Source organism: Miscanthus floridulus, chromosome 15 (assembly GCF_019320115.1).
Source record: "Miscanthus floridulus cultivar M001 chromosome 15, ASM1932011v1, whole genome shotgun sequence".
Classification (NCBI taxonomy): domain Eukaryota; kingdom Viridiplantae; phylum Streptophyta; class Magnoliopsida; order Poales; family Poaceae; genus Miscanthus; species Miscanthus floridulus.
The window spans coordinates 62022851-62094939 of NC_089594.1; the positions used below are offsets into that span (position 1 = coordinate 62022851).

The window sequence follows — 72089 nt, forward strand, 5'->3', positions numbered from 1 at the left end:
TCTAAACATACATAAAGATGAAAAATATTACTTTTGACCAGCTCAGCATGTGGAGAATAATTTGATGACCCACTGAAGTCGATGATGCAATAGGGAATGCAATCGGCTAATTAACATTTGGAGGAATCTTCATCCATTGGCTCCTTTGGAGTGATTCATGAAGCCGATGTAAATATAATAGAATGTTATTTGAGCCAACTCAGAATTTAAAGCATGAAGTTGTTAGTCTGCAAGTCTTGGATTGTCGCTCTACATATAATTAATGGCCGACAAGCAAGGAAGGAGCCAATGTCTATAAAATTTCAAGCTGAGGCACTCATTGGCTTAGAGTGAAGGAGCATACATGCAGATATGAGGTACATGCCTTTCTATGGTTGGTTCGTATATTCTTTATTACTCATTTTTCCTACTACTTGTGAACAAACTATCATAGGAAAAGTATGCTATCTAAGTAGTTGATGAATGAGATATGGTATGATGAAAGGAACATTGCTTCTTTTGCAAAGTACTTGAGAAAGTTTATTACAAAAATTCAAAATCAATAGCTTGTCTCCTCTATGATGTTGAATTTCCTATCAAGGCCATATGTTATTATTAAAAACCTTCCACATAAGTTGCTTGTTTTGTGTTGAGTTTTGACAAGACTCGTTTACCCTTGTTGAGAGATTTATCATGCTCCCAAGATCAAGATCACGTACACGCTACATATGTGTGCTGCTTCTACACTAGAAGTACGCAAAAATATGCTTTTCATCCACCTCAAAATGTTCTGCTCCTACACTTGGAGAAGACAAGAAATATGTATGCTAGGTTTTATCAGAATAAATACTCCAAGTTCTTGATAATATTTCTCTGAAAAGTTGTTGTAAAAAGAGACATGGGTTATGCAAAAATATAAAAGAAAAAGAAAAAGAGATGAGAATAAAGATAACCCATGTTCTCACAAAAATATCCCACAAGAGAGAAATATATTTCAAAAAGCATAGTAGAATTAGGTTAGCCACTAAATATTCCACACACATGCACATCTTGATATAAGAGTATGACACTTCTCTCTTTGGATCCGGGGTTTGACTTTATGATACACAAGCTAAGTATGCTACATACTTTGTCCCTACCCAAACTCCACATAAGCTTTTTAGAAGTAGGGTAAATAGAGACGAAACAATGTCTTGGTGAGGAACTATGCACATTGAGTGATAAGAGAGAATCATTTGGGGAGCAAAGCTATTGTCGGGGACCTAATACCGGGGTACCCCAGAAGGTGAAACCAATAACCACCGAGCGTTAAAAATTTCTGGACGAATGAGGGCACCGTAATGTCTCTTGCTCGAATGACAGGAGTTTTGGTTCCATCTCGCCCGACGCCTTTGAGATAGCTCTGCCTTGCCCGAGGGCTCAGGGCTAGTCTCCGTCTCGCTCGAGGCCTTTGGGGTGGGCTCGGTCTCGCCCGAGGGCTGAGGGATAGACTCCGCCTCGCCCGACGCCTTTGAGATAGCTCCGCCTCGCCCGAGGGCTCAGGGCTAGTCTCCGTCTCGCCCGACGCCTTTGGGGCGGGCTTGGTTTCGCCCGAGGGCTAAGGGCTAAAGACTGGTTTCATCTTACCTGACAAATTCTCCCCGTTCCCTCATGATGATGGGTACAGGGCAAGACAAGACGTTCGGGTCAACCATGGCTCCAAGGACCATACCCTGTGCCTTGGCAAGAAAATTACTGCCAGGAAACGATGGGACATGTGCTTTAGACCCTTCTAGGCGCTGCAGAGCCCGAAAGGTATTACAGGTGCATGCTCCTCGCCCTGTAGAGTTGTAGGTGCCATCTTCAGCTCTGGGACACAGAACCCGACGAAGATATACGACAACCGCTACGCTCTAGAAAAGGATTTGCTACCTCCACGAATGACGGATATTCTATCACCACGCTATGGACCTAAGGGAGCGGCACCCGCTTCCCAACCCCTCAGGTCCACCAAGTCAGAAGACCTTGGCCATGACGCTACTCCAGACCCCAATCCCGCATCCCTCCGACGAAGACTCATAGGAACCAGAAGGCGTGCGGAGCAAGGCTGGGGGAGACTCATAAGTCAAAACCACTGTACTGCAGCCCATACCCTATGTAGGGCAACATTCTGTAACCAACCTGACATTCTACAGAGGCATCAATAGTATTGTAGGCGTTTTTCTTCCTTCGCACTCATCAGAATGAAGAACTAGGCCGGGTAGACGTGAGCCACAAGACTAGGTAGAATACGCATCCTAAAGCCCTCCCCCTTGTAAAGCCAGCCTCTTCATCTATAAAAGGGGATGCACTTCCTCCACCAAAGGGACCAATCTTTGATGGCATAATACACAACACTCACACAGTCGAGCTGCGATCAAGCTCTTGGCCTTCTTTCAACCCTTCCATCAGAGACTTGGGACCAGTCCCACTCTCGATCGTTTGTACCCCCTACCATGAACCGTTCACGATGCTAATAACACGAGCAACAACAAACTAGACGTAGGGACATTTGGCCCGAACCAATATAAATCTTGTGTCCTTTAGCGCACCATCCGAGCCTAACGAGTATTACTATAAATTTACTTGCCGGTGCTTGTACGAAACACCAACAGTTGGCGCGCCAGGTAGGGGAATTGCGCATTCTAGATCAGGCCTCGGATGGCCACCCACGCAATCAGCTAGGCCCTAGGCGCACACGTGCATTTTGGCAACCTAGATTTTATCGTCACACTAGGAGGAGAACTGGCACTGACCCACACAGCCGCACAGTCTCTCCCTTCCATCAACCTCAGTCATCTGAGGCTTAAGGGCCCGCGGGGTGACTCCCTTGGACCCTAGTTATCCAGGGAGCCCCCGTGCAGCATCACCCTTTTTCCAGAAGGCCCCGGACGAAGCGCCCCGATGGCGTTTCTATTCGGTCTCCGCAACGCCGTGGCGACTGCTGGCCACCTTCTAGCTCTACGCATGGTTCAGCCACCTATGGATAGCGAGTTTGTGGGGGTAATCGAACACGATCCGAAGACACTCTATGGGCTCCTCGTGGAGGAACTAGAGTCGTCCTCTAGCTCTGACTCCAACAAGGGGAGCCATCACCCTTCCTGGGAATGCTTCATGATGCAAACCCCTGAGGGGCACGTCCAAAGTGTCTCCGAAGAGGAGACAACCCCAATAGGCCACCCCAACGCTAGGATTGAGGCGGAGATGGTGGCTCCATCTCACGTAAGGATGGAGCAACTAAGAGGACGAAAGCTGGAGATCGATGACGCCAGACAACAGCTTGTCCAGGAGTACTGAAACATCGAGGAGGAGATCAAGCGTCGCGGAGACGGTGGGCATGCACGCGCCTCGGCCCATGATGTGCATCGGAGGATCCTCACTGATGATGGGACTCTCCCTCACTTCGCTCGGGCAAGCCAGAACATCACCGCCGCGACGGCCTTGCTTCACGGCCTCCCAAAGGCCATGACATCTGAGGATCACCGGGCCCACAGGGAGATTCGCACGTTGCTTGAGCATGCGGCGGCCCAGCAGGCGGAAAGTTCGTTGTCTCGACGATGTGAACCCGACACTAGCCAGCGCACGCCCTCAGTGCATCCCACTAGGGATGCGTCCATTCACCAAACACCACCAGGCGGTAGGCAGCCCTCTGCCGTCCCAGTGCATCAATGCCTCAGCCATGGCCGCAACGTATGCAGCATCATCAATGCTTAGAAACGCGCCCATGACGACGATGGAGAAGCAGCACGTCGTGGCTACCATCCCCGACGTGGTGGATGCTACGACAGCAACGAGGACCGAAGCCCGAGCCCTGGCCTGCCAGGTCCTCAGGCCTTCGGTCGACACATCCTCAACGCTGCGTTCCCCCTAAGGTATCGACCGTCTACCAACATCCCTAAATATTCTGGCAAAACAAATCCTGGGCTTTGGATCGAAGACTATCGGCTTGCATGTCAGGCCGGTGGAGCGAGTGATGATGATTTCATTATTCGCAATCTCCCGCTATTCTTGGCCGATTCGGCGCGAGCATGGCTAGAGCACTTACCGTCCAACGCCATTCAAAGTTGGGCAGATCTGACGGAGATCTTTGTGGGCAACTTCCAGGGCACATACAAATGCCCTAGAAACCCATGGGACCTCAAGAACTACTGCCAGAAGGCCAATGAAACCCTCCGCGGGTACATCCGGCGCTTCTCTCGGCAGTGCAACGAGCTCCCTAACGTCGCCGACGCCGACGTGATAGGAGCCTTCCTATCCGAGACAACCTGCGAATCCCTGGTCCACAAGCTAGGACATAGGGGCCCGCGAACTACCAAGGAACTCCTGGACATCGCCACCAGTCACACCTCTAGAGAGGAGGCGGTCGGAGCCATCTTTGATCGCTCCGACGGAAAGACGAGGCTGGACGAGGACGCCGGCGAAGGCGCCTCCAACCGTCCCACCAAAAGGAAAAATAAGAAGCAACGGCACGACAACTCGCTCGTGGCCGCTGCTGACCGCAAAGGTGGCCGGAAGCCCGTGGAGGGCACTCCAAACCACTTCGAGAAAATGCTCAAGGGGCCATGCCCAAACCACGCCTTCCCGACCAAGCATCTATACAAGGATTGCGGCCTCATGCGCAAATACTTGTCCGGGGGCCTTAACAAAGGGGAGTAGGGGAAGGAGCCTGTTGCCGCCACAGACAATGCAGAGGAGAAGGATGATGCCTTCCCAATGCTGACCGGCGCCCTCATGATCTTCGGAGGATCAACGGCCTATGACTCTAAGTGCCGCTAGAAGGTTGCGCACCACGAGGTCTATATAGCCGGACCAGCCACGCCAGCCTTCCTCCAGTGGTCGGAATCCGCCATAACCTTCGACCGGACTGACCATTCGGATGCCGTCCCACACCCGGGAAGGTACCCACTTGTCGTCGATCCAATCATCGGTCCAAAGTGGCTCACGAAAGTACTGATGGACGGAGGCAGCGGCCTCAACATCATGTATGCCAAGACGCTCGATGAGATGGGCGTCAACCGAATGAACCTCCATCCCATCTGAGTGCCTTTCCATGGCGTTGTGCCTGGTAGGCAAGCCGTGCCACTGGGGTAGATCGATCTGCCCGTCACTTTCGGGGATCGGTCCAATTACCAGACTAAGACCCTCACCTTCGACGTAGTGGGGTTCCCGGGGACTTTCCACGCCATCCTGGGATGACCATGCTATGCGAAGTTCATGGCCATTCCCAATTATACATACCTTAAGCTGAAGATGCCGGGCTCCCGCGGGGTCATCACCATCGGCACCTCCTTCCAGCGCGCTTACGAGTGCAAAGTCGAATGCTGCGGACACACATCCGCAGTCATCGCCTCCGAAGAGCTCACCACCCTCAGGGAGGAGGTCGTTGAAGCGGCACCCGACACAAAGAGGTCGTTCGGGTCATTCGAATTGGCAGAAGGACCCAAGGAGGTCCCCTTGGACCCTAGCAACTCTGAGGGCAAAAAAGTTTGTATTGGGACCACGCTCTCCTCCAAATAGGAAAGCGTGCTCGTCGACTTCCTCCGTGATAACAAAGACATCTTTGTGTGGACACCCTCAGATATGCCAGGCATCCCAAGGGAGGTCGCCGAGCATACCTTAAAAATTCACCCGGGCTCCAAGCCGGTGAAGCAACGCCTACGCCGCTTCGATGAGGAGAAACGTAGGGCCATCGACGAGGAGATAGCCAAACTGCTGGCCGTAGGATTCATTAAGGAAGTATACCACCCAGAGTGGTTAGCAAATCCCGTTCTTGTGCGAAAAAAGAGCGGGAAATGGAGAATGTGTGTCGATTTTACCGGCCTCAACAAAGCATGTCCAAAGGATTCATTTCCTTTGCCATGAATAGACCAAATAGTCGATTCCACCTCAGGGTGCGAAACCCTCTGCTTCCTTGACGCATACTCCAGCTACCACCAAATCGCGATGAAAGAGTCCGACCAGCTCGTGACATCTTTTATCACCCCCTTCAGATCATTTTGCTACATTTCAATGCCGTTCGGTCTGAAGAATGCTGGGGCAACTTACCAGCGCTGTATGCTCAATTGCTTCGGAGACCTCATCGGGTGAACCGTTGAGGCCTATGTCGATGACATCGTAGTCAAGTCCAAGCGAGCTAACCACCTTGTCGCCGACCTTGAAGAAACCTTTGCGAAACTCTAGGCAAACAGCATCAAACTCAATCCCAAAAAATGCGTTTCGGGGTCCTGAGGGGCATGCTGCTCGGCTTCATCATCTCCGAGCGTGGCATCGAAGCCAACCCGAAGAAGATATTAGCCATCACAAGGATGGGCCTGATCCAAAGCTTAAAGGGGGTTCAGCGGATCACAGGGTGCCTGGCCGCCCTCAGCCGATTCATTTCACGCCTCGGCGAATGAGGACTCCCCCTTTATCGACTCCTAAAGAAATCTGACCGCTTCGAGTGGACAGCCGAGGCTCAGGAGGCGCTTGACATGGTTAAATGATTTTTAACTAAACCCCCGGTCCTAGTTCCTCCATGCAACGGAGAATCCCTCCTACTGTATATATCGGCCACCACCAAAGTGGTTAGCTCTGCCTTAGTGGTAGAGCAAGAGGAAGAGGGGCACGCCTTCAAGGTGCAGCGCCCTGTATATTTCATTAGCATGGTGTTATCTGACTCCAAAGCCCGCTACTCCCAAATCTAGAAACTCCTCTACACTGTCCTCATCACTAAGAGGAAGCTGCGCCACTACTTCGAATCACACCCTGTAACAGTAGTGACATCATTCCCCCTCAGTGAGGTTGTCTGTAGCCATGATGCTACAGGAAGAATCGCAAAGTGGGCGCTCGAGCTAATGGATCAGGGCATTTCTTATGCCCCCCGAACAGCGATCAAATCTCAGGTACTGGCTGACTTCATCGCGGAGTGGACCGAGGTCCAGATGCCACCAGCAGTCGTCGATCAAGAGTACTGGACAATGTACTTCGATGGATCGCTAATGAAGAAGGGCGCCGGAGCAGGACTAGTTTTTGTATCCCCCTTGGGGTCCACATGAGGTACATGGTTCGGCTCCATTTCCCCTCATCAAACAATACTGTAGAATACAAAGCGCTCATCAACGGCCTATGAATCGCCATCGAGCTGGGCATTCGATGCCTCGACGTTAGGGGCAACTCTCAGCTAGTCGTCAACTAGGTCATGAAGGAGTCATGCTGCCACAACACCAAGATGGAGGCATACTATCAAGAAGTTCGACGGTTGGAGGACATATTCGATGGCCTCGAACTCAATCACATCCCAAGGCGCCTCAACGAAGCAGCCGACATGCTCGCGAAAGCAGTGTCCGGCCAAGAGCCAGTCCCGACAGGTGTCTTTGCTAGCGATCAACACAAACCCTCGGTACACTACGTGGGGTCGGAACAAGCCGACGATGGCCCATCTAGTCCGACCCCAGGGGCTAATCCGCCAACTGCTCTGCCCGACCCCGAGGTTATGGAGCTTGAAGAGGACCCAGTAGCGGAGTCCGACCCCCCGATGACTGGAGAATGCTTTACCTCGACTACCTCCTCCACGACATACTACCAGTAGACAAGAAGGAAGCCCAACGGCTTATGCGATGCGCCAAGTCCTTCGTTCTGGTAGAGGGCGAACTCTACAAACGGAGTCACATCGATATTCTACAACTCTGTATCCCTGGCGAATAGGGGAAGCTCCTGCTGGGCGACATCCATGGTGGAATCTGCGGTCATCACGCCGCACCAAGAACCTTGGTTGGAAATGCATTCCGACAAGGCTTTTACTGGCCCACCGCAGTAGCCGATGCTGAGCAAATTGTACGCACCTACGAAGGGTGTTAGTACTACGCTTGGCAAACACACCTCCTAGCCTAGGCACTCCAGATGATCCCCATCACGTGGCCCTTCGTGGTCTAGGGGCTCGACCTGGTTGGGCCACTCAAAAAAGCGCCCGGGGGCTTCACCCACCTGCTTGTCACCATAGACAAGTTTACAAAATGGATTGAAGCTCGACCAATATCCACAATCAAATCCGAGCAAGCTGTGCTATTCTTCCTCAACATCATCCATCGTTTTGGAGTACCGAACTCCATCATCATAGACAACGGCACACAGTTCACCGATAGGAAATTTGTTCGATTCTATGATGAACAACACATCCGGATCGATTGGGTAGCCGTCGCACACCCCTGGATGAATGGGCAGGTCGAGCGCGCAAACGACATGCTCCTTCAAGGCCTCAAACCCAGAATTTTCAACCGGTTGAACAAGTTCAGCGCGCGCTGGCTCGCTGAGCTCCCGGCCGTGCTCTGGAGCCTAAGGACAACTCCTAGCCGGGCCACCGGCTACACACCTTTCTTCATGGTCTATGGTTTCGAGGCCGTTCTCTCAACGGACCTCGACTATGGAGCACCAAGAATTAGAGCATACGACAAACAGGGGGCCGAGGCATCTCACCAAGATGCCATGGACCAGCTAGATGAAGCCCACGGCATTGCCCTCCTCCATTTAGCTAAGTACCAGTAGGCGTTGCGACGGTACCATAGCCGATAGGTACGGGGTCGATCCTTCAATGCTGGGGACCTTGTCCTCCGCCTTGTGCAGAGCAACAAGGACTGCCACAAACTCTCCCCGCCCTGGGAAGGGCCCTACGTCGTCATGGAAGTACTTCGCCCGGGCGCCTACAGGTTGAAAACCATCAATGGCGAGGTCTTCATCAACGCCTGGAACATTGAGCAGCTATGTCGTTTTTACCCTTAAAATAAGCGTATACTCTTCCTTATCAGTTTTTGTCATTACAAAACCTCGATCCTTAGTGACTTCCGACCCCTGCAAATTACGAGGGATCAGACCTCACTCGGGGGCTGACATGAGTAATACAAGCACGCATTACGCTTGCAAAAACCTCCTGTGTTATATTTGCAAATATTCTCTAAGTTTTCCATTCTTCTCATAAACAAGTCCTAAGGGCTAAGATTTTGGGAACAAATTCTGAATACAATTGGTAGGACTGCAGGAGACCTACGCCCCAGCGGCTGCAACCTCTTTGCTCACCAGCTCAATCAGAATTAGTTCGCCCACATTCCTAGTTTCTTACAACTTGGACAGTGAGAAGAGTCGGAGGGCACGAAAACCTTTTCTACAAAAAAGAGAAAGATAAAAAATTGCTTGCCATAAGCAAAAGATAAAAATTTGTTCATTTTTTGCACAAATTCGCCACTTACAAAGTGATTTCATTACAAAAAGGACTAATATACTTATAAATTCAGAGGACTGTTTACTCAGGGGCTTCCTCATAAAATTATTCAATTACAGTCTCTGCTTAGCTTTACTAAAGTACTGCTGCGGTCGCCGCGCCACGCTCTCCATCGGCGACACCCGGGGCGTGTACACGGGCCAGCTCGTCTACTGCGGTCGCCGCGCCACGCTCTCCATCGGCAACGCCCAGGGCGTGTACATGGGCCAGCTCATCTACTGTAGTCACCGCGCCACGCTCTCCATCGGCGATGCCTAGGGCGTGTACATAGGCTAGCTCGTCTACTACGGCCGCCGCGCCACGCTCTCCATCGGCGACGCCCGGGGCGCGTACACGGGCCAGCTCGTCTACTACGGCCACCGCGCCACACTCTCCATCGGCGACATCCCACCGCTTCACGGGATCCTCGAAGGCGCCGTCATCTGCAACGCCTCCGCCAGGGCGTCCATGGACTACGCCATCGTCGTCAGCCACAACCTCGACAGGGATGCCTCTGCCAGGGCATCCGGGGACTACGCCATCGTCGCCAGCCACAACCTAGACAACGGTGTTAGAGCAAGAAACGCGTCCCGCTAAGGGAGGAACACAACAAACGGCGGCGAAGTCGACAACGTACGGCGCCCACCAGCGCTCCTTCTCCTTTGGCAGCAGTGACTCCTCAGCAAGGGCGGCACACACCATCTCATCTACGTGGGATGACCTCCGGCTCCAAATTCATGAGCAGATTTGTGAGTTTTCTCTCTCTCTGGCATTACTCTTCCTCACTCAGGAACCACCGTGACGCATGGACACATTCGGCGGAAAGGGAGAAGAAGGAGAGGTAGCGGCTCAGAGGCAGAAGAGGAGATGGGATGAGAACTCCCCTCCCCCTCCCTATTTAAAGAGGAGGCACTGCAGCTAAGGAAAGGCGAAAGGTTGGACGAAAAACCCTCTCCCTTCCCCTCCTTAAATACGGAATCAATGCTGATAGACACCTGAGGGGATGCACCGGAACTGACGAGACATGCCTCGGTCGACGAGGCGTCCCCCCTGGTCAAACTGGACACTGCCTAGGTGGGGTCCACCACTGACCCGCTTCGGACGCGGCAATTAAGGCGCCCACATGGGCAGACGACCCTTCGCCTCCCCATGCAGGACCACAGAACGATCTGACAATAGGACCTCTGTAAAGAGGAGCCCAACGGCTCTCCTGGGTCGACTATGCAGCCTAGGAGAGACGACAAACGAACATCCAAAGAAAGATAAGCATCTCTGCCTTCTTACTTTACGCGTTAAAGATTTATTACCGAACTTCCGACCCTGTCAAACAGTGGGGACACGAACATCACTCAGGGGCTGCCGAGGATGTCTACCAGTCTAGACATCCTCTTCACCCAACCCCTTCATACGCTTGAAACCAAGGGTGCGGAATACGGGCATAGAACTTTGAGTAAAACTGGATGAACTAGCAGACCCTACGCCTCGGTAGCTACAGTGTTTCTGTTCACCAGAAAAACCATACTCAACGCCCATTGAGTCTCCAGCTTCGATGTCTGCCTTCTCAAGAAGGGTTTGGAGGGGTCCGCCTACAGAATCTCCCCCAAAGGAGAAGCTGTCAGGTTGCCCAAGTTAATTAAATGGCTCGGACCGCCACCAAGGTACAAAAAACAAAGAATAGCGATTCTTATGCAAGTTACTCCAACCTCATCGCAAACATCAAGGCCCGAACCCTGCACGGACACATCTGGTAGGAGCTTTCCATCACTCATACTGCCAAGGTAATGTTACCGACCCCACCTTCATTTTGATTATATTATACATATGCAAAACGTTGCAACGCTTCGTGTCACGTCACGAAACGGCCGTCGCCTCATTCGATATAGGTGGCAGCAGGCCAAGGTTCAAAGGCTGGCCCATGAAGGGCTCGAGGCCGCCTCGTGCCAAACAAGAGCCAGGGAGAAGTAACCAAGACGAGCCCTAGCGGCCCTGCCCAACCCTGCTCAAAAGCGGACAGGGACGTCTCAACCTTTTCTCGTTCGATTCTAACCCCGAGCCAAACCCATAGAATCTCCATCGAGGAGAGGCCATCGGGCCGCCTGAGCCTATCGAACGGCTCGGGCATCTACCGGGAGGCGAGTTAAGAAGTTGTGGAGTGCCACCAGAGGGCTCTGCCAACCCCATCAGCAAATGATGGACCCGAATTCCACACGAACATACCCGTTAGCGAGCTCATTGAGTGCGATACTTGAGCCATCGAGGCAAGTGTCATTTACTCAGCCCCTCCGATTATGAAAATCGAGGACGGGGTAACACGCAAATTACGGCCGACCCCTATCAGACCCTGACAAGGCCCGGGGGCTCGAGCCGCTCAATACATGGATACAGGTTCAAAGGCCCTACCTTGCCGAGCCCATAGAGTCCCCATTTGGGGAATTCTGTTGGAAGACAGGGCAGGGAATAGTGCAATGCCATCCAAGGACTTCGCCGACCCTGTCACCAAAACCACAGAATTGGATTCCATCTAAACGTTCCGGTCTCCAGTAACCCCCGACCCCAGCAAATGCAGGGGGTCAGACCTTACTCGGGGGCTGGTTAAGGTACGACTACCTCCCTTCCTTCTTTTGAAACAATCTCCTCGCATCAAGACGAGCGGCAAGATTCGGGGGAACAGATTGGTAAGATCACAAAAAATCAAACAAAACAAAATTACGAAGCAAAATCACGAAACTGCGTCCAGACTCGAAAATACCGACACTTGTTCACATATTACATATAAGTTGTTCTCAAAATTATTCGACTAACTACTCCCACGAAGGGAGAACCATCTCTTTCAGATTATCCGCCAGGTTTTTCGCAAGGGGAGCAACCATCTTCTCAATTGCCTCCAGCTCATCATCCTCATAGGTAGACGGGAAACCTTCACTCATCACCTTTAGGTTGATCTCCTTCTCGTAATGAGCATGGGCGACGGTGAAGGCCTGGGTGATCCTAGCGTGAAAAGCACTCTCCTCAAGCTAGCCCACCCGAGCTGTGATACCTATGGCACGAGCCACGAGCGGGCTGGTCTCCACCGGCTCCACCACCTTCAGGGCATCAAGGACCACCCCGACCACAGCTTGCAGAAGATCGTGCTCGTCGCTCTCAGTCTGAAGGGTCCTTCGTACATGGGCAAGCTCCTTTTCTAGCTTGGCAGAGACATTTTCGGCGCTCAACCTTCGGCTCACTGCATCACCGAGATCCGCCCAGAGAGAACGGACCACCTCGACGTCCTCGTCCACCTCCTGCTGGAGGGCCATGGCCCTACTCTCGGCCTTTCGCCTAAGGTCCCACTCCATCTCTAGCTCCTTCAAGACCTCGCTGGTCTTCTCATTAGCCATAGCATTCCTCTATAGCAGCTCATCTCGCTCCTTTCAGAGCCTGGCAATCTCCACCTCATCCAGCTTTGACCTCGCCAACAAATCCTCAAACATCGCGTGGGCCTCCTCCACGTCCTGACGCGCCTGGGCCTCCTGCTCCTGGGTGGTAGCATGCTATGCGGCCATATCTACTCGCAGCCAGGCCTCCTTGGAAAGGTGATCCCACTCCGCCTTCTGCTCACAGAGGAATCGGGATTTATTTTGGCTACGAGCAACAAGAATCTGAAGAGGAAGAAGACTGGTATCAGAAATACGAAAACACAAAAACATGCGAAGAAAGAAGAAAACCAAGCGAATACCTGGGTAGTAGGAACAACGATTTCACGCAAGGCTCCTCTGACCTGGTCTAGGGCATCCAGCATGGTCGAGATTCTGATGTCAAGCCCCTCCCGCTCCATGCTCTCGACATGATCATCGAGTGAGAAAAGGGCCGACATCAGATCCTGGGCGGCCATCCACTGGAGCGACGGCTCCCCCCGTGTAGGGGAGTGGCTTCCTCCTGACAAAGGGGCCGGGGGCGGCTCCCTCCTGACCCTATGCGGCACCACTGCCCTGCTCGAGGACCCTCCGACCGGACCCTCCTTCATCTGGGCCACTTCGAGCATCATGGGCGGATCCACCTAGGCCCCCGGTGGCGTGGACTGCACTGTGCCCTCAAGCACCACCATAGCAGCGTCCGGCTGAGCCTGGCTTAGCGCAGTCGCAACCACCTCCATCGGCGTCACTTGACCCTCGGCCGGCTATGCCACGCCCACCACGAAAGGTGCCACCCGCTTGGCAACCATCGAGGGCGTGGGCGCCACCACAGGCGCCGTCGGATCAGCCAACGTGGTCCCAACATTGGCGCCGCTCCTGCTCGAAATAGGGGCGACGCCAGGCAGTGCCATCTATCTCACCTATATGGCGAGGCTCTTTTTGGGCGCCAGCCCCAGGGGGTGACCCATCCGCAAGAACCTACACAAAGGTAATAGCCATTAGGTCAAAATAGAAATGGAAAAAGGATGAAAACAGGGGAATCAGTAGCTTACGCTGACGCCCTCGGCCAACGGAAGCGTTTTGGGGACGGATCCCCAGATCCCTGCCCTAACTCATCTGGGCGGGACCGTTTCGAGCCTGCCCCCTGCTCCGAGGTAGTGGGGCTCATCTCCCTCACCTCATGGGGTGCAACACCAGAGCCGCTCCCCTCCATCGTCTCATGGGCGCGCGGCACCAGAGCCACTCCCCTCCACCATCACCTCGGGGTCGGCGGCGGCAAGCCCGCCTTCCCCCATCCACCGATCCTTGGCCGGCACGCCGTGCGAAGCGGCGGACTCTCCGGCCTCCACCGACTCACTTCCCTTCGCGTGGAACAGGAAGGGTCCCTACACGGATGGGTCGGCACTTGTCAGCGTGTCCTCGTCCTCCAGGACACCCCAATCCATGTCAATGACTACCTCGTCGTCATCATCATCATCGTCGTCGTCGTCATCACTGCTCATGTCCTCTCCCCGATCCCGTGCCTCCTGCTTCAGTCGTTTCGCCTTCTTCATCTGCTCCCTTGCTTTCTTGTCCTGCTCGGTCATGAGTCGATTCGCCGCCGCCACAGCCTTGTCATTTGGCAGCGGAACTAGACTGTCTTTGAAGACTAGCCCCCTGGCTGGTCCCAACGTCGCAAAAGCAAGTATAAAAAAATGGAGATTCAGGAAAAAGAAAGAGCACGGGAGAAGAGGGCTTACGAATTCGAAGAACCCAGGTTCCGACCGCATTGGGGGATGTCCGGGCACCAGATACACAATGTCAAGGATGTTGCCTTTGGAATCCTTCATCGGCTCTGTCGCCTCCTTAATGCATTGCGCTACTTCCGAGAAGGGGAGCGCCTCGTCAACAAGCACCGTCCCCTCGAACGACATCCCGGGCATCATCCGATGCAGGGGAAGCACGCGCGCCATCAGCGGTGCCACCCTCCTCGCATGATAGGTGCCGATAATCCCTATCCCCTTTACGGCCCGTTCCTTCAGGGCTTGGAGGGCAGAAAGAAGGTTGGAGAGGTGTTTCTTGTCTTTGAACTGGACGCCCCAAGCCCACGACTCCGGAGCCTTTTCAATAAGGCGCCCGGTGTACCTCGGCAGGGTGGCACTCACATCATCCCTGACATAGAACCACTACGAGTGCCATCCCTTGTTGGAGGTCGCCAGACGCATGAACGGGTAACCCTTATACCGGGTATGGCATAGATGAACGTTGGCACATCCCATCGGCATGCTCACATCCTTCCCCCCAACCTTCCTCTTCGACAAACTAATGGTAAAGAAATACCACCACAGATTGAAGTGGGGATCGATCCCCAGGAAACCCTCGCACAGGGCAACAAATGCCGCCATATGTTGAACCCCATTGGGAGTTAGATGCTGTAGCTCCACCTCATAATAATCCAGCAGCCCCCAAAGGAATCTATGCGCGGGTACCGCAAATCCCCGCTCATGGAAGATGGCAAAAGAAACGACATACCCTTCGGGCGGCGCCGGCTCACCCTTGTCACCAGGTAGCAGCCACTCCTAGATGGCAGATAGCGGGCGGAGAAGGCCACGGCGGACGAGGCCCTCCAAACGCCGTGAGGTGATGCTAGATCTGAACCCACAACTCCATTGAAGCAATTGAGGAGAAAGGTGGGCGCGAGCTCGACGGCGGCTATAGGGCAGGCGCAAGCTTGACGGCAGCTGCAACACGGATGCAAGCCGGTCGACGGTGGTGGTGCGGGCACAGGAGGCTAGGGCGATTGGCAGTGGATGTTTCAGAACGCAAAGGCAAGGGAGCGAAATACGGAACCTTGGGGGCGAACCTTGTGGTTTTATATGGGCGACGGACGCGAGAAGGGCAACCGTCCGCCTCGATCTCCGAGCCTGCCACGCGCACCGCCGCGTCACGTCGCGGGACACGCGCCTACAGTCCCTATCCTTTTCCACCGAAAATCACGGTGGACGGTTCGCCTTCCCTAGGCGAATCCGGACTCTCATCCCACCTAGGGAAGGCAGGTTACAAAGATTTTTTCTATTTGGCCCACCTAGGGCCCAGAAGCTCGGCGGCCGGCCCAATTGAGGACGGATCTGCGAACGATCCGAAATCAAGGGCGTAAGTATTACTGGGATCCCGGTCCACGGACAAGACCCGGTTAGGTTAGCCCTGAATGAGATCCCTGCGAACGGGATACCACGACCCCCTCGAAAAAATATCCAGTTGACAAAAAACTATGTCCTTCAGCCTTACCCGCGAAGGGTCCGATACAACCCCCTGGGCGACCCTACTCGAATCACCCGGGGGCTCGGGGGCTACACCCATCGGGTGAGCTCGCGCGCACCCTCTGGCAAAGTAACTCTAACAAAATAAAAAAACACCCTCCAGGCGGTTCTATCCGAATCACCTAGAGGCTCGGGGGCTACTGTCGGGGACCTAATACCGGGGTACCCCAGAAGGTGGAACCAATAACCACCGAGCGTTAAAAACTTCTGGACAAATAAGGGCGCCATAACGTCTCTTGCTTGAATGACAGGAGTTTTGGTTCCGTCTCGCCCGACGCCTTTGAGATAGCTCTGCCTCGCCCGAGGGCTCAAGGCTAGTCTCCGTCTCGCCCGACGCCTTTGGGGCGGGCTCGGTCTCGCCCGAGGGCTGAGGGATAGACTCCGCCTCGCCCGACACCTTTGAGATAGCTCTGCCTCGCCCGAGGGCTCAGGGCTAGTCTCCGTCTCGCCCGACGCCTTTGGGGCGGGCTCGGTTTCGCCCGAGGGCTGAGGGCTAAAGATTGGTTTCATCTTACCTGACAAATTCTCCCTGTTCCCTCATGATGATGGGTACAGAGCAAGACAAGACGTTCGGGTCAACCATGGCTCCAAGGACCATACCCTGCGCCCTAGCAGGAAAAGTACTGCCAGGAAATGACGGGACAGGTGCTTTAGACCCTTCCGGGCGCTGCAGAGCCCGAAAGGTATTATAGGTGCGTGCTCCTCGCCCTGTAGAGTTGTAGGCGCCGCCTTCAGCTCTGGGACACAAAACCCGACGAAGATATACGACAACCGCTACGCTCCAGAAAAGGATTTGCTACCTCCACGAACGACGGATATTCCGTCACCACGCTATGGACCCAAGGGAGCGGCGCCCGCTTCCCGACCCCTCAGGTCCACCAAGTCAGAAGACCTTGGCCACGACGCTACTCCGGACCCTGATCCCGCATCCCTTCGACGAAGACTCATAGGAACCAGAAGGCGTGCGGAGCAAGGCTGGGGGAGACTCATAAGTCAAAACCATTGTACTACAGCCCATACCCTGCGCAGGGCAGCATTCTGTAACCAACCTGACATTCTACAGAGGCATCGACAGTATTGTAGGCGCTTATCTTCCTTCGCACTCATCAGAATGAAGAACCAAGCCGGGTAGACGTGAGCCACAAGACTAGGTAGAATACGCATCCTAAAGCCCTCCCCCTTGTAAAGCCAGCCTCTTCATCTATAAAAGGGGATGCGCTTCCTCCACCAAAGGGACCGATCTTTGACGGCATAATACACAACACTCACACAGTCAAGCTGCGATTAAGTTCTTGGCCTCCTTTCAACCCTTCCATCAGAGACTTGGGACCAATCTCACTCTTGATCGTTTGTACCCCCTACCACGAACCGTTCACGGTGCTAATAACACGAGCAGCAACAAACTAGGCGTAGGGACATTCGGCGCGAACCAGTATAAATCTTGTGTCCTTTAGCGCACCATCCGAGCCTAACGCGCATTACTATAAATTTACTTGCCGGTGCTTGTACGAAACATCGACAGCTATGTTTTAATTTAAAAATCTTTCAAAAATCCAAGTTTTCTGAGCAGAAAAAGTGAGGATAATTGGATTCTAATCCGTTCCATTCTTCAAATACCCAAGATGGCATGATAGACACTTCAAAGTTCACATGTATAGGTAAGGCTTGGAATAAGGTAATATTGCTACCAGTGAATTCTCCAGCTCCTTACCAGTGTTTTGATAGCCGATTATAGTTATAAACTCGGGAACCAACTCTTAATCGGCTAAAGCAGATGAATAGTCAATCCAAGTAAGTCATCAAAGCCAAGTATTGCAATCAGATGTCGCTGACTCAAGAAAGGAGATTATTAGATCAAAATAGTTCGAAGCATGAAAATTCATACTACGAATTAGGGGGGGCCGTTGTAGCTTCACGTCTTCACCACAACAATTTACTGTACCAGCTGTACATTCAGAAAATTCTGGTTTATGCAAGGCTGTGTGCATCCATATATTTATTGTATCCTGAAGATCAGTTTGTGTTTGTGTCTGAATTTAGCTGTGATGACAGGCGAAAAGGAAAAAAAAGTGTAAGCCCCAAACGGGGAAACTTTCACAACTAACTCAGTTCGATATTCTTGTAGAGTTCTTATGCATGCCCAAGCCCTAGTTGTCGATTGTTTAGTGTGTGATGATAACACCACAGTTTACATCGCTTGTTTTTCGTGTCACTGTGCTCCACCGGCTATTGAACCGGCGGTGAAATATTATCACCACCAGTTCTAGTCAAACTGGTGGTGAAATAAAACCGTGCTGTGAAAATAATAAAATCTGTAGTAGTGCAATCTGCTTCCTTGCTAGCTCCACTTCCGTAACCAAAGAGATGTAAAAAGAGATCAATTCTACCGTCTAGTTTTCCGGTGAAATTGATTTCCTGCTAACTTACAGAATAATATCAGTACAGTACTGCAGATTTTGAGATTCCAGTTAAGTTCAAATCCCATCAGATTTGGCATCTGCACAAGCAGTCACGTCCGATACATTATCCTTTAACGCGCTATGGAATCCAACCATCACAATCCAACTGCAGCTATACGTCTCTAATACTTTTCAATTCGCATGTCATTTGTCAAATGTGAACATATCTGAGGCATCAAAAACCTAGGAGAGATCAAATCCCTGCAGTAACACTTCAGGAAAATCCAAGAAGTAAGCAGCCAGTTATGTTACTGAAAGTTAAATTTAGTCAGGTGAATATAGTGATCAGACCAGAGAAAGCGTCGAAATTTAGTCTACTTGTGATCCATCCTTAACCACAAATGATCCATAGCGGAGAAAATCTCGCTTGACTTTCATGAGAGAAGACCAAAAATGGGAGTCCCCGCTCTTCGATTCTACTTTGCACTAGAGCTTTAGAACCTAGATATTTAAACATTACAGCATGCGTATGTAGATTTGAGCTGGTCAATGACAGAGCATAGTGGGCGGTGCTATTAGAGGCGACAATAAACAGATTATCTAGCCATTCTTATTCTGATTTATCTTCTGAGATCAATAATCAATAAATTCGATATATCCGACCAACACATGTGATTTGCACATAACCACATGTGGCCTCTGTACCCCGGCCTCTCAGCACTAACCAAGCCAATATATATGACACGGCCAAATCAATGCATTTATTCTTTTATGATCACTTTTTATTGCGAAATCATGCAATACACAGACTAATGCCCTAGCTCTATCTATCTATTAAGAATCTTGGTTATGCTTGCTTTCAATCTATTCCATAGATAGAACTAGGTGGCTAGGCATATCAGGAGTTGACAGGGAATTGGCATATATATATTCATGTTCCTGTATCTTAATTGGGTCCTTTATTAGATAAAGAGCCTGTTTGGCACAGCTTCTTATGGCTCCGGCTCCTCTTGCAACAACTACTGTAGCGACATTGTTCACATGAGCCGTTTTTCCATTTCCTCGCGAAATGAACTGGGAACCCGAAGAAGCCACGTTATATGGCTCCTTCAGCTCTGGCTCCTTCGGTACTGTGTGTTACAGAGCCGGATATATTGTTCAAAGAAGAAAGCATGATGCTACTGACACTACCCTTATTTCCGTCTTTGCTCCCACAACCAAGAAGAAGTGAGAGGCAATAGAGATGTTGAAGTTGATCTACCTAAAACTAAAACACATTATAGGGTCGAGTGTTTGGTTTGAGGAATGAGTTAGTCCATTATCTACTCGCTCCTCACTTTTTTGTTTGGTTTTTGGAATGAAATGAGTTAAATCATCGTCACCTCGATCTTCACAAGCTAATAATTAGTATTACTATGAGGAATGAAGTCATTCCATCGAATTTGAGGAATGAACTACTCATGAGACACTACCTCATCTAGGATGCAGTGATTCCTCAAACTAAGCGTCCTATATGTGCTAGGCCGCACCAGATCAAATATCAACTCGACTGATTTTGCAGAAATTTTAGTTTGCATGAATATGATGATGTATAGCAAGTAAAAGAGAAGAGAGAGGTCTATATATGCTGCATACTTAAGAAGATGCCAGGCAACACATGGAGGACATAACATTCCAAGATATGTTCCTTGGGCCCTATATTGAAAAGACGGCTCATGCATTATCCAAACATATATTGATCGCATGCATGCACACGATCCTTTTCAACAAAGCAGTGACCAAACCATGCATAGAGACCTTTTGGATCCAAAACTCTACCAAGTGCATTGCTTTGATCTTATTTTAGTACTATACATCGTTAAAAGTCAAAGATGTGCCATGAGTGTATGATGTATGGTCCTAGCTCTACTAGCCACAGCTTATAGATTCCTTGGAACATTTTATTATTTTTTTCCAGAAACTCCCAGAGACATCACCAGCTCATCACACTAAACCGACCAGACGATGGTACAAGCTTGCCTTGCTTGAAAAACTACATGAATTCCGTGCTAGGTAGACCCGGACCCGTTTTCACTACTAGAAACGGTAAAGCCCAAAAAACACTCGGTAAAGGATTTGCCGAGTGTAACACTCGGCAAACAGCACATGGCATCTATAGTGCTGGCAAACGTCTCTTTGCCGAGTGTTTTTTATTGGGCACTCGGTAAATACTTTGCCGAGAGCTGAAACTGACGCTCGGCAAAAAAAAGTATCGTGACGGCGCAAAGATGGTCATGGCGCGTTTGCCGAGTGTCTGGGATTTGACACTCGGCAAAGCAGCCATGGTTGCCGAGTGCCCAAGCCCTGACACTCGGCAAATATACCCTGGTTTGCCAAGTGTCCAGGCACTGACACTCGACAAATATGGCTACTTTGCCGAGTGTCAAATCCCGGACACTCGGCAAAGACTAGCCCAGAATGTACAGATTTTGGCTACGTGTCCTCTTTGTCGAGTGTTTTTACCTTGGCAAAGTGACCATATATTTCCAGTTTTTATGGTTCGGTCATGTATAATGTACCCACTCAAATAAACATTACATGCATCACACATAGTTTACAATAGGCATCACAGGCAGTTCATATAGATATATCGACAACACATAAATGCAAATAAACTTCAGAATCACAAGTAGGTTCATTCACAACCACAAATGCAAATAAAATTCACTGAGTGCAATGGTGTCCACTGAGTAGTCACTGAGTAGTCACAAGTAATCCACAAATGCAAATGCAAATAAAATCACAAGTAGTCACTGAGGAGGCCATGGTGTCCACTGTGACCACGCTGGGTCATGAGGCTCATTCGATGTCGCTGATTGATTCTGCACAAAGAAAAAGAGATAAATCATTCTAGTTTCTAGTTTATTTCTAGCTTGCAAACTATAAATCATTCTAGTTTCTAGTTTATAATTTATTTCTAGTTTTTAGTTTATTTCTAGTTTCTAGTTTCTAGTTTCTAGTTTCTAGTGTCTGGGCATCTTTGTAAGATTGATTATGCATAAACTAGAAACGATGATTATAAGGTTGTGAAGTGACTCACAGTGCCTGAAACAATATTTGGAGCAGGTTGAGGAGGAGGGACTGGCATCGGTGGCGGAGGTTGACCGATTGCAGCGTAAACACCCCTCGTATATTCAAACATCTGCAGCCACTCTGCCTCCATTCTTTGCCGCTCTGTTTCCATCCTCTGCCGCTCTGCTTCCATCTTCGCCTCTAGCTCCTCCCGACGTCTCGTTTCTTGTTCCAGCTGAGCCTACAATATTTCATCCCAATGTTACAATGCAACGTAAAAGTATGTAAAAATCAATGAACGATGAATAATCAGAAATAACGTGGAGTGCGCTCATCTAGAACTGTGTAGAGTCTGGCCGTGGGCGTATCGCCGGGCTGGAACTCGTGCTCCGTGCTCAAATCTAGGAGAGTGGGAGTACTAGCCGTGTCGATTGTGCCGTCATCAATCCATGACCGGCCATGCTTTTTGCCTCCTCCCGCCTTCATGACCACTTTTTCATTAAGGTCATGAGCGCTCAGATCGTACTCTAGGCCATGGACCGCCCTTGCCATTGATGTGTATCCATCGAGGCGGTTGTGGACGGACTCGTTGCTATACGCCAAGGGCGGGTCCTCCGGGTTGTTGGCGACGTCGGCCGTCACCTTGCCCTTGTGGGCCAAAGCATATGCCATGAACTGGGAGCAAGGCTCGCCACCATGTGCCGTCGATTGAAAAAAAAAGCAATATGATTAGAAATTATGCAGAATTGAGTGTTAGAATAAAGAAATGAATTCGTGTACCCATCTAGCCACTTATTCTGAGAGGTTGAGATTGCCTTGATGATGTGGTGCGCCCGGCATCAGCAAACGCTGCTCCCACGCGGGGTCACACCACCTGTCCACCATCCGGCGGGTGCGACTGAGGTAGTGCGTGTGTGTGTGAGGGTGCGTGTGAGTGCCGGCGCTTGTTACCAAATTAAGACGCTTTGTCGAGTGCCCGTGATCTGGCACTCGGCAAAGCTGGCGTTTGCCGAGTGCCAGACGTGGGACACTCGGCAAACCCCCTCACCTAGCCCCACACACGCACAGTAGTTTAGGGTTTGAAAATGAAAAAAATGTGTTTGCTGAGTGCCCGTGATCTAGCACACGACAAAGCCTAGACTACTATGCGTGTGTGGGGTAGGGTGAGGGGGTTCGCCGAGTGTCCCACGTTTAGCACTCGGCAAACGTCAGATTTGTCGAGTGCCATATAATGGGCACTCGGCAAACCTATTTTTTCATTTTCCTTCTTTTCCGGGACTTGTTTTTCTCAATTTGTATCGATGTACTTTGAAAATACCTTGTCAAATTGATTCAACAATATATATTTGATTTTTCTAGTAATATTATTCCATTATTTTATACAGTTACAACTCAAATTTAATTTATATCAATTAAAATTCTATAATTGCACTTAATAAATTAAAATTATCAAACAGATCCAAAAAATTACCAAAATTTCACATGAAACAATCTAGGTTCTCTATTGCTTATACAAAAAGTTTTGAAGCCAAACCCCAATTCGACCGTCACTTTGACTCCAAATCTTACAGAATCATTCTTAACGCTACGATTCTTCTTCTGAGATGCTTCGGTTTGTAAACATCGTACGTGACCAATTGTACAAAAACGTCTCAATTTTTTACTACAGCCTCCACATATGATATCATCACATCATGACAAATCTCATGATTTTCAGACTTCGTTTGCTTTTTTTAGAATTTAAAAACGATTCGGCCACACGTTCGTAGTCGTGTTTCCTGAACAAGATGTTTGAAATTTCTTTTCATTTCTCAGGTAAGGCCTCACAATGGACTTAATAACATGAATATCATTTTTCTACTCATTTTTTCTATTATTTGAATCACTTGCGGTTCAAATTTGACTTATACCAAAAAAAATTCCTTGAAATACAATAAATTAATTAAATATAGCAAACAGGTCAAAAAATATACCAAATCTTAACATGGAGTACCACATGTTGTATGTGGAGAGCAGAAAAAGTTTCAAGGTCAGAAAAGAAAAAAAAAACTTGTTTTTTTGCCGAGTGCCAAACAAATACACTCGACAAACATATTTCTTTGCCGAGTGCCAAATATTTACACTCGGCAAACATATTTGTTTGCCAAGTGTATTTGTTTGCTGAGTGTTTCCACTAACGGACACTCGGCAAACGTACCAACGGACGACACACGGACTAACGGTTGTCCACGTGGCGGTCTTTGCCGAGTGCCTAGCTTTTGCCGAGTGTTTTTTTTCTGGTTTGCCGAGTGCTAAACTTTGCCGAGTGTTTTTTTTATCTTTTTTGCCGAGTGCAATTATTTTGCCGAGTGTTTTTTTAAAGCACTCGGCAAATATCTTCTTTACCGAGTGCCCAATATAATGCACTCGGCAAACGTTCTTACAGTTTCCGATAGTGTTTGAAAACCTAACCCGGCCGAGCAGCCTGCAGACTCTATAAAAGGCAGCCACCCCTGTGCTCCCAAACCATCAGTCGTCCATACTCACTACTACTCAATCGATCGATCTCCAAGTCCATCATCCACAGCTAGCAGCAGCTTGTTGACACACAGAAAGACAGAGGAGGCCAAGAGAGATAGAGAAGTCAAGAGAGTGGAACAGAGTGAGAGTTTGCTTGCATTGGATAGCTAGATAGTCAAAAACCAAGGCAAAACCAAAGCAAGGGGAGATTGCTAATGGACCGCGTGATGCAGCTGGCGTCGGAGCGTGCGGTGGTGGTGTTCACGCTGAGCAGCTGCTGCATGTGCCACACGGTGACGCGGCTGATGGCGGACCTGGGAGTGAACGCGCTGGTGCACGAGCTGGACAGCGACCCCAGGGGCAAGGACATGGAGCGCGCCCTGCACAAGATGCTGGGCGGCAGGGGCTCCGCCGTGCCCGCCGTCTTCATCGGCGGCAAGCTCGTCGGTGGCACCAACAGGGTCATGTCGCTCCACCTCGCCTGCGAGCTCGTGCCCATGCTCAAGAGCGCCGGCGCGCTCTGGTTGTAGACACCTGCGGCTGTCTGCTGATGCAGGGCCGCCTACATGCACGGTTGCGCGCGCGGGAAAAATAAATAAAGAGACTAAAACAAGGGCAGGTTAGTGTGTGTGTACGTGTCAATGGCAGGTTTTTTCCGTCCTGTTCTTCTCAGTTCTGACAGGAATAACTAAGGCAAACGGGCTTGCTAGCTTCATGCATGCCTTGTATACGAGCTAGTGATCGAGCGCGAGAGATGGCGGCCTAGCTATGTTTCTTCTTTCTTCTTTTTTGATGTTTCTGTCCAAATAACTTTGCAATGGTGGTGCGTGCATGCGTGTGTACTGATCCATGCATCGCCCTTTTTTCCACGGGCTTATGAATATCATTATATATGTATATCAGAGTTTATAAGTAACCGGTATGTTCGATGACATGTGTTATGAATATAAGTAGCAAAATGGCTGTTTACACTTCCATCACATGCATTATGTATGCATGGTGATACATCTTCGTTTTTAACTTTTTTTTTAAGAAAAAACATGGTTTTTGCTCATCCAAATATAGACGAATACTTATTTGTGTCTCTGTTCTTGCATTTTGCATTGTGTCCGTCCAATAAACTTAGTATAGTACATTAGCAATTCTTCCATCCCAGAAAACTTGATGTATTAGGATTCAAAATTTGTCCAAAAAACTTAATTTTTTTAGTTCTTGGAACTAGGTTGGAACCATATCATATCTTATATTTCTTAATTAGTATAGATCACCTTTAATAAAACTGAAGACACTTCTATCCTAAAAGTCCTAAAACATAAAAAAAAAAATTGGGTTGGAGGGAGTATATCAAAATATACAACTTCTTGGATTTTTTAGAATAACAGACGTCCCATCATGTATTAAATTCAATTTATATCATTGAGTGCTCGGTGCGTTTGACTTTTGGCCCTCAACGAAACAACAAAAAATTGTGGATTCCTCCTTTAGTTTGTTGACGACATGTACATTAATCAACATTACCATAGCATGCTCTTCACTGCCTCTAGAGACCTCATCAACTAATTTCCATTCGCCTCTTGTTGGCGAAAGTCGGCAATGAAAATCCATTAAAAAGTCTGTAAAAATACCTTGATATCTAGGGGCATCCATCGTCCACGCCCGCCACACGTATGCCTGCACCCGCATTGCTGGCTCGTGCCACCGTACTCAGATCCCAGAGGGTCAGGGGGCTCTTGCCCGCACCCATTGCAAGCACCCAACACCGTTTGTGCCTGTTGCCAGCACCCACCGTTTGTGCCTGTTGCCAGCACCCACCACCGCTTGGTTTTAACTTTACCTTTTTCCATGAGGCAAATGCTGTCCACAAAGTGCCATGATGAGGCAAATGTGCGAAGAGCTCAATGAAGACTTGTGGCCGCCTCCCCTTGTGATGGGCTTCCTCTTGACTTGAAGAATCATCCCATGTCTTGATGGTCGTAAGAGCTTCCATTCTTACTCTTCTTGCCTTCTTCATGTCCTTGGGCTTGGTCTTATTTGGACAATCCTCCACAAATTGCCTGATCTCACCGCAACAAAAACAACCCTTTCATTTGTGTTCTTCTTTGGTCGGTGAACATCATGTCTTCAATTATAATGGGCACGGCTTTGGACCGGATCTTGGAAATCATCTTCTTCACTCCGGCTATGATTTGCATGCCTTCTTCATCATCAAAGGAAGAGGTGGAAGCTTCATCTTGATTATCATCATCATCTTCATCTTCATCTTCACTTGAGCCTGTCTCAACTTGTTTGCCCATCTTCTTCATCTTCATGTGCTCATCACATGTGAGAGCAATGCTTTGCTTGCTTGGTGAAGAGGTTTCTCGACCTATCTTACGTGACATTTCAAATGCCACAATCTTGCACTAGTAGAGAAACGACTTTTGATCCACTTCGAAATTTGGCTTTAGTCCCAGTATTTTTTGCGCCCGGGACTAGAGAAACCTTTAGTCCCGGTTGGTAGCTCCAACCGGGACTAAACCTCCCTACCCAACGACTACTGCAGTAGGCTTTTGCTGCAGGGGACCTTTAGTCCCGGTTGGAGCTACCAACCGGGACTAAAGGTTAACTTTTACTCCCGGTTGGTCCCTCCACCAGGAGTAAAAGTCTACTTCCAGCTAGAGGCTCCGTCTAGGATTAGAAATGGACCTTTAGTCCTGGTTGGTGTCTCCAATCGGGACTAAAGGTCCCCTCCTATATACCCCTTCTTCCTCCCTGAGCCCGAGCCACTTCAACCTCAGTGTTTTTGCTTCATCGCCGGTCTCTCTTCTTCCTCATCGCCGGTAATCACAAGATTTCTTCGATTCTTCGGTTCTAAAGGTTACCAACTTTATACTCTCATATTTCATTAGTAGCATATCTCATTTTGTGGACTAGATATATGTGGTTTTTTATGGTGGATTCTTTTTATTTGTAAGCCATTTAAGCTCAAAATCACTTTAAAGTTTGCATATTTGGATGAAGGAAGGTTAAAGTAGTTATTCAAAACTAGTATTCAGCTTTCATTTCTAGCATGCATAGCACACTTCATGGTTTAGAGATATAGATAATTTTAGAGTTTTTTTAATTTTATTTGTTTATAAAATGAGAAATTTATATTATATTAAAAATGAGTATAGAGAGTAGATGACAACTGCTTCCGGGTCCTCGGCCTCTCATCGGGTTACAAAGCGACTGAGGCTGGACCTCCCTCTCATTGCATGCGACAAGTGTGAGGAGAAGATTGTGATGGAGTACCAGGTGAGGAAGGAGTGTCCCAACAAGGGCCGTATCTTCTACAAGTGTCCGGATCGTAATGTGAATTATTTTATCGCATTTGATGATTATGGATAATTTATACTTATTTTTATGATGATTGTGATTAGAGTTCTAATTTTTTGTTTTAATTTCAGTGGGATGGCACTGGATGTTCAGGTTGCTACTGGGAGGAAGAGTATGTTGAACACATGCAAAACTCTCTTGCATAGGCGGCTACGGTGTCTGATGAGGCAGTGATCCTACGGAAGAAGCCCATAGATGTTGAACAAACGCATGATCTATCTGTTTTAGTTGGGGTTGGTCGCGAAATCCTTATGTTGCTGAAGTGCATTTTAGCTTTAGTTTTTTTAGTGGTAGTTGGGATTGTTTACATTGTAGCGAGACTTTCATAAATTAATACCTTGTGTGGTGGCATGCATATCGTATAATTAACTAATTATGTTCTAGGTTTTAATATGGTATGTATGTCATGTAATGCAGATGAGCCGGCATTGGATGTACAATGCTGATCGCCGCTCCCAAGAGTTCATTGAGGGCGTGCATTCTTTCTTACGTGTGGCCGAGGCAAACAAACACGATGGTTTCATGTGCTGCCCATGTGCCATATGTAAGAATTTGAAGGAATATGCTAGCTCAAGGAGTCTTCATTCACACTTGTTGAAGTCGGGTTTCATGCCAAACTATATTTGTTGGACGAAGCACGGAGAAACCGGGGTTGTAATGGAAGAAGGTGAAGAAGAACAATGGGACGGTGATGACATTATTGCTGAATATGGTGCCTTCAATGATACTGCAATGGGGGAAGCTAAAGAAGAGGTAGGGGCAGAAGATGAGCCCGCTGATGATCTTGGTTAGGCCATTCATGACGCACAAAGAGAATGCGAAAGTGAAAAGGAGAAGATCAAGTTCGAGCGCATGCTAGAGGATCACAAGAAATTGCTATACCCAACTTGTGATGCGGGGCAGAAAAAGTTGGGTACCACACTAGAATTGCTGCAATGGAAGGCAAAGAATGGTGTATCTAACAAGGGATTTGGGGAGTTACTAAAAATCCAAAAGAAGATGCTTGCAAAGGATAACGAATTGCCTGCCACTACGTACGAAGCAAAACAGGTAGTCTGCCCTTTAGGATTAGAAATCTAGAAGATACATGCATGTCCTAATGACTGCATCCTCTACCGTGGCGAGAAGTACATGAAGTTAGATGCATGCCCGGTATGTCATGCATCACGGTATAAGATCAGGCGAGATGACCCTGGTGATGTTGAGGGCGAACGTCCCACGAAGAAAATCCCTACTAAGATTATGTGGTATACTCCTATAATACCATGCTTGAATCGTCTGTTCAGAAACAAAGACCATGCAAAGTTGTTGCGATGGCACAAAGAAGACCGTAAGGTAGACAATATGTTGAGACACCCTACTGATGGGTCCCAGTGGAGAGCAATCGATAGAGAATTCCTAGAGTTTGCAAATGACGCAAGAAACTTAAGGTTTGCTTTAAGTACGGATGGTATGAATCCTTTTAGGGAGCAGAGCCATAGTCATAGCACTTGGCATGTTACTCTATGTATCTACAACCTTCCTCCCTAGTTATGCATGAAGCATAAGTTTATTATGATGCCAGTGCTCGTCCAAGGCCCAAGGCAACCTAACAACGACATCGATGTGTACCTGAGGCCACTAGTTGAAGAACTTCTACTTTTGTGGAACAGACCAGGTGTACATGTGTGGGATGAGCACAAACAGGAGCACTTTGACCTACGAACATTGTTGTTCATAATAATCAATGATTGGCCTGTTCTAAGTAATCTTTCAGGACAATCAAACAAGGGATATAATGCATGCACGCACTGTTTCGATGACATTAAAGGTATATTCTTGAAAAAATATCAAAAGGTCGTGTACCTTGGCCATCGTCGATTTCTTCCTGCGAATCACCCCCTAAGAAAGAAAGGCAAGCATTTTAAAGGTAAGGTAGACCATCAGACCAAGCTGGGCAACCAAACTGGTAAGGATGTACTCAATATGGTCAAGGATGTGAAAGTAGTATTTGGAAAGGCACATGGCAGCAAACCTGTTCCGAACGACGTCGACGATCATGCACCCATGTGGAAGAAGTCCATATTTTGGGAGCTACCCTATTGGCAAGTCCTAGAGGTCCGTAGCGCGATCGACGTGATGCACCTAAGGAAGAATCTTTGTGTGAACCTGCTCGGCTTCATGAGTGTGTATGGGAAGCCTAAGGACACACTTGAAGCATGACAGGACCTGTGGTGTTTGAAAGAATGAGACAACCTGCATCTAGAGAAGACAGATGATGGACGCCATTACTTAAGTCCTACCAGCTACACTCTTAGCAAAGAAGAGAAGGAAAGCATGTTTGAATGCATAGCAAGCATCAAGGTACCATCTGGATTCTCCTCGAATATAAAGGGTATAATAAATGTGCCAGAGAAGAAATTCCTAAACTTAAAGTCCCATGACTGCCACGTGCTCATGACGCAATTGCTTCTAGTTGCATTAAGAGGAATTCTACCTCCAAATGTACGTCTAGGCACCGTGAAACTATGTGCATTCCTCAATGCAATTTCTCAGAAGACAATCGATCCAATAGATCTAGCTAAACTATAGAATGATGTGGTTCAATGCCTTTTTAGCTTTGAGTTGGTGTTCCCTCCTTCCTTCTTTAATATCATGACACACCTCCTAGTTCACCTGGTCAAGGGAATTAGCATTCTCGGTCCTGTGTTCCTGCACAACATGTTCCCCTTTGAGAGGTTCATGGGAGTCCTAAAGAAATATGTTCACAACTATGCTCGTCCAGAAGGAAGCATCGCCAAGGGCTATGGAATAGAGGAGGTCATTGAGTTTTGTGTTGACTTTATTCCCGACCTTGACACGATTGGTGTTCCTAAATTGTGACACGAGGGGAGACTAAGTGGAAAGGAGATACTAGGGAAGAAAATATATATTGGTACACAGGACAATTATTTTAGTAAAGCACACTACACAGTTCTACAAAACTCCTCCTTGGTGGATCCGTATATCAAGATACATAAAGCGTTGCTCCGATCCAAGTTTCTAGAGAAGTCTGAAGCTTGGATTATGCATCAGCACATGGAAACTTTCAACGACTGGTTGTGAAAAGAATGTCAGGGTGATAAGAGTATTGATGAGCAACTGTATTTGTTGGCTAGACAGCCATCGTGGCATATCCTCACATATAAAGGGTACGAGATAAATGAGAATACATTTTACACAGTAGCCCAAGATAAAAGGAGCACCAACCAAAATAGTGGTGTCCGCATAGATGCCACTGACCCTAATGGAAATAAGAAAACATATTATGGCCGCATAGAGGAGATATGGGAACTAAACTATGCACCTACTTTTAAGGTACCTTTGTTCAAGTGCCAATGGGTAAAGGCGACTGGAGGCGGGATAGCAGTCGACAACTAGTATGGAATGACAACCATGGACCTCAACAATATTGGGTACAAAGATGAACCATTCGTCCTTGCTAAGGATGTGAATCAAGTGTTCTATGTCAAGGACATGTCTACAAAACCGAAGGGAGGGAAAAACAACAACGACCCAATCAATGAGCCAAAGCGTCACATAGTTCTTTCAGGGAAAAGAAACATTGTCGAAATTGAAGACAAGTCAGACATATCAGAAGATTATGAAAAGGATGACTGAATTCCACCCTTCACAGTGAACAAAGACCCAAGCATCTAGCTAAATGATGAGGACACTCCATGGTTATGGCATGATCATAACCAAGGGATATACATTAAGAAGTTCACTACCGTGCCCGCTTGATATATATAGTGATGTTTAATAGTGTGTATTAGAGGTATTATGTAATAATTGTGAATTCAGAGATGTTTATTAGGTGTTTCCTTTTTTTCTATGTTCAGATTAAATTTGTGTTTGATGGTGGGATTTCCATGTCGCTTTTGGACAATGAGTGATGAAAAAATGAAAAGATTTACGTTAAAATGATGTGAAAACAAATTTCCAATCGAAAACAAAAGTTTTAATGATTTAAATTAAACACTATATTTTTGCATTAATGAAATAGTAAATATTAATGACATTATGTTTCAATACTTATAAGAAAAAACAAAAAACTTTAGGTCACACAATTTTCCTATGTGCAATAAAGCAAAACTAAATCCATATTCTTTTAAAACAATTTTATGCCTTGTATTCAATTTACTGTGCAATTAATAAGACTTTAACATTTTATAGAGAAATATATAAAAAAATGGAGCTTGAAACTAGCGGGAAGCCAAACTACAGCCCACCTTTACTCCCGGGTGGATCAACCACCCGGGACTAAAGGTGGGCTGCATTTTCGTGGCCCACCAAAATCCCCTTTACTCCCGGGCTATGGCTACACCCGGGACTAAAGGTCAGACCTTTAGTCCCGGTTCTAACCATCACCTGGGACTAAAGAACCTTGCCAAGGTGGGCTGCGTTTTCGCGGCCTGCCAAAATCCCCTTTACTCCCGGGCCGTGGCTACACCCGAGACTAAAGGTCATACCTTTAGTCCCGGTTCTAACCATCACCCAGGACTAAAGAACCTTTAGTCCCAGTTCTAACCATCACCTGGGACTACAGGTCTCCCTTTATAAACCACGCCCTTCTCCCTTATCTAGTTCTCTTCCTCTCTATCTTCGCCATGCCGTCGCCTCATCTTCTCCACCAGATCGATCCGATCTAGCAGCGCCGCCGCCCCCAGGCGACCACCCTAGCCTTGCCTCGTCACACGCGCATGTTGTCACCGGCCCCACATGCATGCGCGCTTCTTCTCTAGCCAGCCAGCGCACGCCTCGCTCATCCTCGTCCATCGTTGCCGTAGTCCTCACCGGAGCACGCCCAAGCCTTCCCCACGCTGCCGCACCTTCGAGGACGAGGAGCCCCGGAGCCTTCCTCGCGCTACCTCACTGGAGCGCGCCCAAGCCTTCCCTGGCCTGAGCAATGCCGCAGTGGAGGAGCCGCCCGAGCCGACGCACCGCCGAGGACGAGGAGCCCTAGAGCCATCAATTGGGTCTGTGTTTTGCTCGTTTTGATTTCTTGCGGCTTGACATCAATTGGGTCTGTGTTTGGAAGACGACGACTAGGGCTCATTTGATCTCTTGTATGTGCCTGTTGTATGTGCCTGTTAGTAGCATGAATCATGAATGTACCGTCAAACAAGGCAACCTAAACGACGCTCAGCGCTGGTCAAACCCCATCGGATCGGATCAACAAGCGGCGGCTAACGTGATCTTAGAAGATGTGTGAGGTCATGAGAGCGTGTGTTTTTTCTCAATTTTGTTGAGCAGGTCACTTAGAATTAAATTTTCCATGAAACGCCCGCGAGCTCGACGATGTCGAGCAGGTCACTTAGAATTAATTTTCCCATGAAATGAAATACTTAGAAATCATGCCTTTTATTTTTTAGAATTAATTTTTCCATGAAATGAAATACTTAGAAGATAGTTAGAAAATTGTAGAAAATCCGTACTAGTTGAACTTGCGGACCGTGTTCATCTCGGCTAGCATGTTCTCTGCCGAGCGGTAACGGACATCAAGGGGGAGCTTTGATTCTACAAGGGAGAGCGACAACAGTCGTGGAAGACCGTGTTCCCTTCCTCGTAGAATCAGAGCTCTTTCATGGCCAAGTACGGTGCCGTCTGGTGGAGAAATGCTCGCCGAGATGATCACGTAAGCAAGGTCAACTAGTACAGATGGTTATTTATTTAAACATGTTTTTGAGCTAGAATTTGATGGATATTTGATAACTTCAGACCTACAAATGTCATCTACAAATGTTACTATCCTCGAGGTGGCATGTCCTGTAGGAGTCCATTTTATAGACATAGTTTTTATTTTTTATAGATATATCTAGTGGTGTAAAAGCTAGATGGCTGCCCCGAGAGACAACATAGATGAAGAAATGATGGATATTATCAACACCGGCACTCAATTTGCCGATGGTGACCAGTAGGATGTAGATGACGGGAGTCAATACCTGGCTCTTGAAGATAACCAAGAAAATATTATGTAAGAAAATACTAGCGAGGTATACATATTTATATATATATTTGAATATTATATATATATATTTGAATATCTATCATCTATTATGTGTACACATGATATTTTTTTTAAAGATAGCCCTCTGGATCAACAACCACAACGACAAAAAGCAAAAATATTTGAGGCCCGAAAAAGCTATTGGAGGGGCGCTACATAATATCGGAATTCAATATCGAGACAGGTGAACCACTTCGTCCATATGTAAGGAAATTTGTGCAACACTGTGGGTGCCTTGTAAGGGACAGACTTCCGATCAGTGCCCATAAATAGAAGCAAAAGATCAACGAGCCTCATGTCAGTTTTGTCTCTGATCTTGATAAGAATTTAATTTGGGATGTTATCCTTCAACATTTCACGTTGCAAGCGGATGATTATGATGATATCAACGATGATGAATTGAAGGAGCTAGTTCGAAAGTGGGCTATGAAGAAGATGGCCACACAATTTCAGACTTGGAAGAAATCCCTATACACGAAGTACGTCAAGAAGAACCTAACGCCCAATTTCAATACTAGTGGCCCACTCGTGAAGTTGAGGCCCTATTGGAATGATTTTGTACAGTACAAGACATCGGAAGAGGGTAAGGAATGGGTGAGAAGGAACCAAGAGAATGTCCGACAGAAGGTATACCACCATGGCATGGGATCAGGTGGCTACGCGACTGCCATTCCCAAGTGGGAAAAATGGAAGCGGACATTCTTGCCAAGGGTATCACACCAGAATCACTCAATTGGCCCAAATGCGCGAAGAATTGGGTTTTCGCTCATGGGGAAAGACTGGACCTAGAGACCGGGAAGCTAGTTCATGGCCCAAAACTCAAAAGAGCAACACAAAGATTTTCTTATGCTCTACAAGCTAAAGCTATTGGTGCGTTCAGGCCCAATAGCGAGAAGGATGAACTGACGTATGCCATCAGGACTACTGAACACAGTGGCCGAATGAGAGGTTTAGGACAGAACATTTCTTGGGAGCATGGTTTTCCTAACGACAGAGATACCTACAAAAGCTAGTAGAGAAGGAAGGATGAGGAAGCAGCGCAGATCAGCAGGTTGGAGGAATATGTTCGTGAGTCACGGGAGGTGTTGCTTCAAGCACAGGAGCACGGAAAAGACATGCAAGCTAGAATGCAGGAAGAAATCATAAAGCAAGTGCAAATAGCAATGAGTGCCCAAAGGCAGGCATTAGATCCAGGAATCAACATTAATATTAGCCCCCCCTGATTAGTTGAAAAGCAGCTGCGCTTCCAAGGAGTTGCCAAATCAAGATGACGCAATGCTACGTTTCCCCGTGGATGACATCACTGTACCGTTTACATCATATGAGCTACATATTCCAAAAGGGAATGCCACAATCATGGTGGCTCTCAGTGTTTTTTCTCCTCTAGATCCTACCAAGACACCAAGAATTCATGGGGCAATAATACCACCAGGATATGTTAGCGTCTCAGTGGATAGAGTTAACAAAGGTTTTAGTGATCTGGCTCTTGACATTCCAGGAGGTGATGGGGAGAAGACTCTAGGAGAAGCAGAGAAGACATTCATACTATGGCGCAAGCGCTACATCATTATTTCCGGGGTCTCTAGTCCACCGCTGCTTCCTCAACTGCCAGACAATAGGTGCGGACAAAAGTGAACGAAATAATTTTTTCACTAATTTTCTATTGACATGCATGATTAATAATAACAATTTCTTATACCTAATTATTCTTTTTTGTACTCACACAGCAGGGCCTCCGCCAACCTAAGTCCAATTATTCAATCTCTAGATCATCATAGTGCTCCGGGCAATGATTATGCAATGCCGCCACCGCCGCCACCTCCAACGCCTTCAAGGAGGTCTCCAACAGCTGCCCCGCCTCCTTTCATGACCAAGAAGCAGCCAGCTCCTAAGAGGTCCGCCCCGCAAACGAAGCCATTGGCCCACCAGCCGGCAAAGAAGAAAGCCTCCTCTAATCTAGTTATTCCCCAAAAACTGGCTTACGAGAAAAGTGAAAAGGAATTAAATGCTGCAGTACAAAAAGATGTGAGCAGTTTCTTCAAAAAAATAAGAAAGCAACGAGAAGCGAGGGAGAACCCAGAGAAACCGTACTTCTACCTACCTCCAGATCTTCTAAGAAAAAAGGTGGACCAGAAAAAGCGGGAATCTCAAAAGACCCTGACAAAATCGGACTACGACCGCTCTCTCACCAAGTCATTTGAGGCAGCGCAGAAAAAGACTAGAGCAGGAAAAGGTGTTGCACAACTCGAACAACAATCGCAACAATTAGTCCCCCTCTTGTCATTCGTAATGAATATGGTTCAAACTTAGACGTACTGGACGTCGATTTTGAGGACCTACCTCGGTTTTACGAGGATACCGGTTTAGACCGTGCCCAAGTGCTCGCTGAAGGACCATCTGCTCCAAAAGTGGATCCTTGGAATAAATTTAAACATGGAAAGAGTCTATACAACCCTGAGGCCTTAGATGAACTGGGTACGCAAATGTACCTGCTAAACAAGTGGTACATGATGGCGTGTGAACGGGGAGAGAACTTTGTTTCTGTCAGAGTTAGAAACCAACATTACTTCCGTGGCGATGACGTTATATATGTTAGGTTTTTAGAATTACACCAACTATGCCACCTGGACTATCTCGACAAAAGTCTCATTAGCTACTATTGTCTGTAAGTGTGATTATTTTCTACTATTAAAGTGTGTATATATAAAGCTATATGTATGTATATAAATTATATATCCTTACACTATATTTTATATCTACAAAATATGAGATGACAGAACTCAGAAAGAGAAAGGATAATAATGTTGGTTTCGTTGATCCAAATGTCATATTCAAACACCCTAATCCCCCGCCTCAATGGAAAGCTGAACTCGAGAAAAATCTTATGAGGTTCTTAGTAAACCAACAAAACAGGGACATACTATTCCCCTACAACTTCAAGTGAGTATTAAATAATTAATGTCGATCATATGGACATTTGTTCAATTATTTGCTTACTAGCTAAGCTATCTCCCATATATATATGTTGACTCTAGTTAATGTCGATCATATTTGTGTATAAAAACATATGCAACAATCACTGGATATTGATGGTCATCGATATGGCCAATAGTAGGTTGAGCATCTTAGACTCGTTAAGAAAAAAGCAAACAGAGTACCAAGACATAATAAATATTATCCAAAGGTAATTTGGTCTCTCTAGCAACTATATATACCCCGATTTCTTAACTGCAACAATTATTAAAGGTCAAATTAATTTTTTATTTTATTGGGCGCAGTGTTTGGAAAAGTTTCATTGAGGAACACCACATGAAATATTGCAAAGCGCCACTGGATGTAATCGCACACAAAGTAAGTACTAGCTATATTTATATATATATATATATATATATATAAATATATATATATATAAATATATATATATATAAATATATATATATATATATAATTCAATTAATACCATGCATGCTTTTAATTCACCGGATCTTTTTTCTCGTAAAAGTGGGTTCTGAGGCAAGAACAGGGGGAACAACTACTGCGGATACTATGTTTGCGAGGTCATCATGGCGTACGTAAAAAAAACTCCTGAAGAGACCCTCAAAGTACGTTATATAAATATATTCATATATTCATAATTTCTTTTATTGCTCATATATATAAGTAATCACGTGACCAACACACATATATATATATATTAATACTTTTCTTTAACTTTTATTGAAGACTCTATGGTTGAAGGAAAAAGTCATATAACGTGACCAACTGAAAGCAATTCAAGAGACCATAGTAGGATTTCTTAATGACCAGATCTTAAACCCCGCCGGCGAGTTCTACAATGACGTGAACGAAACATGGAAACCAAACCAGATAGAGTGAATTTGTTATCCCAACGATATGATAGAATATACAATATAAGCTTTATTTGTAATATGTATATACATATTATATGTACATAAAATAACGTACAATATCTGTATATGCATGTAATATATATATTAGTTTCATACTTTAGTTTGTATAAAATGTTCGAACATTATAAGCGTATAGAATACGTATATTATTAGCAGCGTAGAATGCGTATTTGAAAACCAAAACGAATCATCAATTGAAAATAGAAATAAAAAATAAAGAAAAAAAGAAAATCTTTAGTCCCGGTTGGTACCAACCGGGACTAAAGGGGCGGCCCACGTGGCTAGGCCGGGAGGTCTCTTTAGCCCCGGTTGGTATTACCAACCGGGACTAAAGGTCCACCTTTAGTCCCGGACGCGAAACCGGGACTAAAGGAAGGGCCCTTTAGTCCCGGATTCGTGCTCTCGGTTGGGAAACCGAGACTGAAGGAGTTTTTCAACCAGGAGTACAGCTCGTTTTTGTACTAGTGTTGCCAACGACAAGTGTGGGGGTCATTGTGCTCAAGCCCTCCATGTTATGGAGGATGGTGATGATGGAGACATATTTGTCATGGGGTAGCGCCAAGATGAACTTCCTCACCACATCTGTGTCACTCACCTTGGTCAAACCTATTGCATTGAGCTCACTCACGATTAGATTCAAACTTGAATACAAAAAAAAAAAAAAAAATTCAACCAACTGGAAGGAAGAAGCCCCCTAGGCATTGAAATAAGCAGGTGTACCACAATTTGAACACGGACCGAGAAGGGGAGATCCCCAAGCACAATACTCTAAAACTAGTATAACTCGTGAGAAGTTGGTTTAAACTTGAATAAATATCTTTGACAATAATTATAGGAAACATAAAGAAAGAATAATAGGTTTGCTCACTGGCGGACCCAGGACCTGACGACGACCCTGGGCTTCAGCTCCATTAGATCTAATTACTTTATGGCCCATGTATAATGAAGATTAGGCCTAATAATCTGCTACTTAGCCCATAAACTGCCTAGGCTTCTAAAACATTCTGGGTCCGCTACTGGGTTTTCTTAACATAGGAATATTTTTGTTCATGAATTACCTATTGTGAAGCGCTTGTAATTTTAGCAATATTTTATCTTTGGTTAGCATGAAATTCTGATTAAACACATCTCCGTTAATTGACTCACAGAGACAATTTCTTGCAATCTAGCACGAGCATTGAGGTGAAAATCATTTTCATCACTAGAGGTGGGCATTATTGTGATTCTTTATGGGTTTCGTCCCATCCCTATTAACTCTCCAAACAGACCAACAATTTCTATGTAGCAAGACATTCTAGCATGCTAATAGGAGAAGTTAGTGCCATCAAAGTCCGAGGTCTACCAATATCTATTCTTTCCACTCAAAAGAGTGTCTAGCTCAACAACAATTAAGCCAAGGTCCAAATTCGAGCCAACCAGATCTAATACCAATAGAAGGGACTATGACGCCTAAAAAGGGGGTGAGGTGGGGTGGGGTGGGGTGAATTTAGTAACTTAAAACTAATGGTCTCTAAAACCTACTTATCAAAACCTATGCAAGGTATCTATTTATCTAGATGTGCACTATGGTTTTGCTAAGTGTTGTTATCTCCAACGTGAAAGAGTCGTGCAACCTAGGTTCCAATCCTATTTAACTAACCTAGCAAGGTAGACTAGGGATGGTAAAGCACACAACCAAGAAAAGCAAGTAAATGCAGAGAGCATAAATGAGTTAGAGATATGCGAACTCCTAGGATGACTATTTTTCTAAGGTATCGAGAAGCTCATGCTTTCCACAAGTTCTTGTTGGAGCCCCTCGAAAGGATGTCTTCGCAAGGGCCAAGCTCCCAGTCGGGTAACTCTATGGATAGCCCACATTACCTCCCCACACCCAAGTGGGTCTCTATTTGGCCTCTCTCAGACCACTTCCTGTCATCTCCACTATCGGGCATCCGGACTAATCTCTGCAGGCCTCATTTGATCCCCGTACACCAATGGTGGCCACACCAGAAACACAGTTGGTGTGATCTCGCAAGATTGCAAGCCCCTTGGGTACACAATGGTGTGCGCAACTGGTTAGCAAGAGGTATGCAAACCTAAGCCCTTCTCAAAGCACTAACGCTCATCGTCTAATCTTCCTTAAGCGCTTTTGGTCGCTAGAAAACTATATAAGAGATGAGCCTCAACTCACAAGCAACTTTCCTCAGCTCCAACAACACACAAAGGGCCAGCCAATGGGTTATTTATAGCCTCTCCCCCGAAATACAGCCATTGGAGGGCCTTTCTACAATGTTTTCTATTTGAAATCATTTACATTACTAAATATTTGTTTAATGTTCTAAGATTTTGAAATTTAAAATTTAGAAATTTTAAACTACATTGGACGTTGACATGATCTAAACTAAAGTTGTAGATGTTAATGGAATCTAAACTTTACAATTGACAAATTTTTATTTGGAAACATTTAGAGTCCCAAATATTTGTTTCAAAATTCTCAGATTTTGAGATTCATTTTTTTTTAATTTTTGAAACTATCTCAGATGGAGACAGACCCTGTATCAAAATTGTAGAACTCGACAAGGTCTAAAACTTTGTAGTTGAAATGTTTTCATTTGGGAGCTGAAATATTTAGTACAAGATTATGAAATGTTGATGAAAAAGATAGTACCATATATACTCATAAATGTGCTGTAGGCTGTGAGCTCGAATCCTAAAATACACTGATTTTTTGTTGCTTTTTGTGTTTTTGAAACCCATTAATAAAATTGCAAACCTCTGTTAATTGATTCATTGTTAATAAAAATGTCTGTCTACGCATATGTGTGTAACACTCTAGGTCTAAAATCTGCTTATGGCCCAACTCCTCACTATGCAACGGATGCGAATGTGCGTAGAACCTCACTTATACCCTCGGGACAGGGTGTTACACTAAAAATCCAACATTTAATGTGATGGGGATGGGGTTCCTGATCTTCCGTCAGATAGAGACAACTATCATTTTGGTGGAGATTGACACATAGATCCGACTTCATCACAAAGACCATCTGAACCCTGCAACCTTAGCACCATTTCTCCTCTAGTTATCAACCGTGTCACAATTGGGTTAACCTCGCCAAGAAGGCTAATCTCTGCCTGCGAAACAAAAAACACAAGAAAGAACTCAAAAGTATGAAACTCATTTGAAGTGACAATTGCAGATGAATGATTAAGCACTCAAAGTTGGGGTTTCATAACCCATGGTGGTGACTGTTCGAGGACAAATTGATCTAAAGAAAAACTCAAACCCTAACATGGGCGGTGATAACTCAATATACTGTCTAAGGGACATGTATAACCCCTGGAAGAGCCTCGTAATGGGCTCAAAGACGATAGAAGACCCATCGGACCTAAAGATAGTATTGTAGTACCCTGACAAATTCTAGATGATGACTTATTTTGATGATTCTCATTGACTCCAATGAAATTTTGAGGTGAAATGAACACCATGAGTTAGCTTATGAAATTATCTTTTCATGCATATGTGGATCATCAAAAACAGAGTCCGTATGCGTTTGGGACGTCCGTTTTACTACAGGCTGGTCCTAGAGGCCGAGGCTAACTCGAACTCAAATTGGACCAGGCTTCTCTCTTGACTTGGACGTCCTTGCTGGTCTTCTCCGCCTCCACACTTCTATTCAAGTACCACATGATCCTCTCCAATGTTCCTAAGCATGATAATAACTTTGTTAATAAGTAGCAATCTATTTACAAAACTATGAAATTGATCACTTAAGAATGAGCTCCTCTGGATTAAATTGTTGCATTCGACCTGCGGCAGTTGAAGGATCAGCAGGTGCATCCGAAAGAGTCATGTACTCATATATATTTTAAAGAGCATCGCAACGCCTCACTATAACCAAGGCAGCCGACTATTTGATATGGTGCTGTGCCATGTGTGCATATATATGTTAACAAGTGAAAACATTAATCACATTATCAAATTAAAGTCAACTTAAAAGAATCAATAATGGGCCGAGAATAAAGAAAAAAATGGACAATACTCTATATTATCGGGAAAAGTAACCTTATTTATTTTCTTGATTATATATAGACCTCTTTATTCTCTGGGTCGGTTCCTCTGATCACATAGGTCGTTTAAATAAAGCACTTGCCACAAATGGAACTAAAGCTCCACTTCCATGGCAGGATCTTTCTGTTATATGTTGGACCAGATGCATGGCAGTAGCTAAGAATCATAGCATGATCGTTGTATTATATACTCATTTTGACAAGTCACAATGTAAGTTTAATAAAATTGGGGCTCTTGCGTTTGTACCCTTGTTTTGTATCAAAATTGTGATTTTGCCCCTATTTTTTTTGACTTTGTGAATTTACCTCTACTGTGCCATTCACGAAGCATCAGTTTGCCCCTGCTCCGTCTTCCACCCCTAACGGTGTTAAACTTTGTACAAAAGACATGAATGCCCATGCGATTTTGCCCCTTGTTTTTATGCCTAATTGTGATTTTGCCCCTGTCTGGCCAAGGCTCGGTTGTGCGCGGCGCGGGGTTGACCGTCCGGCCATGGCGCGGCCATCGGAGATGCGGTGCTGGGGCCTAGCCGCTGGGGCGTAGGGTCAGGCTGTGGCCGCTGGGGGTACGGGGACGGGGCGCGGGGCCGGGCTGCCTGTGCGCTGTGCCGAGGACGCGAACGCCGCCGGGGGAGGCACGTGGATAGCGCACGGGCAGCTCTCAATCTCGTGCTCCGGTCCACGAAAGCGCGAGCAGGGCGGCTCTACAGCACCAGGGCGACATCGAGAACTCGGTTGGCCGGTTCTTGGCGGTAGGAAGTTGGCAACGGCGGCGGTCCACGACATCAAGAAAAACGGCGACGGTCCAGGGCACTGGCACAACCGCGGGGAAGGCAAGGGGGCGCAGCTCGCCGGAGCAGTCTCGTAGCCGCATGCATGAGCCGGTAGGTCGGCCCCGTGGTGGCTCCTCGTCGTCGGCGCGTGTGCGGGCGCGGGAGGGCGACGGCTCCGGGTCATAGGCAACACCAGCACGAGGAAGGAGGAGCGGCACCAGCGGGAACTGCACAGCGGGCGGGGACGGAGCTCCGTGGGTGGCCGGAGATAAGAGGAGGGCCATGGCCGAGGATGAGAGGAGGGGCGGAGGAGAGGCACGGCCGGCCCGGCAGCCGGCGGCGGGGACACGCTGGTGGAGAATGGGAGCCACGGGGATCTGCTCGTCCGTCGAGATGCTCGGAGACGTTATCGCCAGGCTGCTCGTCCATCGAGCACACACTGGAGCTAGGGACGTCGGCGAGGAAGCATCGTCGCCGAGTTGCTCGTCCAGCGCGGACTCCTTTCTCGCTCAGATCCCAGGCGAGAGCGTGAGCAGGATGGGCAGCCCTCATGGATCCCAGGTAGGACAGATCCAAGGCAGGGCGTTGGAGGGCTGCGGCGGCCTAGGGGACGGCAACGAGCAGCCAACCTCATGGCCCCGGGGAGCAGCGCCTGGGTGGAGGACGGCGGCGCCTGGGGTGGAGGGCGCGCCTAGAGGAGGGTGGCAGCGCCTGGGGTGGAGAGCGCCTCGCGCTTGCTGGAGGAAGCCGCATGGAGAGGAGCTCGTCGGAGGAAGCTCGCGCTCGTGTGGAGGGGAGCTCGCCGGAGGAAGCTCGAGCAACCCTAGCCGGCAACGCCGGGACGAGCGGGCGCCGGAGTGTGGCGGAGGGAGGAGGAGACACGCCGGGGGGAGCGGGAAGGAGGGAGGAGGAGCTGCCCCGCACGCGACGAGCCCCCCCCGCCAGGAGCCGTTGCCGCACAGCGCGCCGTGCGCTGCCAACGCCGCCGCCGTCGGATGCCCCCGACGCCCCGGTCGATACAGCCGGCCCGTGAGAAAGGCACAGTTTCCTTACAAAGGCTGAATACAAGGATAATGGGCAATTTGATCTTTTTGCCTTTGTTTTTCAGATTTTGAATCTTTTTAATTCATTTATTCCATGACCATCTGACGGCATCCAAACCAGGGGCAAATGGATGATTCAATTCAAAATAGCAAGGGCAAAATCACAAAGTTGAGAAAACAAGGGCAAAATCGCAATTAGACTCCTGCATAAGGGCAATAACACCATTTTCCCAATAAAATTCTAGTCAAATCATGATGTAACTGCATCATTTTAAAAAGATTACTTTGCTAAGTTAAGAATGTATGTGTAGCAATTGATTGGCTGGATGAAAGGCTGGCCGGACATAGTAAAGTTGCATGCATATTGCCTAAATTAACCTTCACATATACTACCTTTGTCCTAAAAAGATGCGGTTCATCAAATTCCATATTTAGTCAAACTTTAACTATATTTATAAAAAACAATCAATATTTATAATTGTAACACAACGTAGGTATCCCATACAAAAAATATATGCAATATTTGATATCATGAATATTGAAGCTTTTTTAATAAATTGATCAATCAAGTTCAAAGTGGTTTCACTCCGTACTATGCTAGAATGAGTATGTTGTACGTGTGCAGCAGATCCGGTCCAGCTGGCTATACGTACCCATTCTCATGCCCAAGTCTATCGGAGCCCATATATATAACATATTAAAGACTTGGACCTAATTCAACCCAAAATACTAGCACGATGGATGAGGATTTCCCATCTTATATGTTGTGCTCCTTTACCATCAATTTTTGACGTGAGACTAAATCTAATAGAGTATATAATGTATTGTAGGGTTTAAGATCCTGTATTGAACTTCACGTATATGTGCAAATATATACGCAACTACAACTTAGATAATAACCCTGTAGTCCATAGTGACAATGGGATGTATAAAGGCGAAAAATATACACTCATAGGATATGTAAAACATCACGATCAGCACCTCACCAAACACTAGACCTAAACCTAGAGCAAGCACAATTAAACGGGTCTAACTAGCCTAAGCACTACACTAATCACCTATCTTCTCTTAAGGACTTGTGGTGCCTAGAGCACTTGGTGAAGTGTCTCAACACTCCTATATCTTCATCACACTGTGACACCCTCAAATGAGCTGGCTATGGGGGGTATATAGCTCCAACTCCAAGTACAACAGCTTCTGCGCATGCACGGGACTCCGGTTCACTCACCGGAGGGATCTGGTGAGTGCCACGTTGACTAGCCATTGAAGATGACCGTCGGAGGTTTCCAAGTCTGGTGCGGGCTCTGATGTTACACCGAATAGGTCCGGTGCATTGAAACTGCCTCCAAGCCGCGCTACAACCCTCTCTATAGTATAGAATGCTTTGGTAAGCACTCCGTTGGCCCGTTGCTGTCACCGGACATGTCCTGTGAGTGATCCAGCACACCTTCTTCTTCTCTTGTGCTCACCTTGCGCTTCCATGCTCCTCAGCACCTAACACCGGACAACTCTGGTGCCCCTATTGCAGCAGCCCATGGGACAATGCATATGTACACTCCGGTGCTTCCTCTCTGCTAATACCGGATAGGTCTGGTGCACACAAAAGTGTGCAATGAACTTCGTTTCTTCGCGTGTCTTTGTCCGAGCTTCTTTTAACTTGTGTTTTAAACTTTCAACATGTCCTCTAATGTGTTGTTTGAGGTGTTTGATTATCCGAATCACCACTTTGCCTAAGTCCAAGTCCACCTTGCATTTATTTGGACTATAACTTATATACAAGCAAACATCATTAGTGCAATTAGTCATGTTGTTCATCAAACATCAAAGCAAACTTAATCCATAGGTCTGACCGAGTTGGTCAGTGCAGGCTTAGTGCAACGCCCTAGTGTTAAGCATGCATTTGACATTGGCATTTCATGAGCACAAGGATCATTGATCATTCATGAGCATGAGCATCTCAAATTGTATCTCTATGATTGCCTATATTATATGTGTTGTCACTAAATGCTTTACATATGCTAGGGTTTACATGTGACCAATGTATAAAATACTTATGGGACCTTAGGGGTACCTTAAACATGTTTAGAATGTCATATGGAACAACTTTGGTATTCATGACTTGGACCAATTTGGCCCCTAAGTCATGGTTATAGTGTAACATACCATTTTCAAGTTGTATGTTTGACCTAAGTTGAACTATAGCATAGAGTGCTTGCAAGACATTGCACCCTTAAGCAAAGTTGTAGTACTTGACTCGAGTAATAACTTTTATTTTTGGGTCCAGACCTAATTCGGTGCATAGCATGCTCAAAAATAGCTCACAAGTAGCAATAAATTACAATTGTGTTACAGTTTCAATGTACCGATGTTTGATGTGCTGTAGTTCGTAAACTAGGCCGATCTAGACCAAACTCATTTAAGAAAAGTTGGAATTTACATGTAGCTCTACAACTTTGATTATTATAGTTTTTACTGAATCACGCTGGTTTGAGAGATATAGAGTGAGGAAGGTGATGGTTTCAGTCGAGCTGAAACGGCTTATGTCGATTCAGGGCAGGCCGGTGGTGGCCGACTGTCGCAGGCCACGCTCGCCATTTGGTGACCATATGTCGGTGTGGCCCCCACTAGTCTGGCCGGGGAGAGCCTCATTATTGCTACAACACGCCCGTCTGCATCTCTCTCGCTCACTTCCTCTCCCTAGCTCGCTCTCGCACTCGCTAGCGGAGCACCGTGCTCACCATTACTGCCACTATGCTCCACCACCGCATAGCGCCATCGTCGCTGCACCACCATCCAATTCAGTTTGCCAGCACCTCCACCGTAGTCACCTCTTCCACCCCGACCCGCTATTCCCTCTTGCCGAGCCTTGGTAAGGGCATATTTTGCTTCACCGTTGCCACAACCTCGTCGGAGCATCGCCGCTCGCTCAGCTTACCGTGGCCGCACCATTCCACCATGCCTCCTGTCCTCCTTTTCTCCGATTTGTAATCGTCTTGTGATCCTTACGCTTAGGTAGGGGCTTGGCTTGATGCTACTGCTTGGTCGTGCGGGAACACGCCGCCGCTCCCGCTGCAGTCGCCATGGCCGCCGAGGTGTTTGAGCTCGCCATTGCCGAGCTGGCCTATCGCCTCCCGTCTCTTTTGCGAACATTAGGTTGAGTGAGACTAGACCTAGCAGATGGCAAGATGGAGACCTGCCTTTCAACACCGTTTAGCCGGAACGGCGAGAGCGCCACCGTGCTCTGTGCGCCGCCGCCGCGGCATGCACATGGTCGGAGCTCGCCGCTGCCTCACCGGAACCCTAACCACCCTTGATAGCTTCGTCGGAACCCTAACCACCCTTGATAGCCTCGCCGTAGCGCACCTCATCGAAGCCCATGATGACTAGAGAATGATGGCATACCGTGGCGCCGCCTCCACCGTCCGCCATTGCTGCCGGCAAGGGTGCTCTAGTGCACCTCGGTCCAACGAGGGACACCACAGGGTGCGTGGGAGTGCGGGGACTGCAACCGTGATGACGTCACCACCGGAGACCTCACCGTCGGCGAGCTATCGCCGGTCAAACACCACCTCTGTTTGGTGTCGCTGACGCATGGGTCCTGCTGACCAGCGGGCCCCATCTGTCAGTCACTGGGTTGTGTTGATTTTTTTTATTTTTCACATATTTGAATGCCAACTTCAAAAAAATTCATATCTAGAGCTAGGTGTGTCCAAATGGGGTGAATCAAATTTTGTTTGTTTAATCATAAAGTGTAGTATTTGATAAAAATATGAAACTCACTATTTGGGATGTTTTTTGGGAGAATTAAATGGAGCTAGATAAGTGCTTTTAAATTCTTTGCAATCTTATAAAATATATAACTTTAGCTAGAAAAGTGATAAAATTATGATTTCAATTTTGTTGATCTTGTGTTGACTTGCTCTAGTGAGAAAAAATATTGAACTTTGCAGTAAACTTGATTGGAGTAGGGTCTTATTATTTATCTTTTAATAAATAGTGTTTTCTAAGCAAATTCATAAGGAGAAAATAAGTAACTTATTGCCATGCAAATTTTTGTACAACGTTAATGGGTTTTAGGGAAGCTAAGAAAAATATGAAATATGTTGTTTGGTACTTTTGAATAGGGATAACTATTTTCACTAAAGTCAGCCATTATAACTTGTCATTTATGTTGAGGGTGTTGTACTTGTCTATTTGGCATAAAATTTTTATTGGAGCCTACTGGGACCATATATGAACGACTGTACTTTTCTCAGAATTTATTGTGCACTTTTATTATATTTTCTTTATTTCACATTAGTGTCCAAATAAATTAATAAAGGCATTTAAATAATTTATTTGGGCTTGACCATCATATTTTCTAGAGTGTGTATGATGCCTATGAACTATTGGTTCCTTTGGTTGTGCCCAATTTTGATTCCTTGTATGCAGTAAAATATTATGGCTCTAAAATTCAATTATAGAACTTGTTTGGATAGATTCTGTTGCTAGGTGTTTTGCATAGGTAAAATAGAGTTTTCTGTAAAAATGGTCAATAACAAAGTTGTAGCGAATTTCTTTATCTAGCTTATGTCAAAATTTTAGGGCAATAGGCTAAATGGTTTGAGAGTTATAGCTATTAGAAGTTGGTCTTCCGAAATACTTACTTTCTGGAATTTTTGAATAGACCTAGAAAGTTTACCTGTTTTGGCTAGGATAGTAGTTGAATCAGCTTTTAGTGATTAAATGAAAGTTGTAGGAAATTTTAAAATCTTTCCAGAAAGTCCAGAATCATAGCATTTGGTTGAGTAGAAATCCAGTTATGATTTAAACTTGTAGCTGTTATGTTATGGTCCAAAAATAGACTTAGTAAGGATTCTTGAAATTCTAGAGAAGAAATATGCACTTACTCAGTAACTAAGAAGTTAACATGGTTATCATCCTAATGACCTAATATGACAGTCATCATTTAACCATGCGCATTATCATGACATGTCATCCACGACCCATCTTATGCATTCATGATTCTTAGTTTTTGCATATGCATGCAATAGGTGCGACAGAAGAAATTACCGTGTTCGAGTACGAGGCCGATCCCCAAGAAGAGCATTAGGAAGTGCAGCAATAGGAGGTCCTAGGAGAAGGCGAGCCCGATGGTGAATAGTTGCCTAAGTGCCCAGATCACTAGCCCTCAACCTTTGTGAAAGGCAAGCCCCGGAGTATTCTAAGCCTCCTATGTTTTCGAACTATCAACTTGAGTCCTTTTATGTTGATGCATTAAGTACTAGGAATTGATTGGAACCACTTGTTGCATATATCTTCCTTGTATATATATATATCTTGAAATTCTATGTAGGTTCAGGATCGAATATATGCTTAGCCATGCTTAGTCAGTAGAAGTCAGGTGATTACCTGTCACCTCCATAATATAGATGGATAACAAACCACGGTTGGCTATATGTGCTAGTGTGGAATATAACCATGTGTTAATGAATATAGAAGACCGGGCGGGATCGTGATAAAGAAGCAACAAGGCATGGAGGTCTTGGGTGCCTATTTATCTTCGTCTGTGTCGATTAAGGACCGATTCGCTGTATGTCCTCATGTCATGTTGAACGCATACCTAGCACTTAGTTGGCTGGATCCGATGATACGACCGCGAAGCCGAGTAGCTCAATTTAGGTCGGGCCCCGATAAGTGAAAGTGCGCACACTGGAGGCAGTAAGGATGTGCGGAGAGCCAATGGCATGAGTCCAAGGGAGGGACTGGGTCCCGATCTTTCTGGCAGATTGGTCAAATCTCTGATGGTGCAGTGCTGATCGGACCTGTGAATAAGTCCTGAATTGTACCAAAGATGACCTGAGGCTACCTTCGTGGGGTGTGCCTCGATTTGTGTTAGGAATAAATTCCCTAGCTGGGTAGGAATCGATTCGAATCGCTGTCTCTCCCGAATAGTAAGAACTTGACTGAGCAGCGGCAACGTAGAAGCACTAATTGAAGCTTGATGGTTATGATGTTGCTCAAATTACTCTTATACCGGATATGGTTACTAATGCTTGTTAGCTTAATCAAGTGATTGCTATAGTACAGGTGCTAATCTAGAGATGCTTAATTGAATAGGTATTCAAATTGATGCTAGAGGTACTAAATCTCCAAGTTATATTACTTAAGTTTTTTATGCAAAATGTTGTCAAGCTAACTCTACCTCTTAAAGCCATGCGTACTCCTTGGTGTCTTATTATTTTGGTTTATGATGGGTAAGTTTAGCTGAGTACATTCTCGTACTCAGGGTTTATTCTCATTTGTTATAGATGATGTGATGTACCATGGTTATTGCAAGCACTACATAACTCCTGCTGTTGATGGAGAGTAACACCAACGGTATGGTCGTTCTATATCATTTCAACTATGTGCTTTTGTTGGAGATGATCCTAAACTGGCTATGTATTTCAACTATCTTGATGTTGTTTCAAAACTATGTTGCTTCCGCTACTTCTAAATTTGAGTTGTAATAACTTTGTTGAAACTCCGATGTATGAGAACTATTTGGGAACCTGTTGTAACATGTGACTGGTTGTGTTGAATCATGTACGATCTTAGTTTGTACATTGGTTTGTTTGAGATCCTTTGTGTGATCACTTCGGTGATTGCTATTGTACTTGTGCTCTTATAATTTGGACGGTTCTGTTACACTTAGTACCTCCCTCCTAGGGTGGTCAGAGTTCAAGTCCAGAGGGACTCACTCTCGTGGCTTCGACCGTAGCGACCATGAGGGAAAAAAACTCCATCATCTATCCCACATCCAAAGCACAGGTCTGTGGCTAGCTCATCTCATGGAGCTGCGGTGCCGCTGTGTGAGTGTGGGGCAGGGGTTCAGGGTTTTTCTCGATCTGTGTGAGACGATTTTCTTCTTAATCCGGAATACCCGGGGGGCTGTATAGCCACCACGGATCGAGTTTTTTTTAATGGTCCATAGGGTCTATTTTCCTTATGACTAGGCTCTTGCCCTTTGATGTCTATGGTTCAATAGGATTGGAAGCAAGATGATATAATAATTCTGGCTCAAAACAAAACCTTAGGCATTCCAACTTTGGAAAGCCACACAATGTGTAGTTCACTCTTTTCAGTGAGATAGTATATATATTACATGCACATTTCACACTTCACTTCAAATATCTTGAAAAACAGGTGCTCAATTAATTACTTCATTCCATTGCAGAATTGAAAGGTCATATGTACCATCATCTTGTCGTTTTCTTGTCACTGACCAGTCTTAGTGGGGATTTAATGAGAGTTCATAGTTATTAGATAGCCAAACATGACATAGTATATATGAAGAGAGATGATAAAAATTTCATAGGGATAAAACTGTCTGCATTGTTTTGACGTACTTAGAAACTGGAACATGAAACGCTCGCTGAGACTAGCCTAATTATCCTGAATTAAAATAGTAGCATTATTAAAGAAATCTTCTTAGCTCTGAATTGACTTGCATGGCTTAATCGTTTGGCTCAACTTGTTTATAACTCCTAGCTTCACTACTGTCAACACACAAATTCAGACAATAGAAAATTACGCTATTAAGATGGCCAATTAACATATGCTAAAGTAGTGGATTGTGTAATACATAATTTAGTCATGATTTATTAAAAAATACTAATTAAACAGACGACATATTTTTAAAACAATTTTAACAAAAAAGAAACTAAACGATAGAGACAGTATTATGCACACGTCGTCGAAGATATATCCTTATGCCCATTGCGCACAATCTCTCTCTAGATATATCTCTGCGAATCTCTGTCCTCTCTCTATCTCTTACAAGCATCCACTATTCTCCACTTCCTCTATAGGATTCGGATGCACGCTATAAAAGGGCCTTACAGCCTGCACTCGCAAGGCACACAACCACGAACAAACACTTCAGCACATACACAGCCACACATACACACACACTAGCCCAGTGTTCGCTAGCTAGCTAGTCAGCTGAAGAAGACGGTGATGGCGGAGAGGGTGTCGAGACTGTCGACGGAGAAGGCGGTGGTTATCTTCACGACGAGCCAGTGCCCGATGTGCCACACGGTGTCGAGCCTCTTCTACGAGCTCAGCGTGTGCACGGCCGTCCACGAGCTCGACAAGGACCCGCGCGGCCGCGAGATGGAGCGGGAGCTCGCTCGCCGCCTCGGACGCGCACCGCCTGTCCCCGCCATCTTCATCGGCGGCAAGCTCGTCGGCTCCACCGACAAGATCATGTCACTGCACCTCGCCGGCAAGCTGGTGCCCATGCTCAAGGGTGCCGGCGCCATATGGCTGTGAATCCATCCGTCCATCCCCATCCATCGATCCATCCAAAATTCCAAATCACTCGCCCTCGAACCCCCAATTTTGCTGGGTTTATAATACATACATATAAATTTGCGGCTTACATGCATGCAATTAGTTGAGCTATAGAGTGTGCTCACAAGTATGATCGAGGTACCTATCTTGACCGTCTGATAACAAAGCAGGGACGGCTAGGATTTTTACCGGTGCGGGACAAATCGTTATGCCGAATAGGCAAATATATAGTTTCCAAGAAGAATATGAGGGAAGTTTTGTATCCAGGAGAGTGTAATAACTTCTAGCTGTGCTAAAAAGGGTGAGGAATGGCTATGTAGCTAATCCATGACTTCGAATGTAAATGGACATGTGTAACGCTGCGCTTTCCAGCATTTTCAATGAGATGTGATTTTTGAATTATCTCAACTGATATATATTACTACTACACAAACGAATTTTAGGAATGCCTTTATTTTAGTCAGAGGTAGCTCTATTAAGAACCGCCTCTAGAAATGGTATATAAACCGCCTTGTCAATAGAAATCTAACTGCCTCTAAAAATAGCTGAAAATTCCATGTGACTAAAATAAAGGCATGGTTTAAACTCTATGGTTTAAACTTTTTTATTTGAATGTATATATGGTGTCGAATATACACTATGATACTTATTAAAGTGAATAGAAAAGGATTTCATGGCCCACTTGGTCACCAGTGATTTTGAGGTGGAGAGTTAAGAAAGGAACGCCCGAGGCTTGTGATTGAGTTCGATTTTTTTTGACGAAACTGATTGAGTTCGATTTCGCGTGTGGCCGGATGCATGAGTATTTCACATGAAAACCAAGATTTATGATGCTCGATCATGAGCATTTCTCCTAGGGTCAAAATTGTTTTGCTATTTTTTAGCCTGATTTGTAAATTTTATAAAATGATTTCTAGAGGCTGCTAGATTCCAGCCCGTCTCTTGAAATCGATCTATAGCTTCACAAGTAGAGGTGGGCCAAGCAGCCGCATCCACAGACCAATTCTAGCCACCTTTGAAAAAGCTTTCCATGTATAGTGGCGTATGTAAGTATAATTAAAAATGGTAAAAATAAATAATACGAGACAATTTTTAGCCCTTTTTAAACAGAATTTTATAATTGATCAATCATAGTTATTTAAAATAACTCTTTTGGTCACGTCATGCACCTTGGCAAAACCATTGCTACCGTGCATGTGCTGTCACCGTGCCTCAGCCAACCAACATGGTGGAGGCGTGGGACCGATCCACTTGCCACGACATGGGAAAAAAATGGGTGCAGGTTGTTTGCACCGGCGTCTCCGTGCAGACCCACTCGAATGGAAGCCACGTGCCCAAGCAAATCCATCGCACAGCCATGCGTGCATTATTATGACAAATCTAGTCTTCTGTGGCCTTTTTCTTGTGACAATAGAGGAACTTACATTGATTTAAGATATTTCTCTAGATTGTCATAATAACCAGCATATTGTTGTTATAATGACAAATAGAAAAAATGCATCACAAAAAACATAACAAACGCCAAACCAAAATGTCATAAACTAGTAGTACACCAAAATGTCATGATTAAATGTTGTTGTTGCAACCATTCTGAAACTATCACTAAGCGAAAGACGATGTGTTTTGAATAAAAAGTATATACATAAAAACAATAAAATAAATTATTAAATAATAATATGGGAAAACTAGATCACTGCAGGTTCACCAACAAGCCGGCAGTGATCATAGGTATAGCACAACCACCTCAAGTACTAAACTGCCGGTGTTGCTCAAATCAACATTGCTAGCTGTAGACCTAAACGCTTAGGTGCTGAACCGCCATTCAAATCAACACTACCAGTTGACGCCACGAACCGACAGTGTTGGCTCAACAAAACACTACCGTAATGAATTCTCAGCTGTCGGTTTTTAGAACCGACAGTCATAGGACCAACACATCATTGCCGATTTGTCCGGTTCAAATTCCGGCAGTGATAAGGGGTTTGAATTAACCTGCAGTTGCAGCGATGTCCTGGCTGAGGTAGTGGTACACTACCCTAGGCAACTTTTTTTTGACGGCCAGAACCATCACAGAAAGTGGCCAAAACCGTCAGGGAAGACTAATCCTGACAGTTACCATCATCAGGAATGACCTGTTAGGAAAAATCTACCGTCAGGAACCATTTCCTGACGGTAGGTACCGTCAGGAGAGTTTTCCCCTATCGGTTTTTTCTTCTACGTCAGGGAAAATACCTGTTAGCTCGACGCCGTCAGGGACGGTTCAAACTTTCCCTGTCGGTTATAGTACCGTCAGGGAAGGATCAGACTTGCCCTGCCAGTGAATGACCATCAGGAAATCTTCATTCTAATTCTAATGTGCATAAAACCCCATTGAACTATTGTTTACACCAAAATTTGGGAAGAAGAACGTGGGAACTCGAAGCTTCTAGGATTGTGTCATCAAGGAATCGATTAGATGTGAATCGGTATCAGCTGATTTAGATGCAATGTCAGAATCAGCTATTTTATAGATGACATCAGTAGACGACGTCAATGGGCTATACTTGAGTGGCACCAGGAAGATGTGTCGGACTCTACAAATAAGAAAAATTAGGGTCCAAGTTATTATTATTAAGTGAGAAAAGTCTATTTTTGGCCATTGAACTTTTGGCGAAGTCCGAGAACGACCATCGAACTCGAAAACTAGGAATGTTTCACCATTTATTTTCTGAAACCGGACACAAAAGGCCATGGACTGCAGTCCACCTACACATTCCTGGTTTTGACAGAACTTCTCCCCTTCTCTCATTCTTCTCCTCCAAACCAGCCCTCTCCTCTTCTCACATTACTCCCTCCTCCCCTTGCTCTCCAATGGCTGCCACTCCCTAAATCCCCTCTACAGCACCAAATCCTTGGGGGAAACTTGCAAATCGGATCGAGGACAACAATAGGAGCAAGAAGAGGTGCATCTTGCATGTGGGTCGGTCCTTCCCCATCCCTTCCCATCGCCCTAGGGTTTGTGGCTGACCAAGGTGAGTTGGATTTCCCCCTTCTCTGCACAAGTTTGGTGTTTAGGGTGGATTTTGGCCATGGGAATAGGTGGACTAGTGGGGGAGAAAAGTTGCTTGAATGTTGTTCCTCGGATTTCAGATGAACAGTTTCTGTAGATTTTCTTGGGGAAATGATTAGGGCTACTTAGAGACCGAAATAAGTGTTTTGGTGAACTACAAAGTTGTAGAGGACCTTCGGATCTACTAGCTCATGAAATTTCATGATTTTATCTCAAGCAGTTTCAGAGATATGTATTTTCGAAATTAGGTGTCATGCTGTGACAAAGTTTTGGACAGAACTGGATGTAGGGGCCTTTCGAAACCCTTAAATGTCTTATTAGACTTTCCAAATATGAGAAGCTTGTAGTACTTTCCATTAGCTTTCCAGATTGGTAAAGATTATGCCTTTTGTATTTCGCTGCCATCATATCCTTTATGGATTAAAACGTATAAAGAGGTGAAGCAGCACTGGTGCATTTGATATGTTGCTTTGTTTGTTGTTTTGCTTGTATGTCGGGTTGGGGAGTAGGAGTGCTTAATCCATTGTTTAATGCAGGCACAAACTTGTTTGTCATACAGGCAAGTGATAAAGTGTCCTGGGGATGGATCCATTTGAGTATCTTCCAGTCCGGTTCTATTTCAATGGATAATTCATAAGAACAGGAAGACAAGTGCAGTTCATCGATGCTCGGATGGAGGTTTCCTTCATAGATAGGGATAAAGTGTCCCTGCCTAAGATTATTGGCCACCTAAAGGACCACTGCAATGTAAGTGAAAGGGCTCTTTTGCATTGGCTTCTTCCTGGGAAAGAGCTCGACAATGGTCTGAGGCTGCTTCTAGATGACAAAGGCTGCTTAGAGGTAGCAGGTACCATTGGGGATGGAGAGGTAGCTGAAATCTATGTTGAAGAACCTATTGCTTTGGAAGAAAGTGAATGTGACGAAGGCAGTGAATATGAAGAGGAGGAAGGAACAAGTGATGAAGATGACTCACTGAATGAGCAGGAAGTGCAGGAGGAATTGGATGATGAAGGACCTGAGATAGAAGAGGATACTCAACCTGTGCATGCAGCCAATGAATTTTTAGGTGCAACCATTGTTCCAAGTGGTAATAGATCTAGGATCCAACAACCAATACAACTTGATGAGGGATGGAAAAATTCAAGGAAAGACAAAGGCAAGCAAGTAGTTGTCCATGATCCAAAGTCTGGGGATAGCAGTGACAGTGACTACTTACCTTGTGATGAGTGTTCTTCTGAGGATGATGATGAAGTTGTAGAAATTCTGACCAAGTTTAGGGTGTTTAAAAGGAGGTTAAAGGCTGGACAGGTAGCCAACTTAGATGAAGTCATATTGGACAGTCCCAAAGAGGTGCCAAATTTGTATGAGATAGAGGATGAAGGAAATTTGACACCATATGATGGCAGCAGTGATGATGAGGATTCAGTAGAAGAGATGAGTGATGGGGATATTCAAAAGTGTACTAGTAAGTCTCCAAGATTTAATAAGAAGGAACCAATTCCTAAGTTTGAGATTGGAATGAAGTTTAGTGGAAAGAAACAATTCAAGAAGGCATGTATCAAACATGGTCTAGTTGAGAGGAAGCTTATCAAATTCTACAAGAATGATTGCAGTATGTGACTGGTCCACATGTAAATGGAGGTGCATGGCTTCTGTCAATTCTAGGAGTAGTAGTTGGCAGATTGCTAGCTACAATGCTAAGCATACATGTCCACCCAGAAGGGACAATAGGTTGGTCACTACTGGTAGAATTGCTGCCAAGTATGAGAAGATGATCATTGCCAACCCTGCTTGGGGTCTTAACTCAATGAAAACAACTATGCAAAAGGACATGTTTGCTGATGTGAGTTTTAGCAAGCTTAAGAGGGCCAAGTCCATGGTAATGCAGAAGGCATTAGATGCTACTAAGGGTCAGTATCTGAAGGGACCGTGACGCCTAAGAGGGGGGGTGAATTAGGCAACTTAAAAATTCTAACTCTAAACCATGGCCTCTTTTTCTAACCCTAGCAAAACCTATGCAATAGATAAACTATCTAGATGTGCAACTATGGTTTTGCTAGTGTGTTGCTATCTCTACCGCAAAAAGGAATAATACAAGTAATGTAAATGCGGAAGCTAAAGAGCAAGGTAGAGATATGCAAACTCCCGTCGACGACTCCGGTATTTCTACCGAGGTATCGAGAAGCGCGCAAGCTTCCCCTAGTCCTCGTTGGAGCCCCTCGCAAGGAATCCCTAACAAGGGCCAAGCTCCCGGTCAGGTAACTCCGTGGATAGCCTTGGGCCTTCCCCACGCGCAAGTGGGTCTTCGATGTGCCTCTCGGCAAGCCTCTCCCGGATGTTCTCCGCCGTCTTCACTATCAAGCTTTCGGCCAAAACACTGTGGGCCTTGTTCCCTCCGGTACACGGTGGCGGCCACACCACAAACGCGGTTGGTGTGATCTCGCAAGACTTCAAGCCCCTCCGATGTACAACACTTGTGCTCGCAAGCACAGGGTGGCAAGATGTATGCAAACCTCACTAAACACTAGGCCTAAACCTAGAGCAAGCGCATAAGCGGTGGTCTTAATCAACCTAAGCACTTCGCAAAGCACTTATGCTAATCACCTAATAAAACACTAAGCACTATGCATGTGGAGATCACTCAAATGGTGTATCAACACTCTTGGTATGTTTCCTCAGCTCCACACTACTCAAATGGCCGGTTAGGGGGTGTATTTATAAGCCCCACTAAGAAAGTAGCCGTTGGGGTCGAATTCCCGCGAAACTGCTACTGACCGGACGCTGAATCGTCCTGACCGGACGCGTCCGGTCATCCCGACCGTTGAGCCAGCAATATGCTGATCGGACGCTGGCCAGCGTCTGGTCGCCTACCACCAGACGCGTTCGGTCGCAGATGTGCCGCTCTGGAATTTTTCTGTACTCGATTGGACGCTGCGTTCCTACGTCCGGTCGGTTGCCGCCAGCAATCGGTCCTTGCGTCCGGTCGCCTATCTGCCGAGCCACCGGTCTAGCGTCCAGTCCAGCGTCCAGTCGCCTCTGCGAGCTCATTTCTTCATGATCTTGCGTACGGCTTGGTTCCTATCTTCATGCTTGGACTTTGCTTGACATCTTGGGTCTTTTCTTGTGCTCCTAAAGTCTTGCTTAAGGTGTTGATCATCACGTCGCCTTCGTCCAAGTCACGTCTTGCACCCTGTTGGACTACAAAACAAACACTTGCAAATTCATTAGTCCAATTTGGTTGTGTTGGTCATCAAACACCAAAATCCAAAGTAAATGGGCCAATGGTCCATTTTCCTTACAATCTCCCCCTTTTTGGTGATTGATGCCAACACGACCAAGGCAAGCAAATAATAAGAATTTAGAAGTTAAAAACTACCTACTTGCTAGGATGCAATGCAAAAGGGCAAGTTTATTTGATACTTAAAGATACCAATTGAAATCATATAAGATATTTAGGGATACCAATTGAAGTCAATTGTAAGATACCAATTAAAACTTTTACTTAAAAGCTTGTCTTGCCCTTGCAAATGTCCCCATGTGATATTATGGATTAAAGCCTAGCTTTCTAAAAAAATTTCTCCCACTAATCCATAATTCACTTTCCTCCCTTTCTCGGACCATTACCACTTGTAGACATCAACTTGATGCTTGCCTTTGGTCATTCAAATTCTCCCCCTTTGGCATCAAACACCGAAAAGGAAGACATTAGTAGCACAAGGGAGGGTCAAATTTCATGATCCTTTGTATAAGAGTGAAATGGATCACAAAATTTGACTCTCACATTATATAGACTAAGCTCCCCCTAAATATATGCATACATATGGTAGAAAGCAAAGCATATGCATAGTAAGCAAGTTATTGTACAAGGGAGTTTAATCTATATAATGCATGGAGAAAGCATATAAAAATGAAATGAAATCAACATGATTAGCCAATTGAAGAATAATGCTTAACTCCGGGGACTCCAATTTCCTTACAATGAGACTATTATACATGTGATAGGTTTGAAAAATTGATACCATTTGAAAAAGTGTTAGTCTCAAAGCATCCAAGTTGTAGAATAGGCTCCCCCTAAATTTGTGCACACAAGTGTTGAATACTTGTAAAATTTGTGCACATTGATTTAAAGTATCAAAATACCGCTTGAAAGATGGTATTTGGGAGAGATTATCTACAATTTGGACTTTGGCACATATTAGATTAAAAATTGGAAAACAAGCTATGTGCCATGCTCCTAAACAATTTTAAACCATGTAGGTTTGCTCTAAGGGTTGATAAAGAAAATGAGCAAGCCTGCCATATGATATACCTATTGAATGCATGACAAAAGATTAAGCATGTAAATGCAAACATAGGCATGAAAGATAACTAGATGCTTTAAGAGTCTATCAATTGAAAAACAATACCAATTGAAATGAATACTAATTGAAAGTAATGACATCTAGTTACCTAACATAGGAAGGGGAATTTGGGTCCATAGTATTCACTAACCTACTTGACAATGACTTTGTCCATCATGATGCACCTCATGTAATGCACCCAAGCTTCGCCAAGTCTCCAAATTCCCCGAGAGTCTGACGGACTTCTCACTTCCCTTTCGGGATCCAAACCTTCTTGGTGCTCTTCATGTTGGAAATGATTTCCTTTGGCACCCAAAAGCGTTTGACCCCATTGTTGGCTTGCTTATTCACCTTGATGGCCACCACCTTGTCATTTTTCTTTTTCTTCAAGAGATAAGGTGTGGAGGCCTTCTTGTCCACCTTGTTGGTGTAGGTGTTGGAGAGCTTGCTTGTTTGCTTTTTCTCCTTCTTCTTTGCTCCTTCCCCATTCTTCACCTTGCACTCATAGGACTTGTGACCTTCCTTGTGGTACACGTAACAAACCACGGTTTGTCCTTCATCAAGCTTCTTCACTCCCTTGATGGTGTTATCTTGATGAAGTTGGGTTTGCTTCGCCTTGCCTTTCACTTGAGTCAAGTCCTTGGTGAGGCGAGCTACTTCTTGCTTGAGTTGCTCATTTTCCTTTGCAACCTCTTGTGTGCATGTATCTACAACAACTTTCTTAACACAAACTTGGTTGCACAAAGGTGAGTCTAAACATAAATCATTGAAAGAAGTAGAGGCATCCTTTTTAATGATAGAACTTTTCTTTTTAGATGCCTTGGTGGGGGTGTTTTTGATGGCTTCAAGATTAGAAACTTTAGTTAGCTCATCACAATGTTTGCACATGATTTCCAATTTAGCAAGCAAATTTTGATAATCATTTTGTGAGCTAGCTAACTTTTCTTTTAATTTTTCATTTTTCTTTAAAAGTTGCTCATCATTGATTGTGCATGCATTTGTAGTTGCACTAGCCTCAAGTTGCTCAATTTTAGTAGATAGTTCAACATTGAGATTTGCAAAGTTTTCATATTGTTCAAGCAAATTTTTGTATGCTTCTTGTGAACTACCTAGCTCTTCTTTTAAATTTTTGAGCTTCTTTTGTTGACTAGTGCAAACTTTAGCATATTTAAGATTTTGTTGCACAATTGTATTATAAGAAGGCAAATCATCATCACTATCACTCTCACTAGAGGATGAGCTTTCATTACCTCATGCCATAAGGCACACACGAGAAGAGCTTGATGATGAGTGCTTGCGCCCTCGCCTCTTGTGATGATCTTCTTCACTTGAAGAATCATCCCATGACCTTATTGATGTGAGGGCTTTGTTCTTGCACTCCTTCTTCTTTGCCTTGGGTGTGGGCTTGTTTGGACAAACTTCCACAAAGTGCCCCAACTCGCCACATCCATAGCATCCTCTCTTTCTTTGCTTGTTTCTTTGATTAGTGAAAACAAGGTCTTGAATTTGGATGGGCACACCCTTGACATTGAGCCTTACGATCATCTTCTCCACCTTTTTGATAAGTTTGATTGATTCTTCATCAAGGTCGGAGGTGGAGGAGGAGGATTGATCATCATCACTTGATTCTTGTTCATCATCATCATCATCCTCATCTTCTTCTTCTTCATTTGAGGAGCTTGAGCTTGAGCTTGACTCAACTTTCTTGCTCTTCATCTTTTTCTTCTTGCTGCAAGCGAGAGCTTTGCCTTTGCTTGATGAAGATGCTTCTCCTTGACCCATCTTACGTGATATTTCAAATGCCACTAGCTTGCCAATGATAATGCCCGGGGTCATGGTGCTCAAGTTCTCCATGTTGTGAAGGATGGTGATGATGCTTGCATATTTCTTTTGTGGTAGAACAGAGATGATCTTCCTCACGATGTCCGTATCATCTAGCTTTAATAATCCTATTGAATGGAGCTCATTGATAATTAGATTCAATCAAGAATACATATCATGAACAAGCTCATCATCATTCATAGCAAAGGAATCATAATTTTGCTTGGCTAGACAATGTTTTTGCTCACGGACATTACTTGTGCTGTTATGGAGCTCTTGGAGTTTTAACCAAATTTCATGTGCCGTATTTAAGGTGAACACTTGGTTAAACACATCCATGCTAAAAGATTCAAACAAGCAATTCTTTGCTCTAGCATTGAAATGCATTTCTTTTTCATCACTCTTTGTGGGCTTTTCGAGATTCTTAATGGGTTTCATCCCGTCACGAGTGACTCTCCATACACCCAAATCAACTGGCTCAAGGTGGCAAGCCATTCTAGCTTTATAGTATGGGAAGTTAGTGCCGTCAAATTGTGGAGGCCTAGCGGTATCCATCCCAACCACTCTATAATCGCATCGGCTCAACGGCGGTTAAGCCAAAGGTCCAAATATGAGCCAACCGGCTCTGATACTAATTGAAGGGACCGTGATGCCTAAGAGGGGGGGGGGTGAATTAGGCAACTTAAAAGTTCTAACTCTAAACTATGGCCTCTTTTTCTAACCCTAGCAAAACCTATGCAATAGATAAACTATCTAGATGTGCAACTATGGTTTTGCTAGTGTGTTGCTATCTCTACCGCAAAAAGGAATAATACAAGTAATGTAAATGCGGAAGCTAAAGAGCAAGGTAGAGATATGCAAACTCCCGTCGACGACTCTAGTATTTTTACCAAGGTATCGAGAAGCGCGCAAGCTTCCCCGTAGTCCTCGTTGGAGCCCCTCGCAAGGAATCCCTCACAAGGGCCAAGCTCCCAGTCGGGTAACTCCGTGGATAGCCTCGGCCCTTCCCCACGCGCAAGTGGGTCTCCGATGTGCCTCTCGACAAGCCTCTCCCGGATGTTCTCCGCCGTCTTCACTATCAAGCTTTCGGCCGAAACGCCACGGGCCTTGTTCCCTCCGGTACACGGTGGCGGCCACACCACAAACGCGGTTGGTGTGATCTCACAAGACTTCAAGCCCCTCCAATGTACAACACTTGTGCTCGCAAGCATGGGGTGGCAAGAGGTATGCAAACCTCACTAAACACTAGGGCTAAACCTAGAGCAAGCGCATAAGCGGTGGTCTTAATCAACCTAAGCACTTCGCAAAGCACTTATGCTAATCACCTAATAAAACACTAAGCACTATGCATGTGGAGATCACTCAAATGGTGTATCAACACTCTTGGTATGTTTCCTCAGCTCCACACTACTCAAATGGCCGGTTAGGGGTTGTATTTATAAGCCCCACTGAGAAAGTAGCCGTTGGGGTCAAATTCCCGTGAAACTGCTACTGACCGGACGCATCTGGTCGTCCTGACCGTTGAGCCGGCAATATGCTGATCGGACGCTGGCCAGTGTCTGGTCGCCTGCCACCAGACGCGTCCGGTCGTAGATGTGCCACTCTGGATTTTTTTTGTACTCGATCGGACGCTGCGTTCCTATGTCCGGTCGGTTGCCGCCAGCGTCCGGTCCTTGCGTCCGGTCACCTGTCTACCGAGCCATCGGTCCAGCGTCCGGTCGCGCTTCCAGCGTCCGATCCAGCGTCCGGTCGCCTCTGCGAGCTTGTTTCTTCGTGATCTTGCGTACAGCTTGGTTCCTATCTTCATGCTTGGACTTTGCTTGATATCTTGGGTCTTTTCTTGTGCTCCTAAAGTCTTGCTTAAGGTGTTGATCATCGGATCATCACGTCACCTTCGTCCAAGTCATGTCTTGCACCCTGTTGGACTACAAAACAAACACTTGCAAATTCATTAGTCCAATTTGGTTGTGTTGGTCATCAAACACCAAAATCCAAAGTAAATGGGCCAAGGGTCCATTTTCCTTACAGTATCTACTCTTGTACAATTACCAGCTAGAGTTATTGAAAAGTAATCCTGGAAGCACAGTTATTGTGAGAAGACAAGGTGATACAAATATTTTTTAGAGGATGTACATATGCCTTGATGCTTTGAAGAAAGGGTTTAAGGCAGGATGTAGAAAAGTTGTTGGGCTAGATGGGTGCTTCTTCAAGGGAGCTACAAATGGTGAGCTGCTATGTGCAATTGGCAGAGATGCAAATAGCCAAATGTATCCTATTGCATGGGCTGTGGTGGAGAAAGAGAATAATGATAGTTGGGATTGGTTTTGTGATCTTTTGTTTAGAGATATAGAGGTGTATGGTGGCACTAGATGGGTTTTCATATCATATCAGCAAAAGGGAATTTTGAATGCAGTGCAGAAATGGGCTCCAGATGCTAAGCATAGGAATTGTGCTAGGCATATATATGCCAATTGGAGGAAAAAGTTCAAAAAGGAGTGGCAGAAGAAATTTTGGGCTTGTGCAAAGGCCCCTTGTGTCACATTGTTCAACCTAGCCAAGGCAAGACTTGCAAAGGATACAAAAGCTGGAGCTCAGGCTATAATGAACACTAATCCACATCACTAGAGCCGTGCCTGATTCAGGTTAGGTTCTTTTTGTGATTTAGTTGACAACAATATGTGTGAATCTTTTAACAAATGGATTGTAGAGGCTAGATACTTTCCAATTATTACCATGCTTGAGACAATTAGGAGAAAAGTCATGGTTAGGATTCAACACAACAGGACCAAATCAGATGGGTGGAACACAGTCATATGCCCAAATATCTTGAAAAACTTGAATGCATATATTAATTTATCTGGAGTTTGCCATGCAATATGTAATGGACAAGACCAATTTGAAGTGGTTCACTAGATTAACAGGTTCACTGTGGACCTGAACAAAAATGAGTGTTCCTGTAGATATTGGCAACTATCTAGAATGCCATGTCCTCATGCCATATCTTGCATTTTCTTCAAGACAAATGATCTGTCACCATTCATTGCTAGCTGCTACTCAGTGGAATAGTTCAAAAACACATATGACCATTGTCTATTGCCAGTGGAAGGAATGAATGCATGGCCTGTTTCAAAGAAAACACCACTGAAGGCTCCTGGATATGTAAAGATGCCAGGTAGGCCAAAGAAGGAAAGAAAGAGAGAAGCACATGAGAAACCAAAGTCTAAAAAGGCCTCAAAGGTGGGCACAATTATTAGGTGTACGAAATGCATGCAAATTGGTCACAACAGGTCCACATGTGACAAAAGAAATGGCCAGTCCCATAATGCTGCTCAGGTTTCAAGAGAACAAGGTAGAACTTCATCAAGTGCACCTCACCATAGCACTGCTGCATCCATGAAGAGGAAAGCAAATACAACTCCATGTACACAGAACAAAAGGACAATGACAACCAAGGTATGGTTCCAAAACCAGTGTAACATTATTGCCAATTTATGATCCTCACAAAATATTTTTGTTCAATGATTTATTTCTTCTTTTGCAAGGCTGGAGGTTCAAATACATTGGCCAAGACATCCGCAAGTGCCAAAGTTGATACAACTCCTTCTGGTTCAGCAACTATGCACCTGCACTCCAATGTGCTGTTTACCAAAGCTGGCTCAAGTGTGTCTATCACTATAAACTCAGGGAAAGCTGAAGTTCGTTTGAATGCTCAAGGACCATCCCCTCCAAAGAAGCTCCCGGTTAGAAGACCAGCCAAAGGCCCTTTGTTCTTTCTGCCAGCACCTGGTGATGCCATCTGAAGTATCTGTGATGCCCATGTGTAATGCCAGAATGCTGGCTTAAGTTTATTTTGCTACCATATGAACTATGGATTGTGAGGTGTAATGCCAGACTGTTGGCTTAAGTTCATGTTGCTACCATCTAAACTAGGAATTGTGATGTGTAATGCCTGACTGATGGCTTAATTTTACCTAATAGCATGTGAACTATGAATGTCATGTGTAGGTGGCGTCAAAACCGGCATGGCGTCAAAACCAGGTGGACTGTAGTCCATGGCCTTTTGTGTCTGGTTTTAGAAAATAAATGGTCAAAGATTACTGGTTTTAGAGTTCGATGGTCGTTCTCGAACTTCGCCAAAAGTTCGATGGTCAAAAATGGACTTTTCCCTTATTAAGTTAAGAAGTTTTCTTTTATTCCAAGAATTATAATGAGTCATATTTGAGTAGGATTTATATTTAGGTTCCGGGTATAAATATTAGATCTTGATTATTGTACCAAAAAAAGATGAACACTCAAACAATATAATTTTTTGGCTTACGCCATAGCATTAGGAGTAGGAGTACTGTAGATCTCGGCGAGTTCTTTAGCAAACAGGACTACATCGACTGATCGACCTCTAGCTTGCTTGTGAGTACAGTCACGACTTGTGTTGTGCAGGTAAAGCTGCATCAGCTGATTGATCTTTTATGATCCATAATATAAGTTAGTTATCGATCTGTATCATAGTTTGTAAGGCTGCATCAGCTAATTGATCTCTTAAGAATTATAATATAGATCAAAGTTATCGATCTTGTGTTAAATAACTTGTTCAATATAATATCACCAGTTATCAAATCTGCTAAGATTAGTAAGATTTTCCTTGCTATTTTTTGGTTTATTCACCAGTTATTGATCTTGTTATAATTAATGTTTTGTTAATTATAACAAAATCACCCGATTGAGATAGAGATAGATTGACATCATATCATCTTAATTGGTCGTCCTTTGATCTGGTCATGCTTTAAATCTTATAATTGATGGCTTAATTCCGCTAGATTGGCCGTTTTATCTCTATTCCAATCAAATATAGGATGCATCCAAAGACATGTTTTAATCTTGAATAAACTCACTAGTTAATGAGATCTAATCTAATGACACTAACATAGCTGCATCGATCTGGTCGAACCTCGCTGGTAAGACTTTATATTAAAAATTATCGATTAGTGGTCTTGTCATGATCAAGATATGTGCTATGTTTATTTGCTATGACTGCATCGGCTATTTTAGTCAATTTGCCTATACTCACGCATATAACATGTTTTCATGAATTTGTCAACATATAGATGGTTTTATAGATTCTTTGGCTTTAGTTTGTTATCATTATCATAGCTGTATTGATCCGATTGACCCTCACTATTGATGATAACATATTAGATTCAAACTGTTTGTAGATTTATTTATATTAGATAGTCAATTTGTTCACATGTTATACTCTTTTCATCAAACTTATCGACTCGACACTTTATATCGATCATGTTCCATTTAGCCGATGATGCTTTCTGATATTCCATGAGCACCGGTTATTTTGATTTATATCATTGTCATTTAATATTAGCCGATAATCCTTGATTTAAAGATCTTTATTTCATGAATACGCCGGATATCGATTATTTAGTCGATAGTCTTATTGAATCGGCTATCTAGCCTTACATTTGGAACTATCTGGTGTAACACTGACATGTTCCGCTTTAAATTACTGATAAGATTTTCTCTCCTTATCAATTGCTGGTCAAATTAACTGGCACATCGTTGGGTTTTTAAAATCAGCTGGTTCTGTGTTGAAGCCTAGCAGATCTCTGGTCTCATTCCACTCAGATCCACTACCAAGAGTTTTAATGCATGGACAGTCAGATATAGACGAAGCTGATGATAGGTGGTTCTTTGTAGAAGCTGTCAACAAATCTGTTTATGATGCAATGTTGAATCATAATACAGCTTTCTTGAATACATTAAATAATACCATGAAGGAGGTGTTTCATGGATTTCCACTTGATCAGGTTGGACCTGCTTACTACAATATTCCATATCCGTCGACTTAGGGGACTAATCAAGCTGGTACTAGACATCAAGAAGCAGCACTAGCTAAGAGTGGTGATGCCTAGGCAATTCAGAATTCATCTGAGCAAATTCAAGGTGCTACTATTAATTAAATGCAATATAATACTAGATCATCAGTACAGCATGTGCAATAGCCGATAGGGCAAGTTTAGAATCAGACGGTTAATTTTGGTACATCAGGCTAAATACCACCGGCGGCTCAAAAAACAGCACCATCGGTTCAAAGGAATATAAGAGATATAGATTCTAATGTTTTCAATCAGAGATTTCAAATAGTAAATCAGTAAGGGGCTCGACAGATACATATTCCCTAAGGATACCATTATGGTTCAGATTATAAAACCCTTAATATGATTCCAAATCTAGAATATCAAGGCACTCAGAATTTCAATCTGCAGATGAGTCAACAATTGCTAAGAAATTCAAACTTGTAACACCTATGGTGTTAGCCTTGCATAACTTGACTTGCATAACATGAGCATGATCATCATGCATTCATAAACAAGCATTTATAATTGAAACATTTGATTGAAACATCTGCAACATTTGCTTGTTATCGCATGTTTCATTATCATATGTAACCTTTCTCGTTATTTCATGTCTCCATGTGTGTCTACAAATGATCATGAATGAAAACATGTACTTGGTAGATGTGAGTCACAAAAACATGTAACCACAATTGGGTTAGCAATTAGAGCATTGTTCATGAAAATCACTTTTCATAATCAAGCCTTTAAGTCATGTTTCATGTGATTGCCCTAACTAGCTCTATGAGTGACTACTACATAAAATGATTGAATGACCTTGCAAAGTGCTTAAACATGCTTAGGATATCTTTATGAACAACTTTGGTATTTAGGGCTAGGGCTAATTTGGTCATTTAGTCATGGTTTGAGTAAGTATCATCATTTCAAAGTGACATGTTTGACTAAAGTTGAACTAGGTTCTAGGGACCTTGCATGGAGGAGCTCACTAAAGCAATGTTGTAGTGTTTGACACAAGGAACAACTTTGATTTTTGGGTCATTGACTGATTTAGCTTCTAACATGCTTGAATTGGTCTCACAAAAATCATCAAATCACTGATTTCAACACTTAGCAAATTTCACCAAGTCTTTTTCAACTAACAGACTGACAGCCGATGTTTGAGCATGATTTTTCTCTATTTCTGTTGCGAATTAGAACAAGTGCCTTGAACAAGATTTGTAGCTGGTACTTAGGTCTACAAAAGTTGTTTAGGTCAGTTACGAGTTGGAGCCATGGATTAGCCGTTGCATCAGCGTGAAAACTTGGCGTCAGGCTCGGTTTCGGTTCACTGAATGAACTGAATCGGCCAGCTCGGTGGCCGACCGGCTCAGAGCCTGTGCGCTGCGTGGTGGCCAGCCATGGCCACGCGTCGCCGGCGCCCTGCCCAGCGCGGTAGAGCCAGGCCAGTGCACGCCTTAACCTTCCCAACGCCCGCCCGCACTCAGCCGAGCACCCCATTTGCTTTGCCTCAGTTTCCTTCGTCGTCTCGTAGCGCCAGCAGGAGCCGTCGAGCTCCCACAGCTCCGCCGTCGCCATAGTCGCGCGCAAGCTCGTGCCTAGCCACTCCATCACCACCGTAGCACTTCATCGCCACCTCAGCAACCCCCTGCCTCCTCCCGTGCCCACTGACAGCGTTCGGTAAGCGCCAACGCCATGCTAGTGCTCGCCGGAGCTTCCCCGCCGCATCCGTCACCGTGGCTGGGGCGCGTCCCTCCACCATAGATCGCATAGCCGTGCGCATTAGGTTCGCCTGAGCCCAGGGATACTTGTCCGTGCCCTCTTTCACTTTGTCGTGGCCTCCACTGGTGTACCGCCATGGTCCAGCCCCGCCGCTCTGCCATTGCCGCCGCCGTCGTCTTTAGAGTCGGTAATAGGTCCGGCCATCTGGCTCATTAGGCGCGCTAGATCGAGTAGAAGGTCTGGTGAAGATGTCACCGCCGGTGAACTCACCACCGTCGAGTTCTAGCCGCGTCAGTCGAGCAGTGCCGCCGTGCTCTGCTGTGTCTCGCTGACCAGTGGGTCCCGCGTGTCAGCGACTCCATGTTTCAAATCCAGTTCAGTTTGAATGCAGATTCACATGTGTTTTGTTATTTTTGTATCTTCAGTTTGGTAGCTCCTAAATTTGTGAAATAAATTTTGTAGTGTTCCTTAGGAAGTGTAGTATTTAGGAAAAATATGTTCTTGACTTGTACAGTAGAATTTTTTGGAGAATTAAATAGGGATTTGAAATGTGCTTTTGAATGCATTCAAATTTGTTTATTTTATATCTAGAGTTCCTGTGCTCCAAAAATTATGAAATTTTTGTGGTAAGCTAGTATTAGCATATAGGACCTCTAGTAAAATTTTTAGGACCAGTGTATGGGTAGATTTATAGTTATAGATTTTTCTTTTATGGATAGTCAATCCTTGCATGAATTTTCATAAATTAATTATGAGTCCGAAATTCATGAAATTTGTTGGAGGTAATCCTAGTACCATATGGATGTTAAGAAAAATAGGAAATTTGTTGCTTGACACTTTTCAATAGGATTTTCCATTTATGCTATTTCAAGCCTTGCTTCCCTGTCATTTTTGTATAGGATGTTCTACTAGATAAAATGACATGAAATTTTTATAGTAGTCCTTTGATAGCATTAGTAGGGCACTGTAAATTTTTAAGAATTTATTAAGTATATCTGATATATGTTTATTATTTAACCTAGATATCTAAATAAAATAATAAAGGTAATTAAATAAATAGTTTGGGCTTCACCATTATATTACCTTAAATGTATTTGGTATGCTTAAACTATTGGTAGATTCTATGTTATCAAATTTTGAATGATTACATGAAGTAGCCGTATTATTACTTTATATTGCATATTAAATAGTTTCCGGACTGATTCTAGAGTTTGATGAGTTGCATATTGAAACTTATGTATACTATAAAAATGGTTAATAACAAAGTTGTAGAGAATTTGATAAGCTTTCTAGAAAGTCTAGGATCACTATTTTTGGATTAGTAGAACTCCAGTTATGAGTGAAACAAGTAGCTACTATTTGTGGCATGGTCGATGCATTGTAGAAGTAGTTAAGTAATAATCAAGAAGAGATATGCACCTACCCAATAAACATGATGCACTTGTTAACATATATGCAGTCGTAATACTTATGCCATACTCATGCATCTAGGATCGGAGGAAGAGATCACGTTGCTGGAATTCGAAGAAGCAGAGGAAGGGAATCAGCAGGAGGATCCGCAAGCCGTAGCTCCCGAAGGCATGGAGCAGAACCCTAAAGAGCTTCTGGAGTGCCCTGACCACCGCCCTACTTCCTTTCTGCGAGGCAAGCCCTGGAGCATTATAAGTCTCCCCGTAATTTGCAAATGTTTACTTACGTATTTATGATTAATGCATTAGGTTATAAGAGTTGAATGAAACCACTTGATGCATGTACATTCCTTGTCCAAATATTACACCTTTACCCGGTATAGGTCCAGGATCGAATATATATGCTTAGCCATGCTTAGACCGGTAGAAGTCGGGTGATGTCCTGTCACCTGCGAGATATAGGTGGATACCAGAGCACGGTTGGCTATATTTGCTATCGTGGAATAAGAACCATGGGGCAAAAGTAAATCGAGACCGGACGGGAAGTCGATAGAGAAGCGACAAGACATGGAGGTCTTGGGTGTGGATTTATCCCCGTCTGTGTCGATTAAGGACTGTACCGTTGTTGGCGCTTCTAACAAGATTGAACGCATGCCTCTCACTTAGCTGGCTGGATAACTCGTTCCGACCGTGAAGCCGAGTAATTCAACTCAGGGCGGGAACCGTTCTGTTGTGCGCTCCTTCTGGGGAATGATCAGACTGAGCCCAAGGGCAGGCTTGGCCTGAGCATCCTAGCATCTGGTGTTCCAGATTGTGCGGTGTAGTACGGACCCGCGAAATGTGTACCGGAGTTGTACCAAAGGTGACCTAAGGCTATCGTGGTTGGTAGACCTGGGTTTGTGTTAGGAATAAATTCCCAGCTGGTTGAAATCAATTCGAATCGCCGTCTCTCCCGAATAGTGAGAAACTTGGCTAGTCCCAACATCGTAGCAACTATGTTATGAAACATGATGGTTCGGATAAAAAGGGAATTACAATACCTGCTATGGTTACTATTGTATGCTTCTAAATGATATACCACATGTTTGGCACAGGATAGTTGCTAACCTAGAAATGGATAGTTATAAATAACTTGGTAAAGAATTTGTAACTGTACCAGGATTTAATTGCTTTTACGCAAAATGTTGTCAAGTTACGTCCACTTATACAGCCCTGCATAATCCTTGGAGTCATTTTATTTCTGGTTCATGATGGGTAAGTCTAGCTGAGTACCTTCTCGTACTCAGGGTTTTATTTTCCCATTGTTGCAGATGGCACTGTGTATCTGCTTCTATCCCGCTGTGGATAAGGAGTAAGCCTTGGGCATGCTTCTTTAGTAATTCCTATCTTTGCTTTTGTGGACCGTGAACTGGTTTGGCACTGTATCAAACTATGTTGGAAACTTTATCTTCGAACTTATTTGCTTCCGCTTTATTTATCAAACTTGATTTGTAATAACTTTTATTCGTACTCTGATCATGAAATGTATCGGTGAACTTTATGTAATATGTGGCATGTATGTTGAATCCTGTACGATCTTGGTTGTTGTAAATCGTTTATCGAGACCCGTCGTGGTACTCGACGGACTACCGGGTTTATATGGGTTCAAGTATGACAGTGCGACCGCTTGCGGATTGCCATTGTACTTGTATTCTTATAAATTGGTCGGTTCTGCGACAGCTGGCATCAGAGCAAGATTCAACATTAATTGTCACAAGTGTATTTAAAACAAAAGTTTTTGTTTTCCAAAAACCATTCTCTAGCAACTATTAGTTATATAATAGGTATTTGAAATCTAAAGTGTGCCAATGATCACTTTCCTTATGCCCAAATTAAGGACTATTAGGTGGCTATTTAAGTACTAACATGGGGGTTTCTACTTCATCGTCCATACGGCGTGCTATAGTATGGATGCCATTCACTTGAGTGGTAATGTATGGATCAAATGCCTCTACGCCAAGGTAAGATGAGTGTATGATCGCAAGATGTGAGCGTGCGGTCAGGAAGAGTTAGCTTTGGTACGGCTATGTATGCATGCTTGCATGTGTATATGGTACGTATTTAATTGTGGGTTTAAATTATTGTCGGGTAAATTGATACAGAAATATATGTATGGGTATACATATATGGAAGTATTTACAATTACATTCTGCATATTCATTATGGGTTTAGGGCTGAAATGAAATTTTATGCAGGTACACTAACAACGAAACGTGTAGCTCGACTAGTTACGCTATTTATGAGAGAACGTATGTATGCCACCGTGTCTACCATTAGAACCAAATTTTTTCCTAAGTTTGTGAGGACGTACGGCACGAGCATGCATCATGTTAAATTACCATTCACATAATTGCATTGTTCCTCCCCTTATAAAATTCTTACTTGGTTATGTAACTCTTATCCATTATGGCATTGTCTCACCAAGGGGTACATGTTAATGGTGCAGATGGCACGCACCAAGCAGACTGCTCGCAAGTCCACCGGAGGCAGAGCTCCTAGCCGTCAGC

The 72089-nt window shown here is 45.1% G+C and overlaps 2 protein-coding genes across 2 annotated transcripts; both read left to right on the forward strand.

The window, feature by feature from the left end:
* The first annotated feature begins 23887 nt into the window (after window positions 1–23887).
* LOC136508760 (putative glutaredoxin-C14) lies at window positions 23888–24782 on the forward strand. The gene has a single exon (XM_066503540.1). The coding sequence runs from the start codon at window positions 24082–24084 to the stop codon at window positions 24394–24396; it is 315 nt and encodes a 104-aa protein (XP_066359637.1). The 5' UTR covers window positions 23888–24081; the 3' UTR covers window positions 24397–24782.
* Window positions 24783–50918: 26136 nt separating this feature from the next.
* LOC136508894 (glutaredoxin-C15-like) lies at window positions 50919–51743 on the forward strand. The gene has a single exon (XM_066503673.1). The coding sequence runs from the start codon at window positions 51006–51008 to the stop codon at window positions 51318–51320; it is 315 nt and encodes a 104-aa protein (XP_066359770.1). The 5' UTR covers window positions 50919–51005; the 3' UTR covers window positions 51321–51743.
* Window positions 51744–72089: the final 20346 nt, after the last annotated feature.

Excerpts from the sequence above, each read along its gene's own strand:
- LOC136508760 (XM_066503540.1), top strand. The coding sequence starts at position 24,082 with ATGGACCGCGTGATGCAGCTGGCGTCGGAGCGTGCGGTGGTGGTGTTC.
- LOC136508894 (XM_066503673.1), top strand. The coding sequence starts at position 51,006 with ATGGCGGAGAGGGTGTCGAGACTGTCGACGGAGAAGGCGGTGGTTATC.